The sequence below is a fragment of the Desmodus rotundus genome, chromosome 13 (assembly GCF_022682495.2).
Source record: "Desmodus rotundus isolate HL8 chromosome 13, HLdesRot8A.1, whole genome shotgun sequence".
Classification (NCBI taxonomy): Eukaryota; Metazoa; Chordata; class Mammalia; order Chiroptera; family Phyllostomidae; genus Desmodus; species Desmodus rotundus.
The window spans coordinates 76,950,640-77,022,728 of NC_071399.1; positions in this window are offsets into that span (position 1 = coordinate 76,950,640).

A 72,089-nucleotide genomic window follows, 5' to 3' on the forward strand; every position below is an offset into this window, starting at 1 on the left:
AATCTATTTGACCTCTACGCTCTCTGTCCTTGGTCTTCATCACAGATGATAGTAGCCAGGCCTGTGGACTGACTTTAAGACCACCTGTGGGCTGATGACTTGCCAGATTGGAAGTCTTCCTCTGGTTTTACCTCTGATTACCTATGGTAACATCTCTAATTTAAGGTAATTATTGATTCTTCCTTCCCTCTGTCCCTCCAAAGCTGTGTGTGCCATTTCAGAAAATGGTATCACCATCCCTGTAAATGCTGAAAATAAAATTATTATTATTATTTTTTAAGATTTAATTTATGTTTAGAGAGTGGAGGAAGGAGAAAGAGAGGGAGAGAAACAACAACCTGGGATCAAATCAGTGACCTCTCGGTTCTCAGGCTGAAGCCCAATCCACTGAGCCACACCAGCCAGGGCTCAAAACAAAGTTATTGATACCTGACTTTCCACCATACCCAGTGTGTAAACTTCAAGTAAGCTGTCAAGAAAGCATACCTAGTATCCACTGAATTTACTTTATCTTCACTCTCATTGTCCTCTTTGCAGCCCCTCATCCTCAATTACTCCAATAGCTTCCACAAAAGTTTCTCTGCTCTCCCTACCCTCCAATCCATTTCCACACAGAAAACAGAGTGATCTTCTACAACTGTAAATTAGACCATATCATTCCCCTGCTTAACACATGCCAGGAGTCTCCAATAAATTTGAAAACAAATGTAAACCCTTTCCCATGGCCTACAATATTCTAGAAGATTGGACCTCCCCCTCTGTCCCTAGTGTCGTCTAGTAGCCCCACCCATCAGGCTTTAGGCTCCAGGTCTTGGTTCTGTCCTTCAGATACAGCAGATTCTTTTTCTCCTCAAGGCTTTTGGTGTTAGTATTTACTCTGCCTGGGGTTCTTTTATCTTAGCTTTGTCAAAGGTAGAGGTAGCTCACATTCCTCATGCTAATTCAAATGATTTCTCCTCAGAGAGCCCTATCCTGCCTGTCTTATGTGAAGGTGTCTCCAGTTACCTTCAAACTTATTAACTTATTTATTCACTTATTGCTCTCTGAAATTATCTTGTTTGTTTACTAGTTTTGACCATCCCCCGCACTAGCTCATCAGCTTCTTAAAGCAATGGATCTTATTTTCTTTTCGGTATTCTTACTCCAGCGCTCAAATCAGGACCCTTCGCAGACATCTGTGGAATAAACGAATAAATGAGTGAACGGAAAATGAGCGTTTGTAGGAGCAGGCTGAACTGAATGGGGGAGCAGTGGCAGTGGGAGAAGCGATGGCACATCTTTGGGGGAAAATTGGTGAGAACAAAGGAAACAACACAAGGTGAAAAATAAGAAAATTATGGATGCTGAGTTTGAACGGGTGGGGTCATGCACCCCTTTGTGAATGTTGTGAGATTATCGGTCACATATATATACCTTCCGGGTGTCCCCTGGATACTCTGTCTCTCCTCCAAGTCCTCTCCACAGGTTGCATAGATGCCCAGGTAAGAGACCCTAGAGGTGGGTCAGTGACAACTTTATCATTCCAGGGAACATTTCATTCAGAAGGTCCCCTTCCTTATAACATGGCCGCTTTGTCGACACATCAGCCATTACGTCAAATTCCTGTTTTAGATAAACAGAAGGGAGAATACCTATTTGGTGTTGTGTTAGCCTAACAAAAGTGGAGTTCTGCAAAGCTCTGCAGGACAAAATATGAAACAGAAGAATTGCCCCAAGAATCTCTTTCTTGCAGTAGAATTATTCTAGATGTTGCTGACTCCACTAGGTTTCACTGTAATCATTATTAAAATATCATAAGTAAAGATTCTCAAGATCCACATTGTGCTCATAGCTTCCAAAGAGGAGTAAATTATTATCAGACTTTGCGTGGACACAAGGACTTCAAAACAAATCCATGGGCCAAGTATAATTTTTCCACTGGGTTCGTCTCAAGAATAATATGTGTATACAGGATACGGCAAAAGTAGGTTTACAGTTGTTCATATGGAAAATAATACAATGATAAATAATAATACAAGAATAAACTCTGTGCTTCATGTCCTCACAGCTGTAAATCTACTTTGCCCCACCCTGCATAGAGCGTGTTGAAGCTTCTGGAGACCATCATATCTCCTACCTGCTAGATTATACAGGAATAATGGCATATCTTACTAACACTCCCTAGAAAACATTACTTGACTACGGTGCCTTGCTTTAATGGACGATGTCCAGAACAAGCAGGGAAACATTCTCCCCCTTATTTTATCTGAGTTTGCTCAAGGAACTGAAATCATTGCGTCTTGAGCCACGTGCCATGCGCAAGGCCTCTGGGTAGCACACAGGGAACTCTCAGGAATCATTATTCAGTGACTCTTGCTCTCTGCAAGCCTGTGGCATCCAGGTGCCCTCAGGAAGGAGTGGCGAGGTTCTCCCAGCCGGAGCGTATCAGCCGTCTCACCACAAGAACCTTCTGTTTTGGCTGAAGTCCTTCTATGAGACCCAGGCTGTTCTTTACGGCCAAATGTGGGTTTAACGTGTCTGGTTTCTATTCTCTAAGCGTCTCTCTCATTCCCAGCCTCCTCCTCTTGTATCCAATGGCTGACTGCTTTGTATTTATGTTTGTTTTTTGAGAGGTAGGAGGGTTGGACATGTGAGAACATAAACTCTAGAAGTTTACATTCAGGGAGTACTGAAATTAATAACACAAAGAACCACAGGCACTGAGAGGAGAACAGAAAAAATCAAATAAGTAGGGTGTGAGAGGTGATTAAATAATAATGTGAGTGGGGCGTGGACAGTAACAGCAATAGAAAAATTGGGATGAATTAAGCTTTAATAAGTCTCTTTTTCTCCTATTCGTCTGGTGTGGGTTGCTGGTAAAGGGCCGATGGAGAAGAAAACAGTTATAAAATTTCTCTTAGAACCCAGCTCACTGGGATTATGAAAGCAGCCTCAGTAAGTAAAATAGCCTGGTGTGCCTCCAGCGACAGAGGTGTAAGAAAAAGAAAGACTCTGGTGAGTGGGAACCAGTATTTGCATTGGACAGCATCATTATTTGAATCGTATGGTGGAGGGAAAGGTGCATCCTAACTTTATCGAATACGTTACAGATGTAATTTTAAATTCATCTACTCAGGCCCATTTTGTTTGTGGCTACAGAATGATTGTTAATATTTTACACACTTTAAAGGTTACCTTGAAGCTCCTTAAGTATTCTAAGAATATTCTCAAGCTCCTTAAAAATCCCCAGAATAATTTGTCTGCAAGTCAAAGAGCGACTGACATCTGCTACATTCTGTTGTTGATGGCTCTCTGAAAGCAAGTGGAAACATGCCTCACTACTCTTTTCTTATGTAGATAAAACAATCAGAGAACCACGTTTAATAAAAAAAATAAAATTCCCTCACAGAGAGTAAAACCCCCTGGCTCTGCCCATCCAAAACAGAAAATATTTTGCATTTTTCCTTTTTATTGAATTTATTGGGGTGATACTGGTTAACAAAACTATGCAGGTTTTGGGCACACGGTTCTGCAACACATCACCTGTACACTCTATTTGGTTCACCTCCCCAAGTCAAGTTTCCGTCCATCATCGTTTATCCCCCCACCCCCTACTCCACCTTGAAATTACCACACTGTTGTCTGTGTCCAGTTTTTTCTTTCTCTCTTTTTATTGTTTTGCTCAATTCCTTCCCCTGCCCCACCCCCCACAGCTGTCAGCCTGCTCTCTATGCTAAGTGAGATGAGACAGTCAGAGAAAGACAAGTACAGTATGATTTCACTCATATATGGAATCTAATGAACAAGATGAACAGGAAAAATAGTATGCCTTTTAAGGTTACATTTTCTGGGATGTAAAAATTATTCAGTTTAGGTGACTTGGATGGCGATTTTTGAAAATTAAGTCAGTAAAAGGTAAGTGAATCACCCTCCTCCAAATAAAAGGATCTCAGCGTTGAAGGAGCTGCTTTTCTGAATTCTCCTTGGCTTCCATTTTTACCAGCTGTATTGAGAGTGAGTCGCGCTCACTAATCACCTCCAGGGAGAGCCCACCCTTCCTTCCGCAGCTCATTAACTTGCAGGAAGCACTTCACAGTTCACTCCCAGGCACATCACGCTGAGCTCCGCTGAGGAGGGTGCGCTGGAGGTTTGAGCCTGGGGGTGGGAATGGAGGCGTTTCCGTTCTATTTTGGTTTCTCCTCCTGACTGGCTGCTCAGCTGTTCATGAGTCATCTTAACCTCAAAATCTGTCATTAAAACAGAAATGATGATACCTATTTTCTGTTCCTTATATGAATTGCATGAAGGCGTTATTCATGTTTCTGAAATTCATGTGAGAATTAGTCAAGATTAGATGTAAGGAAAAGTACAATGTTCTTAAGTCGTGATAAATATGCTTTTATCATTTAGATCTTGAGAATTCTGTGTACTGAAAAAGAATTAGAAGAGATCCTAGTAAGGTTTAAATTTGACAAAATATTTATGTGGCAAACTGGATCAAGAATATGCATGGTTTACTTGCCTTGGGGTGGTGAGCACACAATACCATATAGAAATGACATGCAAGTATAGAATTGTACACCTGAAACCTATATAATTTTATTAACCAATGCCACCCTAATAAATTCAATAAAAATATAAATAGTTTAAATAATATATGGCATTAGAATATATTTATTCAGATGTTCATTTAATAAAATTTTGTTGAGCATCCTTGCACTGAATTAGCCATTAGGGATACCATATGACACAGACCCTTAGTGCTATCAGTTTCATATAACAGATGATCTATAATTACAACTTGTATTAGGTGAGCCTATTAACATTTCTAAATGACAATCAGTCTATGCTTTAATTTTTGCTCTCAATTTTCAACTAGCCACATATGCAGATTTGTTTGCATGGCAGTTTCTTTTGCCTTTGTTATAAAGCCCAAGTTCCTCCTATGGATGGTTGTATACTTGACCTCTGAACTAGATGGAGTATTTTACAGATGCTTTGTTTAATTCTTCCTGGTCCATCCACACACAGGATTTTACCATATTAAGCAGTCTTAACAATAAGTCTCCACAAACAGACTTCTGCCAAACTGGACAGTCTTTACAATAGGCCCCTACAAACAATGAAAACAGTTTCTTTATTTGGGTTGGGGAACAAAAAAAGAAATAGAACCAAATACCTACCTTTCATTCTCTTATCCAAACTCCAAGGGAGGTTACCCTCATGAAGTGGTGGTGTTCTCCGTGGGTTGGATGGGAGAATTCCAAATGTGATATTATTGGCCTGTCTTGGACCACAGCTCGGTTATGTGGTCTCCCCTCTTTCCTGTTGGGGGAGAGATGAAAGAGTAGCATTCAGTCTCCACGCAGCAGCATCCAAATGCTGTGGCTGGAATCCCAAAGTCTTAGCCTCAGTCTATGAGCTGGGCTCAGACATTTTATCATGCTGCAGGCCAGACCCATCCCTGGTCCCTCTCTCCTTGCCTTGTCCCATGAGATATGGGGGGCAGGGGGATTGTCCTTTTAAAGCTTTATTTTCTGCAGCAAAGATCTGTTTAGAGAGAAATGGAATTCTGATTATTATTGCCACTACTGTTTTACTTCCTTCAGGAGAAATAAAATTAATCAACTGAATTATTCTTCTAGCTACAACTTGCTAACTAATATATAAAGTTTTGTTGTTGTTGTTGTTGTATTTTATGCCAAAACATACTTGCCATCAGAATTCTAAACATACTCGGTAAGCTGTTTACCTTTGTTTTCCCCAGGGACAAATCTCATAATAATACTATTTTGTGCAAAATCCATATACACAGGTGGTCACTTTTTTCTGTTTCTCATTTCTCAAACTAAGATAAACAATGTAGAAATCCATACAAGAGCATGATTGAAATTAAATTTCTTAAAAATTAGATAATTCTTCATTTCTAATGTCTAAAATTTGGCATATTTCTTCGAGCACTTCACAGCTTCCTTGTTCCCATCATACAAAGTGGTCCTTGCTGGAAATACCAGCATTAGTTCCCTAACGCCCACTCCTCTGCTCTCCAATTAAATCCCACCAGTAGGCTCAGCCAGATTTTAGATGTTGGAAACAATCCTTTTGTTATTGAAGGAGTTGAAGGAGCACTATTTTAATAGTTCAGATTCATCGGCATCAAAACCTTGCTTAATCTTGTTCTGACCTGGCAGCTAGGTTTCTGACCTGTCCCCGTAACAAAACGCCCACCTGTGTCATAAATAGCTGAATATCAACCATACTGACCCACCCCTGAGTATCTTCCTGGAGAGATAATGTATGCATCCTTACTGTTATCTTCATCTTCACTTCTCTTGTCTAGCGTCTTATGTATTGGCATCCCATCTACTACATTAAGAACGTGAAGTAAGAACGTAAATATGCCCAGTATGACTAGTTATATAAATATATAAATATAAATATAAACTCAGGTAAGCACCTGACAAAGAAAGAAGGAGGGAGCTCTTGTTCTTTTGTGTATTAATTCTCTTTCTTGCTTCCACTCCTGGCCCTATCTCATGTAAGTTTCTCCATCCAGCTGAGCAGTGGACCCTTCCTGGAGCTCTGTGGACCCCAATATCTTCCCCTACCACTCCTCTTCCTAGTGGAGAACCCAGTTTCATTTAGACCATCATTTGGCCACAATTCATGAAGCCCAACCATACAGACCTTCCAATAGAAGGGAAACAGCTGATATAGTTCTCTCAAGAGACAGGATTTGAGTTCTGGAGACAACAGTTTGTTCTAGTATACAAGACAGATGGGAAGTACACACTATTAGTGCCTTCCTGAGTCACCAACATTTAGATGCTTCCTGTTAGTAGTTATCACGCTATGGGGAAATGCATCACCACTCAGGAGTGTGTGAAGGATAAGAAGTCACAGATTATTAATCAGACACTCCCAGATCCCAGTCATGGATGAAAACCAAGTCAGAGAGACAATTTTATTACCACAAACATTTACTTAGAAATGATGTCTATTCCTTTATTTTCTTTTCCCCATTGACTTTGTATTAGTCAGCACAGGCTGCCATAACCAAATAGCATAGACCTGGTAGTTTCAACAACAGCAATTTATCTTCTCACAGTTCTGGAGATGGGAAGTTTGAAATCGGACTGCCAGTATAGTTGGTTTCTGTTCAGAGCTTTCTTCCTGGCCACCTTCTCACCGTGTCCTCACGCCGAGAGAGAGAGAGAGAGAGAGAGAGAGAGAGAGAGAGAGAGAGAGAGAGAGAGAGAGGAGATAGGGCAAGCTCTCTGGTGTCTCTTCTCATAAAGGCACTATTTCCATTGTGAAAGCCCTATGGTTTCTAACCCCAGTTACCTCCCAAACACCCCATCTCCAATTATCATTACATTAGGGGTTAGGGCTTTAACGCATGAATTTGGGGAGGGCACACACATTCAGTCCATAGCAGGTTTATTGTCACATATGTTTTTTTTCCCTCATTAAATTTTAACTACATGTTTTCTAGAGAGCGAAATTCAAGCTATTCTTTGTATTTTCTATGTGTCACAGAATTTTGCCATTTAAAGAATGATTTCTGGTCATGGAGATTATATTTAATCTTTCAGCTTACAAGAACTCAAAAGCCAAAAAAATGTAGATTGTATTAGTATTATGCCTTTAAAATAATATATTTAAAAATAACACTTATTTTTAAAAATGCTGCAACACAGGCACGGATTGTGAATTCAAATATGTTTTTTTAAAAAATGTATTTCAAAGTGTGAAGCCACACTCACTCACAAATCCCAGTTACCTTATACACGAAAACTTACGCTGAGTGGCCTGAAATAAGGTCATTATACCCCAACGCTTTCACAACCTTCTCCTTTTCTTTATAACAAGTGCTCACTATTAGGGAAGAATGCCTGCCTTTTCTTTGCAGCTTTGCAGAGCTTTAAGGAAGCAGGGTTTTTAATCACACGCTTTTTTTTTTCTTGCTTGCACTTCTGACTTCTCTACGTTGGCAACAGAATTTTAAGTTCGTCTCTGAGATAGCATCTTTAACCTTGGACAGTTTAAAAGTCTCTCCCAGGGCATCTCTAGGCATTTTATTGCTTCATGCCTTTATTCTTATGTCAAGGATAAGTGGACTTGAGCCAAGGAACAAAATTGGACCAGAGCCCTTACTCTATTTCCAGATCAGCTAAACCAATTAATACAATTTAATTAAAACTTATTTTCTTTCCTTTCTGCAGAAAGGGCTCAGAGTGCAGCTGTTGCAATTGGGTTTTCAGTATGTGGTTCCAGCTCCATTTAACTCTTACAGGGACGTTTTCAGAGTGAGACACTACAGGTATGTGACACTCCTAATTGTCCTGACTTTAAATTTCCCATGTGGTATCATGGCAAATTATCTCTTTAAAGTGTGTGTTTACGTAATCTGAAAAGGAAAAATGTTGATTCCATTCTGACTTTTTTCCCTTGGGAATCAGTGCATCAGTAGTAGCTGCGCCTACAATGAACTGTTCCTATTTGGTAGGTCTCAACATATTCATCTGAATAAATGCAAATCACACCTGCTGCAAGAAGGAACGTTAAGGCACAGGATGTGTGGTTGCCTTGAGTAGGAATAAAAAATTCATAGCAGTAATGAACCCCACTTTTGCCCCTATAATACAATATTTACCTTGAGCTTTCCTGTAAGTCATACCTATGGTATTGGCAAAAACAATCTGACTGATAGGGGTACAAGAAAAGTCCAGCAAGCACTCCCCTCTTTCCCTGGATCCCTGCATTTACCTTGGGTTTCTACAGGCCCTTCCTGGCATTCATCCTGTTGTGGGAACAGAATTTAAGTTCCTTTCTCAAAAGTACACAGTTGTAACTTACTTTATCGCTCTTTTCTTCCTCTTTACCCTCCCCTGGTCTACGACATCTTTATTGAGACTAGGGGACAAAGAGTTGCTCTTATCCAGTCAGAAATGAGTTTGACTACAAGTAATAGAAACTCCAAAAGAGACTGAAATAATTAAGTGGCTTATTTTGCTCATGTAGTAGTCTGGAGAAGAGTGGACTCAGTTGATACAGTAGCCAAGCACACCATCGGGGACCTGGGCTTTCCTTTTTTCCTTTTGGTCCAGCTTAAAGGATGGTCTTCAACCTCGTGGATGCAAGGCAGTTCTAGAAACTCCACACACCCCAGCTATGTTCCAAGAAGGGACAAAAGCCTTACGCCAGCACAGTCTGTCTTACTTTTAAAGTCGGCCCTATGTAGTGATTTCTGCATACCTCTTTTGGGCTGTAGTTAAGTACAGAGGAATCTGGGAAGGTGAGTATTTTATCTTGACACAATGATTTATCCAAATGAAAGTGCGATTCTTATACTACAAAAGAAGATGAAAATATGATGTTTGTTGGGATCTGTAGGCTCTACAGTGTTGGCTACTCAACATCCAGATACACATTTATTCTATTATTCAATATTAGGGAATATTGTAAAATGTGTGAAGAGATTTTTAGCTGTCAAGACAACTGGGAAGCCCCGGCCAGGTAGATCAGTTGGTTAGAGCATCATCCCGATATGCCAAGGTTGTGGGTTCAATCTCCAGTGAGAGCTCAGGCAAGAAGCAACCAATGAATGCATTAATAAGTGGAACAAGAAATCTCTCTCTATCTCTCTAACTCTCTCTCTCTCTTCCCTCCCCTTCTAAAATCAATAAAAAATAAAAGTTAAAAAAGGTGCCCGGGAAGGTGGAGTGCACAGCATTCAGTGTCTAGGAGCTAGTGACACGAATTATCTGATAATATGTGAAATACACCTAAATAACAAAGAATTGTCTCAATTATAATTCCAAAATTAGTTCCCACTCAAACATAGGAATATCACTCTCCTGAGAGGAGAAAAGAATTTCCGGAGCAGTGTAACTTTTACCAGATGCAGTGTCTTCTTATTCAATAATCTCGTTATCCACCTTTAAAACATCCAATTCAACAATGGTGGTATAGGAACAGCATCAGTGGCAAGTAAAATTCACATTTGGAAGAAAGTTAAGTCAGTGGCTCCCGGCATGTATCAGATCCTGCTCTTCATTGACTAAGCTGGTAGCGCCAGCTTGGGTGCCCTGGAAGGTCTCTCTGGTCTGGAATCCTCCACGGCCACACTGAGCAGTGGGGTAGGAGCACACCTATCGGGTTGTGTTTGCTCTTAGTACCATTCAGAGTCCAAGGATTGCTTTGGGGTTGAATAATCACAGGCGGATATTTTCCTATCCTGGATGTTTGTTTGTTTAGAAAATACAAGTCTTTCAAAATTTGGTAGGCTTTCAGGCTATTTGCTTGAGTAAATATAGCCAAGGATCCTGTGCGGACATAGTTTTCTGAATTAAAGTCTATTATCTACTGGCCTCTGTTACCTGATCATTTTCCTGAACTCTTACTGGGCAGTGCCTTGAGGTAATTAGAAACAACCTTGGATAAGGATACGAACATTTAGGGTAACATTTTTTCCCAATGATCACCGGGTGTATTTGCCATAAAACTTTTGTAGAAGGGATGTGGGAATGGCCCAAGGTACCACTCTGAAGCTGCCTCTTCTAAGCTGCCCTTTATTTCAGATGGAGAAAAATTGAACTCATTCAACCCTCCAAGGCTCAAACCCAGAGAATTTCACTCAACTTAGTTTGCAGGTCATTTGCAGGAAGTGAGTGTCTCAGCCAAGTTACTTTGTTGATTCATCTCTGCTTGCAGATGGTCTAATTGCAGTCTGAGCTCATTTATCTCTTGTAGAACTGGCTCCAAGAGGAAAGAAGAAAGAGCAGATCCCACCATTCTGAATGTTCCCACTATTTTTCCTAGTAAATAGCCTTGGTTTGCACATGGTCAATACTCAGTGTGGTGAGAGTTGAACCAAATGTTTGGTTACTGAAAAACAAGGGTCACCAACTGTATTTACTTGAATCCCGCTACAATGGTTTAACCAACTTGGATCTATTTTTCTCATAGAAAGAAGTGGAGGGCCCTGACTAGGGTGGCTCAGTTGGTTGAGCATCATCCTGCAAAGCAAAAGGTTGCCAGTTAGATTTCCAGTTGGGATGCATGTCTGGGTTGCAGGTTTGATCCCTGGTCGGGACAAGTACAAGAGGCAACTGATCGATGTTTCTCTCCCTGTCTTTCTTCCTCCCTTCCCCTCTCTCTAAAAATAAATAAAAATAAAGTCTTTTTTTTTAAAGCAGTATATTTAAAACAATGTGGAGATAAGCAGCCCAATGGCTCAATGAATTAGCAATGACTGGAGTCCCTTTTTCTTTCTGTCCCACCAAAATTAACACGTAGCATTTGTCCTCAGGTTTGTTGCCTTATTGCTTAGAATGAAACAGCTGCCTTACCTCCTTCTTTACTATTTATTGTGTGACCTAGAATATGCCGTTAATCTTACGTTCAACTTCCTAAACTGTAAAACGGAAATAATGATATATAAAGCAAGAGACACCCTACCTCTGGGTGTTCTCGACAACTCCAGCTTGCTGAGGTGCTTGTCCTTTAAGAGTCGGATAAAGCTGGCTCGACTTCCTTCTCATGGATGACAGGAAATCTAGTCAACTTTGCAATGTGTCTAATATACTTATGGATTCTTGGGTGCCTCAGGTTTCTAATGGACACCCTAGGTCTACTTTCATCCCTCCTCTAAATTCTAAATCCCCAATTTTTTTCTGAAGTTTCAAATTCTGCAGTCTTCACACTGTCGATTGAACTGTTTTTAGGAACTTGTACTGGACGGGTAATTATTGTCCAGTGCTGACTCCCATATCACGAATTTTGGTCAATAAAAGTCCTCTTCTAAACATCTCTCGCCAATCTCATGGAAGGACTAGGTTTCATGGGAACTTAAGCTTATGCATTTGGGGGAATCCTTTTAAGGAAATATAATATAAAATTATCAAATCAAAATCAATTATAAAAGTGGATATTTATTTAGAATGAGAAAAAAAATGCAACCACTACAAATTTTTAAAAATTGACAACTTCAATCATCACAACATTCAGAAGAGCAGCATATTTTCTTTAGTAGTTAATTGTGTGAACCTCAACTAATACATTTTTTTGTATACTTTTGGGCTACATGGTCTTTAATTCCCTTTTCACAGGACAATCACTGCAATATTTTCTACAGACACATTAGGGAGATAATTCAGTCAGCCCTTCAGGGTTGGTCAGATTGCTTTTTTTTTATTATTATTTACACTTTAGAAAAGTTAATTTCAGCTATACAATTTGGTGTTGGTAATATGGAAGTGTTTAGCCCCACGCCGATTTTCAAAACTGTCAAATGTCTGTCATATATGAACTGTAGGATCAGAGGGCATTTCGAGGTTTCCTGGGCAGTGGCTCATGTAGTTGGGCCACTGACTGGTAGGCCGTAGATGTTGTCGTGTTCCTCTTTAAGTGAACAGGTACAACGGAGGTGCAGTGTCTCTACACCAGAACAGCTAGCAATGACTTAACTGTCCAAAGAAGGGACTGAAAACCACACATAATGCCCTGTCCCCGATTTGCCCAACTGCAGAAATGCCACTGCCACTTGGGTGGGGAGGGCAGGTGTAGTGAGCTTGACAGGGGATGTTGCAATGAAAAAGGGCTGCCGGCCGGGATTAAAAATACTTCTGCAAGTTTTTAGAAACCTGTGGATGAATACGGTGTTATAGTTCGCGGTCGATTCCATCGACAGCTCTGGTATTGCTGGCTGCCCCGGCATAGAAACACACTCCTCCTGCCTGGTGTGCCAGTTCACCCAGAGCAACACCGTGGCATCTGTGGCGTGTCCCTTAGGTGTCTGCAGTTAAACGAGTCACTACACAAGAAATCTTGAAATGCTCTCGAACGGCTTGCCAAGGCCTCACCAAGCTGGGGAAGCCCTGAACTTAAATTCTGCTAGTGGCAGAGGAGACCCTTCTGAAACTATCAACAGAGTAGAGTCTACAAATCACTAAGCAAGCGCTGAGCAAAACCGATCACAAGGTCATGCTCTGCAATCATTCTGCTCGTGACAGCTTAATAAAGGTCAAATAACTTGCACCTTGATGTCTCTTATAAAATATCTTTCATCTGATCTTAACTAACAGTGGGGACTTTGTTGGTTTTTAGTGTATAAGTTTGCTACTCTAGCTAAAGTAAATGTGTGGTTTTACATTTTTAAATCATGATAACCTTTGTTATAAATAGGGAGAACACACCAGGTAAAAGCTGTGTCAAAGTCATACACGTAAGCAATCAGGAAAACATGAAGCCAAACAAACGAACTGGACCTCAGGACAGAGAAAGCTCTGCTACCCCCAGCAAAGCGAAGCTTTGGGGGAAGTTAATACTTCTTCAACAGTTATACTAAGACCATTAAAAATACTTTTGCCCAGGAAGGGCATCGACGTTTTAACCTACCTGACACTGATAAAAAGGAAAACACACGGCAGGGAGGATGCAGGGGCAGGTTTTCAGGGAGCAACAGACAGGAGAAACAAAATGTCCTTTGTTTGGAGAATATTGCACCTGCATTAAACTTACTGCTGACATCTCTTTGTAGAAATTTGATTTTTCTCTCCCGCCCCCACCGTTGATTGTTTCCAACGCTGAGGAATGTGAGGCATGCCAGTCGTGCTCCTTGTCCTCGCAACATTTCTGTCTTCAGCTGTGAAAGAGAACGGGGCTTCCTCGCCCCCCGGCCATCAGCATGTCATCTCAGCAATGCACCTGCGCCCGTAACACGACCCTCGACCGTGCAGAGCTTCATGCTTCTGTGACAGACGCCAGAGATCAGTTTCCTGCCCATCGGGCCTCAGAGCTGGGCCCTGTGCTGACAAGGAAGGTCTCTTTCAAACAATTCTAACTACTGCGGGCAGCACAAACGTAGACGGAGAACCTGTACGGTCAACACCGTAGAAGAAGGAGCCACGGCCACGGGCACACTGATTGTTGGGACTGGGGGAGGGCGGCATCTATAATTTCTATGTCCGTAGAGTGAATTGACTCTGACATTTTGTATGTTTTGCTGAATATTCCACATAGTTGCCAAAAGAGAGACTGTGAGTGTGATGGATCATCACACATAATATGAAGTTTGTTCAGAAATTATTTTACTTGTGAAGGCATTATACATAATAGATTAGTTTAGCTCTGTTACTAATGTTTAGGTCCTTGTAGCTTTCTCTCAGCCGCTGTCACAGCAGAGTTCCTCTCACCACTGGACTTGTGCTCACCTCTATTGCTCCACCAGTCACCCTGCACAGCAGTTACTCACTCAGCTAGTCTCTTCCCCATCTGCGAGTTTCCCAGGACAGAGCTGGGCTGGCTTCCCTGGCTTCTTCCAGTGCCCAAACCGCCATCTCTATCCTGAAAATTCCTACTAAATGTTCGGGAGTTTCTTTGTTGTTGTTTGTTTGTTTTATTAACAAATTAATGGGTTCTCGATCAGATTAGTCACCTCCTAGGGAATCCTGGAGGTACAATAGTACTTCTGGTTGAAATTATGTCAGTTTGGTCTTAACTTAGAGCTTGCTGTGCTATTATATACTTTCGAATACCTGCAAATAGTTTCCTTTTTAAAAAAAAGATTTTATTAATTTATATTTAGAGAGAGGTGAAGGGAGGGAGAAAGAGATGGAGGGAAACATTGATTGGTGTGCCCCAATTGGGGACTGAACCTGCAACCCAGGCATGGGCCCTGACCAGGAATTGAACCAGTTTGAGTCTGATCACATAGGAGTCTTAGAAGTCCAGTCTTTTACTAGATTGTCTCTTTCCCAATTCCCAAACATTCCTGGCTTGGCAAGGCCTGCATGTGACCGTATCTGCCTTGAGGGCTGACCGCCCCTCCGTCAGCACTGTTCCACTGCAGGCTCAGGACCTGGCTCCTGCCATCTCGCGTCTCCAACCCACCTTCTGCCGCTGCTTCCTGTTACCAGCTCATCTCAGTTTGGTCCACAGACATTCTGCTCAAACCTCCCAAATGATGGCTAAGACCTGACCATCTCTTCTTAAAGTCTTAAGGGTAATGAAAGGGTTTTTAAACTGGTCAACATATATGGCTTTTAAGGAGTCCACAGCTATGTCTGCCTATTAGAGCCCCAGGCTGGACACCTCTGTCTCACGAGGTCCTACCACCTTGTCGTGGGGATGGGTTAATTCCCACCATCCCTGCCAGGGGTAGCGCTCTTACTCCAGTCCACGTCCTCTGCCATGGACCCTCTGTTCCTCCAACCTGGAGGAAGAAAGAAACATTTCTGCCCTTATTCACGTCCAGAGTCTGCCTCTCAAATCCCATTTTCTCTCAGGACAGACACCCTGTGGAAGGTTTTACTGTGAAACTGTCCAGTCCTTTCAAAGGAAAGGCATCCTCAGAGGTATCATCTCACCTTTGACCTGCTTGCAAAACCATTGTCTGTTGTGTGTATGTTTTGAACATACTGTGTGTTACTCCACTTCCACAGTGCGGTTCAGTTCACTTCCGCCCCCAGTCACATCTGGAGAAGATGAGACCTCTGCCCTTCAGCTCTCAGTGATGGAATATCTCCTCTAGGCGAGGACTTGGACAAGAACAAAAGCACAAAACTCTTAATGAGAAATACATTTTTTGAAGTGCATTATAAATCCGAGTCAGAAAGATACATTTTCCTAAAATAAGTGATCTCTTAAGATTCAGCTTGTCCACCTGGAGGACAACTTTTCATAGGAAGCAAAGCTTTGGCTTTTGGAAACACAGTGTCATAAATATATCCGTTCCAGAATAATCTGTGTGCTGCCTTCGCAAACCAAAGGCCACTGCAAGTATTTTTTTTCTAAAATAAAGGAGCAATTTACTCCCAAAAGTTAACATGGACATCCTTCTCTATAGAAACAAAACAAAAAAGAAAAGTTCCCCCTTTAAAATTAGTTTTTCCTGTTTCCAGCTAGATCCTCCAGCCTTTGAGGGGGCCTAGCTCAGCCAAAGTTCTTCCACAACCACATAACAGTATACTGTGTCAAAATCTTTTTTTCGCTATTAATTAGCTTTTTTTCTCCTTATTTGCCAAAGTAGCAAGGACCTTTGCATTCTTTACCTTTGAGAATAGTTGCAGAATGCAAACTAGAAAGCTGGATGAAAATCTAACCTCATTGATTATTTCAGGTGTCTGAGAGTGCGAGAAGAGGGACAGACATATACCTTTGGTGGATAAAAATATTAAAGAGGAGGAAGTTTTTTCTGGCGGTATCAGTGGATCCCCTGAGCAGTGGGAACCCTCATGCCACCGTCCTTGCCAAATGATTACAGTGTATCGACATCATGAACCTCTTGATATGATGCACTGATAAAAATGCAATATTATTTTTTATATTCTTGCCCAAATGCGTAACTTCTGTCCAAACAGGAAAACACGTCAGGCAAATGCAAATTGAGGAACATTCTGTAAAAGAAATAATCACTATTTTCCAATAGTGATTATTATTAGTGATGTTAATATTAACTGATGTTAATACTGTAATCACATAAGATCTCTTCATAAGAGGAAGTAAAGGGAAAAATATAAAGGGACTCTTGTAGTAAGTCTGCAGTTTTTCATTAAGTCTAGTGATTTAGTTTTTTTTTAACTGAGAAGTAATCTGCATCAATTATGGAGGAGGTTTCAGCAGAAGATAATTTGTTGCTCCCCAAATCACTTGCTACAGACATTTAGACACACCTGGGGTGCCTGTAAGAACTCATGGGGATACTATCTTCCATGCACATAAACTTGTAGGGCATTTATGGAGTCCACATGATACATTTTGCCCCTGAAGTAAAGGTGGTGATGATGGAAAAAACCTGGGAGATGAGGCAATGTCAGTGACCGAAATGAAGCCAAACAAACCGCATTCAAACCCTTCTGACCGGAGAAGGGTTTGAACAAACTTTATAAACTGCGGGAGACATTCGTTTGAAGCAGGTATTTCAGGAATTAATGTAGTTAAGGTGTTCACACAAATAGGTCAGGGTAATTTCTTCTTCAACTATTTTATAAATGGAATGCTTTATACTTTATAGATTCCAGAGATGGTGCCAATCACACGAATCATTCTTTGCATTTTTAAACAATGCAAAGAAATGCTTTATATTGCGAAAACATTTGTTCATGAATCAGTTATGGACTGAACAAGCGCTATGTGGGAATCTGGATTATGGTGCTAGAATACAGTGAGATCAGCCCCATACTGTGGAAACACTGCTTTGTGACAGGGTCGGTGTGGGATTAGAATGGAAAGAGATGGGGAACACCAGTTCAAAAGAATTTATGCACCCCTGTGTTCATAGCAGCGCTATTTACAATAGCCAAGTGCTGGGAGCATCCTAAGTGCCCATCAGTAGCTGAGTGGATAAGAAACTGTGGTACATTTACGCAATGGAATACTATGCAGCAGAAAGAAAAAAGGAGCTCCTACCTTTTGCAACAGCATGGGTGGAACGGAAGAGCATTATGCTAAGTGAATTAAGCCAGGTGGTGAAATACATATGATCTCACTTATAAGAGGGATCTAATGAACAAAATGAATGAATGAGCAAATATAGAACCAGAGGCATAGAATCATGAGACAGACTGACAGCAGTAAAGGTGAGGAGAGAGGTGGGGACTGTTTGAAAGAAGGGGAAGGGACTAGTCAAAGAACACATATGAGGGACCCATGGACGTGGACAACAGTGTGGGGATTAACTAGGGAAGGGGGGCAGTCTGGGCAGAGGGGGCAAAGGGGGAAACCTTGGGACAACTGTAACAGCATAAACAATAAAATATTTTTTAAAGTTTTAAGTAATAAAGTAAAAAGTAAAATTAAAATAAAAATTAATTAAAAAAAAGATATTGGAGACAGAAGTATGAGGCTGCTCCTGGGTTTAGGGAAGATACGGTAGGGGTCTCACCTGACACAGTGTTAGGAAGGATAGAGAAGATAGCATAACATTAAAAGATAAGATCACTAGCCAGAGAACAAAGATATATGATCTCAAACACTGTGAGAAATGTTGTAGCAGAGAAAGAGGGAGAGACACAAAGGGGGAGGAGAGAGGAGTGGAGGTGATGAGGATATAGCAAGGAAAAAATGAGGTAAAAAAAAGAGAGGAAGAAAAGAAAGCCAATGGAAGACAAAAAGGGAAAGAAATTTTTTAGGAAAAAAAACTTAACATGAATCCTCAATTTCTTTAAACTTTCCTACAACTTTTATCTTTGTCAACTCTTAAAGATTTCTGTAATACCAGATAATGACCATCGTAATTCTAGATAATATTGGCCTCAAACAATATAATATCGGTTCTAACATGATTTATACCCTACAGACCTGCACCAATTTTTTTCCCAAGGAAGTTATTAGGAAGCAGTAAGTTATCAGGAAATAAGTGCCCTTCATTAGTTACAGGATGTTTCTCGGAACTCAGATATGCTCGGCACCAGTAAATAAACAAGATGGGCCGAGTCTATTGATATGGGTTAAACTCCTGTTACATTGAGTGGTCACGGAGCAAATTCCTGATAATGATCAATCTGGGCGGATTTTACCTGTGGCCCCAGTAAGGATGCGGAAAACAGAAAGTACATTTATTCGTTCCTTCAGGAAATACTTAGTAAGTCCTACTATGTATCAGGCAATACTCCAGATTCTGGGGATATAGTTGGGAATAAGAAGAACAAATATCTCTGCTCAAAAAAATTGTTTTCAGTATAATACATGTTGTATAGAAACTAAAACAGGGTAGATAGAACTTGACCTGCCTGGGGACTTGATTTAGATTTTAAGTTCTCCAAGGAACTATCTTCTGAGTGAAGAGCTGGCAGAGAAGCCGAGGCAGCCATGAGAAGGTCGAGAAGGAATCGGGGAAAGAGCTGCAGACAGGGGCACGTAAGGGTTTCAGGCACAAAATCCAGAGCCACACTCTGAGCTTCATTCATGGCTTTTCCAATTACCAGTTGTCTGATCTTGGTTAAGCTTCTTAACTTTTCTGTACCTCAATTTTCTCATCTGTAAAATGGGGATAATGAGAGAACCACATGTACTGAATACTTGAATAAAGTGCTATTTGTGTTTGTTACACACACACACACACACAAACACATACATCCATAGTCAGCCTGGGGTTGCACTTGGAAGCAGTTAGTTAAAGGATGTTTTCAATGTGTAACATTCATACTGAATCTTGAGGTCTGGAGCAGGATCTCTAAGTAGAGATAAGAGTAGATGAAAAAATATTTAGAAAGAACTCAGACTACTGGTGTAACTTCAAGTGATTTGGATAGATAGGGGTAAGACATGTATCAGACTGTTACCTATTGTGCCAGCTGATGGTCCATGGTTGATTGAGTCAATTCAATACCAACGAGAATTCCCAATTTGGGGTGAGGTGAAAAAGGAAACTTTATTCAGTGCAAAGAGCTCAATTTTGAGTCACAAAGCATGGCTGTGAGAGCAGCATGGCGGTGAGGAGGCCCTGGGATGAGGCAGCCCTGGGTCAGGCCCCTCTCTGGCTACACAACTCTGCTCACCTTCTGCACTGGTTTGCTCCACAGACATCTTCAGTGTTTCAGCTCTCGCAAGGAAACACAGTCTGCCATCGGGTGGGAAGGGAAACCGAGCTCCCTGAGGCAGAGGGGAACTGGCTTTTATAGACTGAAGTCCCTGCCCTGGTTCTTAATTGGTCCATCTTCATGCAAATGAGAACTACAAATCCTCAAAGTTTGACTGGTCCAAAAGACACTGTCTTGATTGGTCAGAATGGAGACACTTTGATTGGTCAGTGAAGATGTTGGTGGGGACATAACTGCACAGCTCCAACTGGATGAGGGAAAGCCTCAGTCCTCGTGATGGAAATACAGTTCCAGGAACTCCTTTATAAGGGCTGGCTCAGATGGCAGGAACCCAGCGTAGGCAGGCAGTTCAGCACACAGGCAGGTAGCTTAGTGCAGGTTTCTCCTTAAAATGTGGTTTGTGTGAGAGGTCCCTGTGTAGAAATGGTAGCTAAGCCCTGCTTTTTGTCTGTTTGTTTATTTATTTGCTTTAATTTGACCCAGTTAGCTACCAGGAGCCCTTGTTAGTAGGAATCTTCTTTCTTAGAGTCCATAATCACTTTGTGACAAACTACCCCAAGACTCAGTGCTCAAAATGACAACATTATTATTATCTCTCACAATTATGGAGAATGACAGGCTCACCTGGGAACACTCATGCAATTGCAGTGAGATGGTAGCGGGGCTAGATTTATCCTAAATAAATATATCTTAAACTTCTTACCCTGCCGTCTGGCACCGAGGCTGGAATGGCTGTAACAGCTAGAGGCTACTTACGCCTCTCCCTCTCCACATGGCCTCTCCAAGTGACTAGCTTGGGCTGCCAGAGAATGGTGGTGTCAGGGCAGTTACTGCTTTTACATGGCAGTTTCTCCTGCAGTAAGAGCAAAAGCTGCTAGCTTCACAAGGTCTGTGCATGAGAACTGACACAATGAAATTTCCACAACACTCTGTTGGTTGAAGGAGCTAGTCCAGACTCCAGAGAGGGGACATGGACTCCAGCTTTGATTGAAGGGTCAAAGAATGTGTGGTCATTTTTAATCTGCTTCCCCATGTGGATAAACATGATTTCTTTCTTCTCCATGAGGAATGAGCCACATCCCTCAAAATAGTTTCTTCTTCTCTAATCATCTTCCTAAGCCACAGGACTTTGTCATTTAATGAATACTTGCACCCTGCTCATTATGCGTCAGCTATGATTTGAAGTATGTTATGAATAATAACTCACTTTCTCATCATTTCCACCCTAGGGTGAATGCTATTAGCCTCATCCCTTCTTGTGTAGATGAGGCATAGAGCATTTGGGACCATGGGTAATAAATGACAGAACAGGAATGTGAACCCATGCAGCTGGGTTCCAAGATTCACCTTCTCAAACTCGGTGCTTGGGTGCCTGTATTTTCCCCTTTGCACCACTGGTTCAGCCTCCGCACACCTCTGTTTTAGCCTTGACCTTCACTAGTATGATTGCTAAGCTCCCTGTGAGCAGAAGTCCTGACTTATTCTTCTGCTGTGTATCCTCAGTATCTGGCATTGTACTTAGCAACTAGAAGATGTTAAGTGAATGGGGTTGCCTAAATGAATAAAACTAATAACAGAAGGCATAAATGATTCCTCGACCTGCGGATCTGTCATTTACCAGGACTGTGTAATCCACCAATTATGATGTAGACACATGCTCTTCATTTTCAATCTCATTGGGATGAATTCATAGATTTATCCCATTTCTACTTTCTCCTGTATGTCTTAGCACTCACAATTTATTGCCCTTTGGAAATATTCATAGTAAGTCATATAACTCAAATCTGATTCCAAGACAAAGGTTAATTGGAAAGATTGCAAAGGTATTAAATATTGTATATGAATCAGAAGGTCAACTGGCATTTGTGAAACAGACAGCTCTTATCACAACGACATTTTAAAAGAAATGACATCTTGCACGCTAACTAATGGTTTTTTGCCCTATTGAGACATCATCTCTTTAAACAAATAGGAAAATCAATTTGATTTTCTTGAATTATAAATACCTAAGTATACAATTTAATTGAGGACATTGTTGACAAAATGCCTTTGTTATAGGTAGGGTCACTGAACGTATATTACTTGCTGATGTATCATAGACATTTGAAAATATGTAGGGCTCAGCAAATATTATTCATTTCATTCATTTATTTTTTGCTGGCTTCTTATAGTGATGTCAAATTCTAAGATAGAGAAAGCCATACTTTAATCATTGAACTACGTGATTCAATTTTAAAAGAAGCCTCTTGACAAATAGAAAAGGTTTTTAAAGATTATTTTTCCCTAGATAAAGGGGAAAGTTTGTGAGAAAGTCATAATAATTACTCTGACTTTTCATTTATTGATTTAAGTTCTTGATTAGAAGAATCCAGCAATCTTTTTTTCTGAAAACAAGACACACAAGCATACGTAACTGTATGTTCATCTATATAATATATAGAGGGTCTGGCACAAGTAACACCCCTTTTTCCTTACAAAATCATAAGCATGTAATCTGTAACATCACAGTATCGCACTCAAGCACACCATATGACATTTTAGGTGAAATGTTCAAATTAAAAGTATAAATGATCACACCCATATTATTACCCTACCAACCACATTCAAGCAGGCGTTTCTTCTGCTGGATCCTGTATATTTGAAATATTCCCAATATTTTAAAAATACCTCCTCGGAAAATTCTTAGTTATAAATGCTCTGTTTTAAATCTTTCCTTAAAATGAACTTATTTAATATGTGAATTATACTGCAGGATTTGTACATAACATGTTTCTTGTAAAATATAAAACAAAATCTTTTTTTTACAAAAACCCAACTCAGAGATCTGAAAAAAAAAACATTGAAAAGATAGAAAGACAATTTCAATCTTGTTTTAATATAAGCATGCTTTTCCTATTAAAGTTTTAGGATGGATTTAAGATGCATATAACAGAAACCAGGGATATGGTAACCAGCGCAGCACACAGTTAGGGAATCTAATAAAACTGCAGACCCCGAGCCTCCGTCTCCTGTTACCGTGATGTTATCTGAACTGCTAAGTGTAGTTATTAGTCTGGCTTGTCAGCCATCTGCATTGGACCGAGGAAAGATCATCCTTTACCTCACTGCTCATTTTTAAATAGATATAGGGGGAACGGAGGGGCAGCACAGACTATGTCAGATGAAATGGTATATAGTGGCAAAATAGTTTTGTTATTTTATCTTTTCCTTCGACTAAGGAGCAAGTCTACCATGACGGAGGTTCTGACAGCAACCAAGGAGATCAGATAGTGCTGAGTGAAGTTGATAGACACTAAAAGCAGCAGCGAAACTTCCTTAACAGGCCAGATCCTTGAGGAGAGACTGAGAAGTTAGCAGCCGTATATTTGACGGCTAAAGTCCTCTAATATAGAGATGACCTCTTAAATGGCAATTAATAACTGAAAATGCACACCTTAAGGAAAAATTAGATATACATTAACTTGTTTTCCTGCTGGCGAACCCTGAGATTTCCTGCTTCCAGGTTTGAGGCAATCCTGTGCCACACCAAGAGAATGCTTAGCTCCTAATCATCTTATGGTTGCTTTCATTTACTTTCCCAAAGACACCAAGCTGGGGATAGGACTTATTTATAGAATAATGGATTAGAAGGCATCTTAGAGGTTATGAAATCAACCTCCCCTTCTTGTTTTGCAGGTAGAGAAAAAAATGAGTCCCAGAGTGGTCAAGCATTCAAGGGCACACAAGTCTTTAAGGTCTAGTTCATACCAAAAGCAGAGGTAAATTCCCCAACTCCCAGTGGCACATTCTGATTAACTTGAGCACAATAAAGTGACTGATACACAATGTTCACAAAAGCAAGGAGAATGCTATTCATATAGAAGGGAATGAGTAAGCAACTTGAATTGAACCCCTGTCTCCATTTTAACAATACTTATGCCATATATATATATATTTTTTGGCAAAAGAATTCAGCCACTGTTCCTGTAATTAAATCAGGGACTGTAACCTTCTACTTGAATAAATTGAAACCTCGAGAGGTTGGATGACTTGCTCAAGGGCATGCATTTAATTGCCAAGCAGACACCAGGGAACTGAGTCGTATTCTGTGACTTTCTCCCAAACAGTACCTTTGGTTCAGAGACTTCTTCTTAGACCCAACAAGTGCTGCAGTCCGGAGTCATGCCAGAGGGGATGATTGGATGCTGATGCTGCAAGACACAGGGTCTGTTTCTCTGCTCTTGCAGCCACCAGGGCTTCCGAAGTTTGGGACAGGACAAACATATGGGGGCCCTTCCGGAGCTGAGGGGTTTAGCACCGTTGACAATGCATTATTTAGTACACTTCCTGGTGCCAGGATGCTTTGCCAAAAGGCCATGAGTCACATGGCACGAGGCTCAAAGGTTGATTTTAGAAGTCCCTATTCTCACAGAATTTCGGGATAGGAGACAGTCTGTGTTTAAACAGAATAAAATGGGATGAGTCTTTGATAAACACATAAGGGCCTATTTATTCAAATATCCTGAGCAAGAATCCATAAGCTCATTTCTCTGGTTTTAGAGCAAAAAGTACAATGGGACATCTTTCAACCCAGTGCCAAAACTTGACATGATGCCGAAGAGTGAAGCCACAAGTCCAGTGGAAAGTGGAGAGGCCACACGAGCATGCCACAACCACTCCACGCTCATGCTGCTTTTGCAGAGGACCGAGGGGAAAGGACTTGGTAGTTACACACTTAGGGAAACACAGATGAAGGGGCCCACAAGAAGTCCATGTTGCTGGATCTGAAGATGTTGGCTCTCTAATCATACAGGATGGGCCACACTCACCCATTATGGTTTTAGAGCCTGGATGCTCTGGGGACAGGGAGCACACTGTTGTGAACCCTGGAAGTCTGCAGGACTCTGCCTCCAGCTAGGGCTGTGGTCCATCTTGCCACCATTGACATTGGCAGGCACTGTTCCGCCGGAGGCATTAGATGTCTAATGTGATCAAATTCAGACCTTATAATTTGAATTCAAGCCAAGCCACAATCAAATCATAAAATTTCCAAAGCTGCTACCATCTTGGAAATGTCAAATGCTGGGTGGGGGAGCACAAAATGACTATACAGGGAATAAATAGAGCCATTTTTAATGCATTTTGCATCTGGTTCCTATGTGAGACCATCAGTCCATTAGATATAATTTAAACATCCTGATTAACATGTCATTACCTTACATGACTACTGGGGGAAAAAGCTGTGTCTCCATGCACAGAGCCTACCAAAATAACCTAAACTCCTTTGAGTTTTAAGGTGCTAAATATAGTGCTCTCAGGCCACTTAGACTGTGTCTGAGGTCTGCTTGATATTAGGCACAAAAAATAAACCTGAGAAAAAAGGATGTTTTTATTATGCTCAGATATTAGGACCCGCTGGAAGCAGGGACTGCTTTGGCAGTCACTGTCGGACCTCCCTGGTGTCTAAGGAATTGTATGCTCCTTTCTAAATCCTTTCGGAAATTGCCAGTTTGATAGAATAACATTGCAGGAAACCACTCAAATTGGACATATTTGTTGTTTTATGTTCTGCCAGGCAAATGTCAGAATAATGCCAGGAGACCAGAGTGGTCAGAATTGGAGGGAACAGGAGGGGTGGTGGAGGGAGTGAGCAAGGAGCAAAAAGAGACAATGAGAATAGACAAAGAGAATAGGAGTATTGTAAATGCATGAAATAAACTCTTGCTTTTGAGAATTAAAAGCAAAAGAGATTGTGTCTTCTCAATCGTCTTGTGGTTAACAGCGTGACGTCCAATCTGAGAATTTTTGTTGTAGAATTTAATTATTGTGGTCAACAGTTTCCCGGTAAGTCTCTAACCACTAGTCAATATGTTGCCAACAAGAAGACTAAATTCAAGGCTTCCTGGGAGAAGTCACTCGTGGAGACTTATTCTTCCACTTTTATTCCATTTATCTTGAATATGAATCTACTTTACTACTGGTATTTTTTTTTTTTGCTTTGAATTTTTTAGTTACACTGCATGTCATATAAATCACTTTAATTAATTAGGAACAACAATTTGCCATAATCATTTCTTCCATCTCATGTTTGAAGTCCCATGAAACATTTTTTTTCCCTCTAAGTCTGACAGCATAATAGAACTTACTGGTAGTGGTTCTGAGGAGCCCTGCAGGAATTTATTTTTCCAGAAAGATCGGCGTGGGTAAAGGCTGCATGGCGGCCGTGTTAGCTTTGCCCTTTTAAAATTTTTTTTTTAAATGAGGCTGACTCATAAATTATAAACTTGATTCTCTCTCCTGGGCTTGGGATGGTTTCTTAATGAGTAGATGGGCTGTTTTATTTATTTATTTACTAACCAATGCGGATTCAGACCCCTGACAGCTCTTTAACACCTTAGTGACTGTGGTTATATTAGTAGTGCAGGTACACAGCGTTCGGTTACCAGAGAAAAACCTTTTTGCTTCAACTCCACTCAAGTATTGGACCCAGGGCCAAAACACGTGCTGTCTGTTTTTGCCAGATTATCATTACATGTTAGCACACTGAACAAATTTGATACTGACTGAAATGGAATGTTACTTGAAAGTCAATAAATCTACTTTATTTTCCACATCAGTTAAAAAAAAAAAACAACCTGGAGCTTCCTTTCTAAAATATATGCATACATTGGTTTTGGCAGCAGCCAAATATAAAAGCTATATCTCATTTTCAAAAATGTAACAATACACCCAATAACATTTTTATAAATCAGAATTTGGATTAGTTAGTATTTGGAACATATTAATGTTTAACCTGAGATACATGTTATCCAATTCCTCTAAAAGTGGGGATTTTCTTGTGATGAGCATGTGAAAATATTTTGTGTGCTCCGAGAATTACTCCTGTAGGTTTGGTGGTGACTATTTTTACCTAGCAGGTACGATCGGTGTATGAAGGAGATGGAGTGAGTTGCCCAACGTCACAAAGAGTTATAGCAATGGACTTAAACATCACCTAGAACTGATTGTCAAAGCCTTGCTAAATCACACTCACCTGTGATCTATTTTCTGCACCGATACAATTGCTTTGCCAAAGCAGCAAGAGAATAAGGGAACCATTTGCTGATCACGCAGGCGTTCAGGCAATGGAGTCAATGCTAGTTACACACAGCTTACACACACAGTGGGCCCAGTCTCCGTGGTAGGCGGAGTAGGTGCTCGCGTGTGTGGGGTGATTTGAGAGCTGCAAAAACCTCCTTGTTATGTGTCCCCTGCGCTGCTTTTATTAAGGTCAGACAGCTTCAACAGAGGGTGAACTATCTTCATACATCTTTTCTCTGATTCCTCAGTGCCCATAAATGAGTGAGTACTCCAGTCCCCCAGCCCACCCCACCCCGCTTGACTTGTCTTCTTCTGATTTTATTTGTCCCCAGCTCTCGGTTTAGATGCTCCTTCACCACACCTTCTCCGAGGCCCTTGCTGTGACCGTCAGCAACGAAGGAGTTTGACATTTTTAAATAGTTGAAAAAAAGATCAGAAGATACATATTTTAAGACATATCAACAGCACAAGTCATTTGAAACTCAGTGTCCCTACGAAAGTCCTTACTGCAACCTGCATTTGTTTATGCATTGTCTGTGGCCACTTTTACTACGTAACGGCAGAGGTGAGCAGTTGTACTCTTCTACGTGGCCACAGCCTAAAACAGTGGCCACTGTCCCTTTACAAAGAAAAAAAAGTTGGCTGAGCCCTGTCCTGGACTCCTTAACCAGTAAACGCATGGCCTTGAGTGCCCACAGCTCTGTGGGGGCTAAATGTGCGTCTTCACTACTGGGGTTTCAGCTTCACGGACAAGCTTACTTCTCAGTGTAGCATCTCCAGCACCTACCAGAGGACACAGGAGTGCACCATACGGGCTCATCAGCGAGATGGCGAAATTATTAGCCCTTCCTGGGAATGTTTCCTTTTATGAATGACTTTGTAAATAATATGATTCATACTGAGTTATTCCTTTATCTGTTAAAAATTGTTTTGCAAGTAACTCTGCTCCTGGTGAAAACAAACAAACAACAAAAACCAAATAAACAAACCACAGATAAGAAGACAGGCAGTGACTAAGCAAGAGGTTTACCTAAAGTTGTATATATTTTATTTTCTTATCAGTGATCAGGTAAAACAGGATATAGAATTTTTTTTTATTCCCATCACCCTTATTTGAGGGTTGAAAGAAGAACTGGAATTTAGTGTTAAATTTTATTCCTGGCTATCTGGGGAAGCTTTCTAGTAAAACTATTGTTTAGTACTTAAATTACCCTGGAGACTGCAACTGTTCTAGATTCGTGACATTGTTATTTTGACACCCATGAAAGAAGATGCATGTGGTCTGTAACTAACTTGCAGAAGCTAAGTGGCCACCACCTATGAACCCTAAAGGTGACAGATGCTAACTGTTAGTTCGCCACTGCTGACATAACAAAGTAACACAGAGCAGGTGACTTCAATAACAGCAATGTATTTGCTCACAGCTCTGGAGGCTCCAAGTCTAAGGTGAAGGTGTTGGCAGGGCTGATTTCTTTTGAGGCCTCGCTCCTTGCCTTGTAGAGGCCCATCTCCCTGTGCATGTCTGTGTCCTATTCTCCTCTTCTTATAAGGATGCTGGTCATATTGCTTTAGGGTTCACCCCAACGACGTTTACTCTTAGTTATCTCTTTAACAACCCTCTCTTCAAATACAGTTACCTTCTGACCTACTGGGGGTCATGACTTCAACACATGAATTGGAAGGGACATGACTCAGCTCATAACAACAACCATAATAATCTTCAAGAAAATCTCCATTCACAGATTTTTATGACTCCCAAAGGGATGCACAATAAACCATGCCCAGATTGCACCATGGGACAGCAGCCTCTCCAGTGAAGAAAAAATATATAACTAAGCCCCTGATATGAAGAAATACAAATCTCTCTTCATTTATTCAGGTTTCTAGGTTTGCCCATATTTGTCCTCCTTGCTCAAGTAATTGATTCTCTGGAAGTGGCATCCTAGTAAATTTAATGGTATCCTAGCAACATGAACCATATTGTATCATTTCCAAGCATCAAAGCAACTTTATTGACAAAGTGAAATATTTTGCTTTCATTTGTCCTGTCATTTATTCATCAAAACATATTTAAATGAGATGGTCATGTGAGGTCTCTCTGAGGTGGTGATAGAGAGGGATTTACTGAGTATCTGTCTACACTGGGACAATATTTCTATTGGCATTAGCCCTTTGCCATGCAGACATTTTTCCCTACAGGGTGACTTCTCTCCCTTCTCTCTGCTCTTCAGTCTCTGGGACTTTGGTCTCAACTGCACTGCATATTGTAGTATAAACTCAAAACTTTCTGAACAACTTTGGACTTTCTAGAATTGCTGCTTTAGCATTGATAGTATCTAGAAGCTAACCTTCCTTTTCCCATAGTTAAATTATCTAAAAGAATGACAATTTACACATATATATTTTTCTCCTACTAAAACCTTGACATTTTAGAGGTTTTTTCCTACGTACCTCTTCCTCAAAAAAACAAAACAAAACTATTTTCTTCTCTCTCTTTCAATCTCCCCTCTAAGTTTGAAGCCCCTAGAATAGTTTATAGAGAGAGAAATTCTGAAGTGCTGATGTCTCCACAGCACTCTGTGCTGGACGCGTTTCCGGAGACCCTCAGAACCGCCCTACAACGTGTCCATGTGTTTTTTCTTCCCTCGTTCTGTCCTCTTACTCCTCATTCTTCTTTGAAGCCCTTTTAACAAATCACCTGTTTTGGATTTTAGTCCATTATTTTATTTATTGGTTCTAAAATGTAATTAAAATATATACAAAAATTAAAATTCTCACGTGCATGGGTATGATCAAGACCAGTAGTAGGACACTGGAAATTAATGGGAGTGAAGGGTATGGGGTAGGGCTTGAACTCTGTAATATGCACATATTTTAATGAGAGATATCTGACTCAAACATAGCAAAATATGGTTACCAGTGAAGTCTATGAGCCTGTTATATTCTGCATTTTCCCTGCGACTGAGTTCTTTAGAGGGCAGGACTTGAGTGGTCTTCCGCATTCCCCCGTCTCCTTGACTGTGGGCCATCTCTGAAGCCTCCCCAGCTGTGCCGCTGCCAGGCGCTGCATTCGGGAGCTGCATTCAGGGTTGCTGCTGGACTAATTGTTGAGTGGTCCGTCTATTTGGGCTTTCCTGTGAGTTGTACCTTTTTCTCTTTCGGTCATCAATGATTTCTGCCAATGATAACATTTTCTCTTTTAAACAGAGAGTGATGAGTTTACTGGGAGGGCCCTGGTGGAGCTGGTGAGGGCGGATGAGATGATTGTGTCTCATACCGTGAGGACTGGCCACTCATAGTTATCTTCAGTTCTTAGGGTGAATCACGAAGGTTTTCTAATACTGACTCAAGAAGAATCCTGCTTTGTGACCCAGCATTTGAGGTGGAAAGTGCTAGCATGAATTTCATTCCACAACAAACAGTTTTCCCTCCAGTACCTACAAAAGCCCTTGGTCTGTGGCCTTAAGTGGGCCCTTCGTGGCAGCCTTGGTCTTTGACATGTCACTCCCATCTTCTCCCCAACCGCTCTGACTGTTCCTGCTGCAGTATATGGCTGCAACATGGCACTAGCTTATGCCCAGTAGAACTGAAAGTCTGTGAGCGAAGTCCCAATAATTAGCCAAGGAGAGGTGTTCACTTTAAATAAAAAGTAATTAAATAAGGCATTTTGTTACTGGCAGTTGAGAAAGGCTCCAGGCTTTACAACTTGGGCTTAACACACTGAACTCTAACTGGCTGATGTTCTTAGGGTTTTATTATAAACTTTTTATTATTGTTTTTAATCTTGTAAATATTCGTTAATTCAATTTCATAAATATATGTGTTCCTTCTTAAACAATTGCCAATATTTGTTCACTTTGTTCACTTTTTATCGAGCATACATGTTAACTTAATATATTAGTAAGCTTTGATTCAAAATTCAAATAAAAATTTCTCTGATATTCAAAGTTTCTACCTAACATTAAAAGAGAGTTAGTGTTAGCTGACATATTCTAAAAATAGAACTTAAAATTTTGTTTGTGAAAAATTTTAAGTTGTATTAATGTCATGTTTAGTGTTAAAAATCAAGAAGTGATTAAGTAGTATAAATTATTTATCTGGAAAAGTTTTCAATTATTATTCAAATGGTAATTCTAGAAGGAATTTTTCTTTTTATTGGGAAATCAGAAGATAATGTATGAAGAAAATGAGCACTTTTAAACAGTTCTTTTTAAAAAGCAGAAAAGAAAAACTCCTCATATAGATTTCAGTATTGCATTTTAATATGTAGACTTCTCTGTGTTAACCCTTATTTCCTCTGAATCAGTCCCCTTGATAATCTGGCATTAGAAATTGTAACAAAGCCTTTAAATTGTTTTGCTATTAATGAGTAGGAACATGCAAACTGAAATAAAAGCTTTTTCTTCAAAGCCCTTGAAGCATGAAGCTATAATGGAATCCAATCTTACTTACTGAACGCTCTCTCAGTGCTGATTTATGGGAGGTTACATTCATTCAGTTTATAAATTTATGATTTCAGTGAGCTTGAAGTTTTCCAAAGACTTTTCAAAATCCACATCCTTTTGAATGGGAAACTTATCACATGAGTGCTATTTCACTTCTGAGGCTTCTTCATGTTCTTCATAGCATGAATAATTGACACGATGCTCCCCTAGTTATGCAGCATTCTTATCTCATGTGTGTGAAATAATCGCTCTCATCACATCGCAATGATCTAAAATACAGAACTCAATGAACCAAACTCAAGTCATCTTCATTTTTCTTCTTCTATTAAATTGTAAAACTATGAAGTACGAGAAAAATAGTAACGATGGGAATAAATATAACAAATACTTGTAAAATCATCACTTAGATGTAACAAATGTTAACATTTAAAAAGATTTGGTTCAGACCATGTGTCTGAGTTCCTCATGTATGTTTTTATGTTTTCCTATGGAGATATGATACTAAAAGCACTATATACTATACTTTTGCAAGTTTTATAACTTTATATAAATAGATTCATTTTATATGTACACGTATTATATATATCTTACTGTAACCAGGTTTTTAAAATGTCCATTTTATTTTGGAGCTCAGTGAAATTTACTTAATTTTTTTTCATCATGCTTCTGTTTGTTACCATGAGTCAGAGATCTTGTACTTACTGCTAGCATCCAAATTCCAGTCCCTCAGCCTGACCCCAGAGGAGTACCGTCACCCATCCACCCCAGCTTCTCCTGCAAGAACATCTAAAATTGCTTCCACACGTCCCTCTCGTGACATGAATGCTTTGCCAGAAGTGCTGTTCTCTACCCGTGACTGCGAGGTCCTCACCACCTGCTTCTGGGAAAAAGGAAAAAACGCACTGCGCTCTGTACCGAGCATGTTCCATTTCTCAGGTCACAGCCAAGCCTAATCAGTCGTGGTTAACGACACTCTACTTGACATTTCCAAGAGAAGGAAACGTCTGTGACCATGACTTGGGGTCTCTTTCCTGGCCACTTCCCTGACTCAATCTTAGTCTGATGCTATGAGGCAAAAGCAGCTTTACTCTCATCACAGATGTTTCTGCTTTCTCCATGTCATGGAGTCCATGGTAGGAGGTCTGACCCCTAGGAAGAGGAGAAATTTGCTGCCTCAGGCTTGTCCCTTAGTCCTGTCTGCCTGCTCCTTAACTGACTCTTCTCTGGGATGCTTGGTCTTCAGTAATCCACTGCCTTTGAAATTGTATTAGTTTCCTAGTGCTATTGTAACGAACTGCCACAGATTAGTGACTTAAAATAACACAAAAGTCACCTTGCGGTTCTGGGAGTTAGGAGTCCACAGTGGGTCTCCGTCAAGGTGTCGGTAGGGCTGGAGGCTCTAGCAGAGAATTTGTTTCCTGGCCTTTTTAAGCTTCCTAGGCTGCTTGCATTCCCTGGCTTGTAGTCACCCTCCTTCATCTCTCAAGCCAGCAATGGTTCGAGGAGTCTTCCTCGCATCTCTCTGATACTGCTTCCTCTGCCACATCTTCTCTGGTTCTCCTGCCTCCCTTGTGATCTCAGTAGGTCCACCCCGGCAATCCAGGGTGATTCCCTTATTTTAAGGTCTGCTGATTAGCAACCTTACTCCCCCCTTGCCATCTAACACAACATGGAGGTTCAGACAGTAACATCTTAGGGAGTCATTGCTCTGCCTACTATGGAGACAAACCCTGCTTTACACCCAGGGTTATAATGGCATTAAAAAGGAATAAAAAATAATAGTGTAATATCAGTACACTCACCAAATTCTATGTTATTTGTCCTAAATACCTTTATACATACGACACCCCTAGGTCTGTCCAGGGTGGGCTGCATAAAGTCAGTCTAGCTCTACAGCATGTGGGAATGAGACGAAGGGAACATCAGGTCTTTATGTCTCTCAGATTCAGCGTCTTCTCACCTGACACCCATAGGCAGCTGGTTAGACAAGGGAACATACATGCCTCCTAAAATCAAAAGGCAGTGTACCTGTGAAAACTGTCTAGACCTACTTGTGAGAAAGGAAATGTGTCCCAGTCAGAAGTAAGATTTGCAGAACACTCCCTAACAAGACACCCAATGCAAAAATCTAAACTGAGCAACCAGTCATCGTGGTTACAGTATTTGTGTTTGACTTAATTCCTTGCATCCAGCACTTGCTTAAGCACAGGAACGGTTCCTTCCTTTCTCTCTCTCTCCCCTCCTCCCCTCATATATATGTATTTTAAAGTGTCCACTTCCAATGTTATAATTTTTACAAAACAATGGGAATTTTTTTCAAAGTTAAATTTAGTCTCCATTTTAGAAAACAGAAAGCAACTTGCAGCATTTACATAAAAGTGTGCTTTTGTCATTGTTTAGAAATTTACAGTGTGCAATATAATCGTCTCACTACCTATATCTTTGATGGCCATATGTGATGGACATCACATATATTTCCCAAGCCTACTTAAATTCTAAAATATTTGCTTTTGTTTATGTATGCTCAGATTTTAGTCAAAAATTGTCATCTCTTTGTATCCTACCTTACATTTCTTTACCTTAAATATCACCGAAAGAACTTCCCAATGAGTTAAGACTATTTCCGTCCTGTGTCTCCTCTAAACCCCTATCTAATCTCTTCTGGAGCCTATGTAAGTTTACCCACATTTCTACAATGGCTCTTTCCCATTTCAGCTTTTACTCCAGCAAATCCATTTTGTTCACTTAAAGCCAAGCTCAAACCATCAACTTTTGTTATTTTAAAACCAACACTGAGACCTCTTCTTGATGAGACCAAGAATACATTTGCTCCATCTTTCTCTTTTCTCTCTCACATGTTATAAATCATAAAGAACACTTTATCTTAATTGTCTAAAAATATAAATCCCATAGGGGCAAGGACTGCGTCTTTTTTACATTTTATAACCTTCAAACAATCATGTGTAGAAGATGTTGAAATGTTCAATTAACAAATGATTCAAGGCACTACCATTTCTTTCTTAAATGTCATATATTTTTACCCAGCTAAAAATATTTTCCTGTGGTCTTGGCATTTTGCATGTGACATGGCATCTGCTCTGAAAGTAACAATAGAATTATAACAGACCTCGCCACTGCTATTTTCAGTAAACTATTTTGTCATTGTAAAATCTTTTGTTAAAATGCAGGGAAAGATAATTGTTCTTTTTTTCCTTAACACCACTGAATAGAAATGCAGTGTGCTTACAATAGAAAAATTACCATTGAAACATTTAATGGGGTTGATATGGAGGCGTTTTGGTAATGTGCTAATCCTCTTGGGACCACTTGATATTTTTTTCACGCAAGTTATTTCTGCCTCGATAACTTAAACCTTGCTGCTCTGACCATAATCTGTCCCTCGGGCTTTTGTTTTTTTTAAGGGAAACAAATATATAATCACTTCCTTCCCTCTTTCACTAGAACTTGGCACTGCAGATGTATCTGAATGACAGATTACCTAGCCTGGCTCCATGAAATCAGACCTAGGAAGAGGCAGCGACATTCCGCCGGAGAATTTACTAGCTTGAAACCCAGGCCCCCCCCCAAGTATTTTTGAATTTCAGGTGCAGATCATCAAATTAAATACGAATTAAACAATTAAGAGCGATCAACTGCATTTGTATATGATGCCAAATAAATGCCTGGATTACTTTTCCTCCCATAAAATTAATGGGTCGGTTAATTAATTAGTAAATTGTTTGCCGAACACTAGGAACAGATTATGATCGATCTCAGAATTATGATTATAGAGATAAGACAAGTAAAGAGAACACCAAGGGACGTAATTAAACAAGTAATTATGCCTGTGAAGGCTGTGAGGGGGAGGCCATCCATTTCCTTCCTGAATCCTGAGGGTGTCAATATAGTTGGCATACAAGTTCTCAGTTTACAAAATTTCTCATACTGCCTCTAGTTTTTCTCTTTTTAAGCAGTAAAACTAAAAGAGAGGATCAATAACTCTTGTTTTTTAAATTTCAAAATTATGAAAATGCCTTGATTTATGAATAAGTTGTCTCCTAAAGTGTTATACACACAAGCCTGCATATTTGTATTGTAATATTGTCTGGGTTTATTTCATCTTTAAAATCCATGAGAATATTCCACGCAACTCCATACTTTATCTGTAGTTGAGTTTCTATAGAAATACCGTTTCTTCTCAGTATTTAGAGTAAAATTGATTCTCAAGGGGGTTGGCTCCAGGTGTATGCTGTGGTCTTGCCGTCCACCCCAACACCACCGGGGGCAGCTGTCTCCTGGCTGGGCCCTTTCTGGGCAGAGTCCTCCACCAAGGCGCCTGCTTTCTCCCTACTTTCATTTTCATAGATCAAGTCCTAACCCAATTACTTAAAATTTAGTTTTGCTTCAGTATTTAATTTTTCAGTTTTTGGCTTTCCCAAGGGAAGATAAATCTTGCCTGTCTCATCCAACACTGCAAGTTTGATGCCTCGTGTAGTGTCTGTCCTATAATAGGTGTTTGATAAATACTGTTGAGTGAGTGAATAAATGATTTGACCAAGATTCAGTACAGCAGGTAGGGTGTGGCCTTTTGAAGTGGTTCAGGGACACTGCAAGCTCAACCACAAGAACAGAAAACAAAGCAGAGAAATGGCACATTACTTGGTTTTTCTTTCCTTTTTCACATGGAAAACATGGGAGTGGACTGAAAGACCACTAAACCCCTTCTGTCAGAGATCTGTGTTCTAGTTCACTGACATTACAGAATATGCGCAGTGCCTGCATTCACAGATAACAGTGTATTTTCATTTAAGTGTCAGCAATGAGCCTGGGGTGAGACTAATAATCCCATTTTACAGATGAGAAAACTAAGGCGTAGAGAAGATTTTCCAGGGACACAAAACCATGTGCAGAGCTGAGAATGGAATCAAATTTTTAAAAAACTATATTCTTTTCCTTACATCAGCCAGATTTTGATTTCTGTAGCGATGAGAGAGTCGGGCTTGCTTTGGGCTAAAACTTGTTCAACAACAGAGAGTGAAAACGACCCTTGTTAGTGTTACAAATTTAATCAAGATGTGCCTGCAGCGTCCATAGCAACACATGGTTACAAAATTCCTCTGAAATCCATAAGACACCAGAGAGAAAATGATGATTACTTTCAGAATGATCAGAATAATTTAAGACTAAAAGTTCTATATTAGCATCTAATTTAAAGCTGTAGGTGAATTTATTGTAAAGTCTAGAGTAAATGCAGATGCAACCAAACATTTTGAAAACGGGAAAGTTAGTGGCTTTTTTGTTTTGTTGTGTTGTTTGCGTGGATCAGCCCGCGCATGTGCACACGGAGGCACTGTGGTCCTCCAGACACCGCGGCGTCTTCTAACAGCCAAACAGGCCCAGCATCTTGGGGTTGACTGGGAAGCGCTAAACCTGTAGAATCCTTGTGGATAACTTTGAAAGATTCCTTGCTGAGATATGTTTAAAATCCTTTGGGAGAATTCTTAGTAAGTTTGGTGGGTATCGGGACACTCCATTAAAGATGCTCAACTCCGCTGATAGAGTAGGTAGGGTATGCACCCTAGAATTTTGCTTCATTTCTTGTAAAGAGGCACACGAAGTATACTCGGTCAGCACCAAGAAAACTGGTGTCCATTAATAATTTTAACATAAAGCCTGGCTGGTGTGGCTCAGTGGATTAAGCACCCGCCTGCAAACCAAAGGGTTGCTGGTTGGATTCCCGGTCAGGGCACAGGCCTGGGTTGTGGGCCAGGTCCCCAGTGGGAGGTGCGGGGTGGGGGGGCAATCACACATTGATGTTTCTCTCCCTCTCTTTCTCCTCCCCTTCTCTTCTGTCTAAAAATAAATAAATAAAATCTTTAAAAAATAATAATTTTAACATAAAGCCTTCTTTAATGATCAAAGCAAATGATATACTTATAGCCACCATTTCTTGATCACTTGGTATGTGCCAGATATTTTAAGTACATTATTGCCAACACCTCACCAGCCATGCAGGAGGAATATTATTAGACATTAAATGATCTGCTTGAGGCCAAACGGCTGGCAAAATTGAAGAGCTGTGATTTCAACCATGTCTTCCCTGATTTCAAAGTCCTACTTTTTCTCCCATTCTATACTCTTTCATTCATTATTTCATTCATTGAACAAGAATTAATTTAACGCCTATAAAGTAGCAGGCACTGTTTGAACTGTTGAATAAAGCGAAGTTACTTTTCTGATGGGACTTGTAGTTTACATGGACAGAAAGGAAATACAAGTAAACCACTATATAACACGACATAGAATAATCTCAGGTATGTAGTTATACCAACTGTGAAGTGAAAACAAAGCAGGAGTGCAAGCCAGGAAAGAGTGTTTGGTAATCAGATCGGAGAACTGTCCTGAGGAGGCACCCTTCCACTCAGGGGTGAAATATTACACAGACTAACGACACACCTTTCAGTTGGCCCTGTCAGCAATAAGCTGATATTCCTACGCCCTGTCGTCTGACTTCCATATTTTCTCTCTCAATTAGTTTCTGATTTGGAAGAAGAGCTGATCTACCAACTGGCTTTCCGAAAACTCCAACACACCTGTGGAAGGCAGGATCTTGGCCCCCAAAGAGGCCTCCTTCCTAATCCCCTGAACCTGTGAACACGTTGCCTTGCAAGGCAAATGGAATTTTGAAGATGTGATTACCGTTAAGGACCTTGAGATGGGAGATTATCCTAGATTACTCCAATCTAATCACGTGAGTCCTTAAAAGCTAGAATTCTTTCCAGCTGGGTCACAGAGAGATGCGAGGATGGAAGCACGGTCTGAGATGCAACATGAAAAAGATTTGACCCTCTGTTGCTGGCTTTGAAGATGGAGGAAGGCAGCTGCAAACTAACAAACTTCAGTTGATAGCCAGCAAGGAAATGAGGACCTTGGTCCTATAACCACAGGAAGCTGAATTCTGCCAACAACCCCAATTAGCAAGAAAGCAATTCTCCCCTAGAGTCTGCAGAAGGAATGTAGCCTGGCTAACACCTGGATTCCAGCCCCGTGAGACCTGTTTTGGACTTTGGACCTACAGAACTGTAAGTTAATTATTACATATAATACATAACACATTGATTACATCACATGGTTATCATTTCTTTTTTGGTGTTGAGAACACTTAAAATCTAGTCTTTTAAGGAGCCAAAGGAGGTTTTAACGCAAGAGTGTTAACTTGCTCGGGTGGAAATGAAAATTCCAATGGCCAGTAGAGTCTGAGTTTGAAAATGGTTGTATCTCTCAGCAGCCTTTGACAATGGAGTTAAATGCTGGGGGAAAGAGAGGATATTCCTGCGCAGGAACGGGGTGGAGGGCCACATCAGTAACCAAGTCTGTGACTCCAGAAAGAAACAGTTTACAATAGCAGATGATGAACTCAGTATTGGTATGTTGAGAGGTATGGAAAGTCTGTAGCACATTCAGGACAACAAATTTATGAGTTGTTGGAAACAAGTGCCTATAAAAAAGCAGAGACAGTGGACAGCTTTGGAGAGGATTGGACAATGCAAAGTGAGAAACACTTAAAGCTGTAGATCTAGACGTGCTTTGAATCATCAAAATTTATTTGACACTACTTATTTATTTAGTAAAACTGTACCAATCATCTATAACTCTACATAAAGAAAATAGGGCCAAAGTCAAATCTGGAAACAAGTGATTTTCTAGAGGTCCCCCAGGGGCCTGTTTAGTTTCATGCCATGGCCTCAATAATGTCTTATATGTTTATTTTTTTTTTGATCAACATTGAATTTTTAGACCTTCAAATCATCTGTAAAGTTTTAAACTTTTCACCAAATCCACTGATGATCCCTCCATGCAGAAACAGTGTTTGTGAATCACATAAGCATTTGATCACGTCATCATCTACGTTACATGAACACCCTATTCTGTTTTTTCCCTTACGCATCATACCATGGAAAATGTTAGTAAGTAAACTCCCTGGTAACTGAAAGGATGTTGTCCACAAAACTGCAGTTAATATCTTCCAGGTTAAATTCTATTGTTCTTAGAAAGTGAGGTTAGATAACATTTTTATTTTAAACAAAGTTGAAAATTATCTTCATGAGCTCCCCTGTGAGGCCTGATTTATCTGCATGCACCCAAAAACATCCACATAAGCCGTACCTCTGAGTTCCGCTGAGGGGAATTTTACTGAGGACAAAGTGATCGGGAGTTCTTAGCAGAGACAGCCCTGCACAGTGGCCAGATCATGTCTCTTACATAGTTGCATTTACAGAAAAGGCCTGAGACACATGCCTTCTGAAAAACAGATAAAATTTTAAAAAGGTTTTAAAAACGTTTTATCCTGAAATAATTATAAACCCCAAGAAATTGCAAGCATAGTGTACAGTGGTGCCCATACCCATCCATCACTTAGCTTCTCCTAATGGCAACATTCTATATAACTATAAGGCATTTTTTTTAATCGGGAAATTGACAAGGACATAATACATTAACGACACTACAGACTTACTCAGATTTAAAAAGTTTCTGTATATAAGATCTCTTTTTGGTATATGTGTAAACATGGATTCACATGAGCTCCACCACAATCGAGATAGAGAACTCACCACAGAAATCTCCCTTGCGGTAGGTATCCTGTGGAGTTCTGCTTCCTCTTTCCCCAGTACCTGGCAACTGCTCATCTGTCCTCCATTCCTAACTATGGTTTCGTCATTTAGAGGACGTCATGCAGAGACACAGAGAACATATGGTGCTTGTTATCAGAGGGGAACAGGGAAGGCAGACAGGATGAAGAGGACGAAGGGGGTCGAATATAGGGTGATGCGTGAAGACTAGACTGTGAGTGGTGAGCCCGCAATGCAATGCAGGGGATGGATTATAGAATGGTACACTGAAACATCATGTTCCTAATCGACGTTACCCCAATAAATCCGATTTAAAAATAATGTTATATAAACGGAGTCATACAGTATGTAATATCTTGATGTTGACTTTTCTTTAAATTCAACATAATCACCTTGAGATTATGTTGCAGCATATAATTATAGTTTGTTTTTTTATTGCTGAATAGTATGCCATGGTATGGATTACCACACTGTATTCATCTGTCACCCAATGAAGAAATTTGGGTTGGTACCAGTTTGGGACTATGACGAAACTGCTGTAAGCTTTATCCATAGGTTTTTGCCTAAACATAAATTTTTATTTCTCTAGAATAAAAGCACAAGAGTGTGACTATTGGGTTGTATGGGAAAAGTATGTTTAATTTTATAAGAAACTGCCAAACTTCTGGAGAGCCTATAGTATTTTACATTCCGGGGAGCAATTTAAGAGAGATCCAGTTTTTCTGTGTCCTCCCTGGCATTTGATGTTATCAGTGGGGGGTTTTTTCATGCTTGTTTTTTAGCTATTTTAACAGGTATGTTGTAAAAAAAAAAGGATGGATTGTTAATGGTAATTTTGGAACTCTGCATAAACACTTGAATGAGCTTTCCCAAGTGAACACAATATCCTATCCTCACTTACGAACACAATGAAAGACTAGAGGCTGGATCTTAGCCCTCCATATTTGCATCTGAAAATGAACACAAAAGTATGGAAATGTAAGACCATCAACAATCACGAAAGACCTGTTGATTTGTAACAGATTCCCCTTGGGAATCCTTGTGGTCAGTTTCAGGGAAGTGCAGGGTAGATATCAAGGTTGGCTATCTAGCTTGATGATTTGACTCTCAAAGTTCAGATGATAAGGATCCCTTGGAAGCTTTTCGGAAGAATTCAGTCCAGCGTGCTTGCTGTAAAGAAAGGCTTTACTCACGGAGTTGCATTCAAAAACTTAAACATGATAGCGATTTAAGAATAATATTAGAGATTTAAAATTATTACCAACACACATATAAAAATACCAACACACTGCAAAATAGAAGCTTCATTTTATGTAAGGAATGTTGTGGGGGGTGGGGATGGAAGACAGAAAATCTGTGCTATTTCTTCCTCTGCTCCTGAGTGGAAATTCAGAATTTGCAAGTACTAACCCTGGGGAATCCTAACTCTCTAACAAACCACTTGGACCGGAACAGGACTGTCTATGTCCTTAGAGCAGTGGGGACCTTTGTAAGTCAAGGTAAAAAATACTTGTCCATAGAGGTCTAAAATTGTGAAATGAGTGTATAAATATAGGTTTATATTTCTCGTGACAGACGATATAACACCGTGGAAAGAGTATGAGCTTTAGGTCTATAAAGACCAGAGTCGGGGTAATTTAAACTTGCTGTGCTTTACGCGTCTGTAAAATAGGTATAATGGTATCTACCCAAGAGGAAGTTTGAAAGATTGAGATAATAAAACAAAAGCTATTAACCTGGTGCCTAGAAAATAGAAAGTATCCAAAAAAGTTGGCGTCCTTTCTCTGTCTTCGTGGTGTGCTGAGAATTCCCTACCAGCAGTTCTTGGAATAAGCGTGAAGGTGACCACCAGTGAGCGGTCATACGTTTGGTTACATATCCTAAAATGTTATTACTTAAATTAAATTGTATATAGTGGAGCTGAAATAAGACTTGAGCTTGGACAGTAATCTAGAGGATTCTTGTTTAAACAACTATGTTTCACATATTTTTTTCTCATCCATTACCTATTTGAAGACCCCTTTAACCACTGAGAGTTACAAGGTTAGTGTAGTGCAACTATGCAGCACATAAAACTTGAAGCTGCCAATTAGAGTTTGGTTATGTGGCAAATTGCATCCATTTTTGGTTACGATTCTTGCTGCGCAGTGAGGAAGGGAAATAGAATGTGTGATCTGCATGTAGAGAGAAGTGATGCTCAGGGAAATGATAACAGCATCTCTATAAAAAACATTTTTAACATGAAGCATAGATACAGCAACAATGATACTTTTATGCTAGATTTGGGGAGAGACTATAAGTGATTTGAAAGTGTTTATATGAGTTTATAGGCTGCATGTTCCATCATGGGCCATCAATATATAAAGGTAAATACACTGTTCTTAAGTGAGCGTCACTACTTAACCGACTTTTGGTCATGAACTTTGACTTGCTTCTAGTTACAATGATAGGTTAGAAATGATTCTTAACCCACATGGAGCCCAAATACCATGCTGCGTCTCAGGATTAGTTTAGGGAAAGGAAGGAGGAAACATTCAGTACTAGTTACTAAGGAACTTATATTTAGGTTTTAGATGAGAAAGGGTACTGTATGAAGGTACTCTAGAGATAATGATGTAAAAGCCAACACCCAGAAGCCTACAACAATAGCTTGTGCTACCCAAAGCCTTGGGAACTTGCCAAATATGATGTGCCAGGAGCTAATCCGCTGATCCTACACATTCCAGACATTTTCCTTTCCACACTGCCTACTCCCCTGAAAGGATACCTGGAACTCTATGAGAAACATTCAAACCCCGGAGTCAGAACAAATCTTTGGGAGGTCTGTGTATAGAGAAAGGCATAGCTGTGCAAAGAATTCTTTCAAAATTGGCATGTGAGCTCCTTTTCTTCCAAATAATACTAAATCACAAATTCAATATTATATGGGAATTTTAATTCTTTACATCAATGGTTTATGTTTTTTTACATTTTTAACACTGCTCTTAATATTTTTACTCTTAAGAGAAAAGAATCATTCAAGTGTAGTTTGAATATATGTGGGGGGAACCCAAAAAATCAGAATTATCTTCTGGAGAGCAGGCCCCTTATAGTACAGGCTTCTCCCATTAAGTGAGTGTTGTAGGAACCCATCTGTGTCATTGTACCAGCTGGTGTTGTTGTGAGAAGCTGCATTTGGCTTCAGTGAATTTTTTGAAGACTCCTTGAGCGTTTGCCCATTTTATGATGAGTAAATTTACGAGCACACCTGCCCACACTGCAGTGAGTGTTCAGCAATTTTCGACCCAAAACGGCATTACCCCTGTGCCCCAATTTCCCTGTTCACCTGATCTCACACTGAGAGACTATATTTTGTTTCCCCAATAAAAAAAGTCCTCAAAGGGAACCATTTTACCCATATGGAAGAGGTGAAACAAAAAATGGCAGAAACACTTTTAAAAAGCATCAAAATTGATGAGTTCAAAAACTGTTTTGAGCAGTGAAAAAAAGTCTCAATAGGTGTATTGCATCAAATGGAAAGTACTTTGAAGATGAGTGAAGTTTAAACACATAAGAATGAATACACAATTTTTATAAATAAATTCCAGAAGTTTTAGGGAATCGCCCCTCATATGTATGTACAAATATATGGATATATATGGTGAATAATACACAAGTATAATTGAGAGTTAAATATATAGTTTTGGAATATAATTTTTATAAACATAACTGAGTCGGTATTACCAACATAGAGTAATGGAGGGACCTCTAGGTTGGTTTGGAAGTGTCCGAGGCTGAATTAGCTCACACTAAGTGTGTTTATGCAAATATTCCCAAGGACACATTTGCCGCCTTGAACAAGGTTGTTAAACTGGAGGGATTGTCTTTCTCTGGAGATTTATTCTCAGGAACATTAAAAACCCTAATGGTAGTCAATGCCTTTATCTTTTCTCAATAGGATATTAGAGTGAAAGGAATGAAATTCTCCTCTCTTAAAATAGGCCTTTCGGCTTGCCCTGCCTCTTAGCATTCGGCCATGCGTTATCTGTATTTCTCAGTAATGATCATATGACCCAAATTCCATTTAAAAAGTGATTCTTTGAAGACAAAATACGTCCATGGTTTTCTTTTGCTCTGTAAACAGGCCTTTGAGAATTAATCAGAGAAACGTTGCGCTGGGTCACTGAGGCACCACTTGTCTGGACCACAGCGGCACGCCCCTTGGAGGCGGTCCCAGACCCAGAGTCTAATCTGGGTTTCGATACTGCAGCATCTGGAAGCCTACAATGTGAATTTCTCAAGTTTCATACTCAGCCTCAGCTGTGAACTATGTCTTTAAAAGAGTAAGCTAATTTCTCCAGTTTAGCACAACCTGTCAGGAAACAAGGAGGTAGAGATACTTTCTATTATGCTCTACTTTATTCATCAAAATATCTTTAGTTTAGCTGCAATGGGACATTTATTTCGCCATAAGATGTAAATATTTGCATATGAATACTTTTGAACTTAATATACTTTTATATACAATAAGATTTAAATCATCTGAAGTTAGCAAATGGCAACAGTGTGCCTTTCCTCCAAGCAATATATATGCATACACATATGTCAGCAATATATATATTTAGAGAGAGAAAGTACATGAGAAAACATAGTTATTTTAGAAATGTTGGAAAAAATTTTAATTTGTCAACCAGTGTTAAATTTCATCAAAGCTATAATCAGATGGGTCCCCTAAATTTTCTCAAATGTTTTCTGTTAATATTTAACCTTCCAGATATCAAATAGATAACCTAGAAGTACTGCAAAGTAATCATATTTGTTTTCTGAGACATACAGGTAAATGAACACACAATTCTGAGCCAGCGAAGAGCCATTTACTTTACCTAATATCATTTAATCGTGACCACCTCTTTGCCCCCAAACCATCTCACAGGCCTTATTTTTTAAGTACTACATTTTTTTTTTTTTTTTTACAGAGGAAAAGGTTTGATCCAGTTTATAGCTCTTTTCCTTTTAATTCTTAGTCTTTTTCCACATTTGGTCCTTTTAATGCTTTTGACACGTTTTTCTTCTTTTTCATTCTGGGAAAATTTAGCTTTGGTGCCCCATCTGCTTCCTAGTGAAGTGCTTGTATGCAGCGTCCCAGATGGGTTGGATAAGAGAAAAAGGTTAAATGATTTAACTCGAATTCACACGGTGAGTCATCTGCCCTAAGCCCAGCCAGGACAAAGTGAGAGAATTTCAAGGTTTTCTCCTCGTTCTTCATTACACTAACTTGAAGATCCTACAACTTTCAGCAGAGGTTTTTCGAAACGGAACAGCGTCGCAATATTCTCCACACTGTTGGACAGTAATTTGTACTTCAATTTTATTTCTAACATACAACTTTTAAAAACCTGAAAAAGTAAACAATTCCTTCTACAAGAAATCAAAACGTAACTTTTCATTATCACTGCCTCCTTGCTGGTATTCTCATCTCTTTTTTCTCTCCCGTCCAGCACATTTTTTAAGCTTCTCCCATAGTAATCTTGTAACAACACCGCCTTTTTCCCCATCTCTGCCGGTGAGCGGGCAGAATCTTCCTGCCAACAGCACGCAGACCACTAGCTGTCCAAAAAAGGCCTGAAATCCATATTCGTATGCCCTATTCTAGTCCGAAGCGTTAGTACTTCAATACAGTTCCAGAGCGTGGATAGCAAAAAAGCTCCCATTATGAGGAAGAGCCCAGATAGCAAAGGGTGCCTGTGTAGATAAAGGAATGTGCATTAATTAAATTAATGTGTTTTTACAGCATCAAAAGAGACACAAGCTGTCTTACTGAAATCTGACTGTTTCACTTGGTGCAGAGTTCCAGGCCAGAGACTCTCAAGAAGTTCAACAAGAGTAGAAATGGTGGTTTCCTTGAGGAATTTGTAAGGAGTTATAATCAAGATGTCCCCATTTGGGGCCAAAACAGATTATTTTGTTAATGAACTAACTTCTGTGCCAATCAGTTTAACCAAAATCTGACAGAATAATTTTTTTTTTTTACTGAATTGGTCTTTTTAAAAATTGATCCAGTTATGCATTTCAGTGTGGTCAACATACAAGAGGTCGCCCTGCCCTTAAGGTTTTGTGGTTCTTAGTGTATCACAAAATTCTTAGTCCTATTTGATTAATATGCGGCCATATTTTAATATCATATATTTGAAACTCTAATGATTCAATATAATTTATCTACTTTTTAAGGAATCTGAAAAACCTCTTATTTTTAAGATTAATTTAAGTTTAGAAAAAATAACTTTGGCATGGAAGGCTTATACATGCATCATAAAATAATGTATGTGTAACACCTAGCACTATGCTTTGCCTATAATTCAGTGACTGTTTACTATCTTCACAAGAATGTGATCCCTCTAATGATTCCATCACTCTAGAACATTGTTCTGGATATTTGCAATAAAAGACAAACTTTATTAATTATTGGCATGATATTAAAGAGACTTTGAACTTCCAAATTTATCTTTATCTACGTGAGGTTCAGATGTACTTATCTCCCCATTGCGCATCATCTTTAAGTGTACTTGGTTGCTCAATTTTTTTCTTTCCAGTTAGATGGTTATCCCTTTAGGGTAAAATTTTCTCTGCTTATTCAACACTATCTCTGCAGCCCCTAGACTAGCTTCTGGAATAGCGTAATAATATTTTGTTGAATTAAATTGCATTGAAGACCATCTGCCTGCTATTTTAGGAGCTTGCAGATTATAGGAGAGGCAATATTTGAAGAAATAATTCTAATCAAAGTAAATGAGCATTTTTATGCCAGTGTGAATAGGGTTGTGCAAACACTACAGAGCCAGGGTTACAGAGAGTTCACTAAGGAAGAGGCATGTGGCCTGGGTCTTGAGGGAGGGGCCCTGCAGGTGGAAGTGTGGGCAAGGTGTTTATTCCAGGCTGAAGGACAGATTTGATTTTCAATAAATAGAAATGAAAAAAAAAATCTTCTTTACCTTATTATCTTTGTCATCTAGTCAAGAGTTGCAAAACGTTGAATACATTTTTTTCAATTACATACAATTCAGAAAGATGCCAGCATGGCCAGATGGGCGGTTTTCAGATTCACACTTTAGAAACACATGGTCCTTCTCTGAGGCAATTCTGTTCTGTTGCTTTTAAAATAGCAGAAAGCATATGGGAACAGGATTGGATCTGTCAGCTACTATCAAAAGAATAATAAAGCTTCTAAAATAAATTAAATCAAACCTACAAAGTGACAAAAATTTTTCATTGTATTTCAAAATTCTAAAGTTTTGCATTTGTAGAAACATGGACATTTAAAAAGAAAAAAACAATCTATTTTTTTTTTAATGAAAACCAAAGCCTCTGCTACAGCTGCCAAATCTGAGGAAGGGAGAGAGAGAGACCAGTGTAATGAGAGGGCTGGAAGAATGTCACTGATCAATCGTTACGTATTTCTACTCTTCACCAGTATTGAAAACTTGTTTTCCTAAGAAAACAATGTGTAGAATAGTTGATCTACTTTCCACCAATGTCTCATTCTTTTATTAACTCAAATATACAAACAAAAATAATCACGACATCAGACTTATATGTGTGAAAACACCTGTTTTAATTTAAGTAACTTGGACATTGCGGTTGCCCATTGCTTTGTGTGAAGGCATCTCTTCATATGTTCTGTTGCAGCCTTTGATCAAGAGTGGCTTCTCTCCAGCTCTAACCACAGTGCTTCCCGAAGTGAGCTTTACAACCAGACAAAACCTTCCTAATGCTAGACTTACAACGCTACCAAATTCTATGTTTCCTATGGCAATTTATCTGTTCCCAAATTATTATTTTGGAATTTGGATGATTAAACTTCAAGGAGAGTGATTTCATGGGGCTAGCTCAAGGAATTAAAGGACCTTTAGATAGCAAACCTCTATTTTAAGAAAAAAATTTTTTTTTCCAAGGAGGATAATTTCCTTTGCCTTTTATCCAAGCAGAGTCCTTGACCCTAAATAAAGGAAATGGCCTGCTGGTGGCTTTGAAGTCATCGGCTAACCTTCACTCATTTTGGAGTGTGCATTACTCTTCCTGACCCCCGCATGCATAGAACTTTGCTCCCAAAATCCATTATATGCCAACATGAATTTCTCAGCATCAGTTCTGGAATGGTGATATGAAAGTAATATCATGTGTTATTTTCACTCATTCATTCATTCTGTGAATTTTTATTGACTTCTGGGACAGGTGTTAGGGGCACTCAGAGATGAATGGGATCTATGCTATGACTTCAGAGCGTTCATAGGCTGTCAGTGGACTCAGTGACACAAGGAATAAAATGACACATTTTAGCATAAAGGAACAAATAAAGCATCGGGGAGTTCAGAAGAGCAATAGGTCGTAAATTTTTAATGTTCATGGACACTTTGGTGACTTTTCAGGGCATTAAACATTTTTTGGACATAGTTAAAATGTTTTAGTCAAAGTCAATGTATCACATGTGCACAACTAGTGTGAAATTTTAGATTTCTACATGACACTAAGTCAGCATCATTATCATCATCCCTGTCCCAGCCTGGTGGCCACTCCTTCCCGCACTTTATCGTAACTACAGGCAAAACTAGCCTGGAACTAAAAGATGGAATGTACTTTATTTTTACAAGTGGGATTGCCTGCATTTCAAATCCTGTTTTTATATATCTGACATTCCAATAAAAGCTGCTTTTAAGTTGATATTTGATATTAGTCTCAACTTTAGAGGTACAGTATACTCAGCATATTTGGTTATTAAATATATTAGGTTATTATTGCATACATTTTATTTATAATGCCAAGTAAATATTGAAATGGAAGAATAAAGCCTCAAGATCCATACTCAAGATAATGGCAGGAGCAAAATCTCATTTGGTGAACAAGTTGAGAAGACAGTTCAGAAAAGGAGATCTTAGAGTTTCTTCTGCTTTAAGTTAGTGTTTTTTTTTTATTGTTGTTCAGTTACAGTTATCCCCATTTTCCCCCATTACTCTCCCCTGCCCCGCTCACCCCCACTTCCCACATCTTAGAGTTTCTGTACTTGCTGCGCGGTCCATATTGAATGGGCAGGCATAGTGACTTGAAGGAGCTGAAACTTTGAATCTCTCTTCATTGAATTTCTGAATCCGTATCTTCTACATGGTCCAGATTCCAATTGCTATATTGATGTAATAAATATTTGTCATCACCCACATCATTTCAATTTCAAACTCTTCAGCATATTTCAAGGAATAATGAAGGATCCCCACAAATGCTAGAGCCAGGCTTAGCCAGCTGTTACTCTATTACTGTGACTTTGTAAAGATACCACCTCTATTTCTCAGGTTCCCAAGTCAAATTATAGTAACTAGTGAATCTGCTAAATCAGAGGCATTGGCCCCCTCAGAAATTAGTATTAGATCAATGAAGACTTTATATTTGAATTTCAACATGAAGTAAGACACGTTCCACAGCAAACAATAACTTCAAACATATGCTTTGTTTGTAGAAAAAGGAGCATTTAAACTTCAAATTTCTAGTGGCTGTGCCGGAAAACAGTTCAGCCATGCATATTCAATTATAATACATGTAAAACACAATATCATAAAGTAAACACATGCTAATAAATAAGCTTGTTCACCATAAATAACACTTTAATTATCTGAGAAATAGAGAAACTCACATTCAATAAATTTACTTGAATGTCAAAAACTTCTTGGTTAACCACTCTGTGGCCGATCAGACTGGTGTCAAATCCCATAGGTTTAAGCTCCCATCCTAAAACACAACTGGGAAGTTGTCTGTTTCCAAGAATACTGGCATCTAAAATAAAATAATAAACTACAGTTTTAATGGCAAAGTTAATACTGACTTCCAGGAAGAGAGGTGGATGTCTCTCTCCCCTCCCCCTACTTGAGCATCCCAAAGTCACTCATGGGTTTCGATGGAAAGTCACCTGCCTGCTCCCTGCTGGGGTGGTCCCTGTACTGGGATAGAGCCGTGGGCACCCAGCAGTGGGTTGGTTGGGCCTACATGTCTCTCGTGTACAAGTTTGTCTCCTTCTGCACTTCCAGGTGGTTGCTGTATCTCCAATGTAATATAGGAGATTGCATTGAGTACGAAGGCAATTTGGATTTCCCTTACTGAATTGTGACTTCCTTGCAGGCCAACTCTATTCACTTTCTCATCTCCATGGTCCCTAGGACAGTGCCTTACATACTATAATTAAAGCGGAGGTTGGAGGGTGGGGGACTTGTTAAATTCAAGCACATTGCTGATAACTGTTTTCAACAGTAGCCAACTGTAGTGTTGAGATGTCACGTTGGAGGAAAACTGCCTCCCCACCCCCACCAAGCCTCCTGAGTTTCCCACCCACCCTAATAGGCTCAGGAAGCTGACTTTGTCTTGTGGGCGCAGAGCTATGTTAACCTAGCCAAGAAACCGAGGAGTAAAATCAAAATGTCAATGTATTACTTTACACTGAGAATTGTGCACACACCCTTCTCAGCTCACATTTCTGTCTTGGAGCATCTTTCCATCAGATTTAGCCTATAACGTGATAGAAAGGTACTCAAATCGACTTTACTAGCAAGGCTGACATTTACAGGAAGAGGCAACACATTACTATAATTTAAGTTTAAACTACATGGTTTCCAGTAATGCAACTAGTCTCTTAGGATTGTTTCCAAGGAGATGGTATCAATTAGGGTGTGAAGAAAAAAAATATTTCCAAAGAAAAAAGAACTTTTATAGGAATTTAGAATTTACTCATTTGGTTTCTCTTTTGCATAAATTTTTACTATTATTAATGATATTTGTCCTTTCTTATTGGTTGCTTAACTAAGGTTTCATTCATTCTATTTGAAGAACAGCCTGCTAATTTTAGCATAATGATCTGGAGGGTAGACATCTTTCCAACAAAATAATTACATTTTATTGTCAGACAAATTGAAAATTATAAGCAGAGTTTTAATCAGCAAGATAGTAAAAGCCTGGGAAAATGGGGTACTTTTATGGAATACATTTCTGTTACTAAGTTTACTCTGCAGCTTGAATTTAAGTATTTATGATATTAAGAACTAAAGCACATAAACATGTTTAAATCTGTACAAATTAATTACATTAATATATATAAAATATACAGACAATTTAAATCACCAATTTAATCAAATACACATTTAAGCAATATCCAATCAATGCCCTACAAGGAACAACTATGGCTTCCGCGACAACGTGGTGATAGAGTTATTAGAAGTCCTCCATTCTCTAAAGACACTAAGTCACTCCCCACCACCTCCTAGTATTATAATCATCAAAGGATATTAGGTTAGAGCTTAACTAGTGGTCAGACAAACCCGTTCTTCACCAGTTTCCAGGACAGGAGCTTCACAAAAGTTATCAAAGATAAACGTTGTGGACTGAATTGTGTCCCTCCAAAATTCATAGACTGAAACCCTAATTTCCAATGCACCTGTGTTTGGAGAGAGGGCCTTTAGGAAATAGTTAAGGTGAAAAGAAGTCATAAGGGTGCAGCTCTAACCCAACAGGACTGGTGTCCTTAGGAGAAGAGGTGGAGTCACCAGGAAAACTCATGCGCAGAGAAAAAGGCAAAGTGAGGACACAGCAAGGAGGCGGCCACCTGCGAGCCAGAGAGAAAAATCAGGATAATCCAACCCTGCCAGCACCTTAGTCTTAGACTTCCAGCCTCCAGAGCCGTGAGAAAACAAGTTTCTGTTGTTCCAGCCACCCAGTCTGTTGTACTTTTTATGGCAGGCCTAGCACACCGATACAATAATCTAGCAGGCACTTTTTGAGGGGTCTGTTCACATCATGCCTCCTTTCTGCTAAGAACTATTCCCAAACAGAGCAGATCCCTAAAACTCCAGATGGACTGAAGGATCATGGCCTCCAGGTTACAGAGATCAGATTTGTGGGGGATCCTCAGCGTATTTGGGACCAATTGCATTTTCTCTCTTGGGAATTTGAGACTGGGAATCAGGAGTTCTTGTCAATTCTAGTAGGGCTTGAACTTGGGTGATATAAAGGAAGGAAGTGGGATTGTGTTGGCCACAGACACAGAATATACCAGAATATTCTCTGACATGTGGACATGTCAGAGATCTACCTCATATGCAATAGAAGCCCCCTCTTTTCCCCGGTGAGTACTTAGTAGGTGCTAAATCCTGCTTATAAGAGTTATATACATTGATATATACACCACACATATATATACACACACACATATGTTTGTGTGTATAATATAAATTCATTTAATCCTTACAACAACCTTCGGAGAGAGAAGTTTTGCAGATGAAAAAACTCAGTCACAGAGAGGTTAAATAGAGTGCCTAAGATGAAACAGCTGGTAAGTGGTGGAGTGAGTTTTAAGTTAGGCCGCTTGGCTCCAAAGTCCAAGTTCTTACCTACCATCTATACTGCCTCACTCTTTTAGAAGGGAGGGGAAGGAAAAAGGGAGGAAGTTGAGGAGGGAGAGGAGAAATGGCCTTTTTTTTTTTTCAGAAGTCTCTTGGCACTCACAGATTTAACAATAACAAATCCCACTATTTGCAAACAGCACTGAGAGCCATCATCATCTGCAGTGACAGACCGTGCCAGGGCCCAGCTGAATCGGCCTGTGGCAGGGCCAGCGTGAAGTAGCGAATGAGTGACATGGCCACCTCTCTGCATTTCTGCCTCCAAGCAGCTCTTTGCTTCTGCAGAACTCATTGCTGTGAAACCCTCTTCCATCATGCCATAACCATCAACCCAGAGACACGGCTGGGGGAAGGCTAGAAAGGAGGCTGCATTTGCAGTGTGAGGGTAGACACAAGAAACATGTTTCTGTGAATGGAAATGTGAGTCAGCAGAAATCCAGGAAGGAGCAGCCCAAACAGTTCAGTATTTGGGAGTTGGGTAATTGAGATAGTTTCCAGACATATTCCTGGAATGTCCAGAGTCTTACTCAGTGTTATCTGATTAGCCAATTAGCTCTGAATACTCAGTATTTGGAGTTCCTTCCTCCCATATGAGATCCATTGCTTTTAACTGAGAGTTTGGCAAACTTTGTATGTGGAAAACTCAAAGAGCTTCAAGATGTACTCATTTTATAACTGATTTTATATTTGAATTTTTACTTAAAAAGAGAAAAGTAAATGATATAAGATGAATCAGATCCAAGTATTTGTCTAAGATTAAAATGTAGAATTTAATTTTAGAGAGATAATAAAACCACATTAGGATGGATTTCTTTGGCCAGTTATTGTTTTATCTTACTCAGTAATTTTATGGCTGCATGGTGAAGCTCTAGATGAATGTTACAATGGACACTTACACAATGCTTTTGAGTAGCAATAAGAGACAAATCTATAAACTAAGAAATGTCTAATCATAAACAATACTAACTTTCAAACATGGACAAATGTCAACACATTAAATTTAGAAATTAAAGAATAATTACATTTGCAGGATGCACTTGCCTAAACTAAGGGTCCCTGTGGGTCAGGACAAAAAAGAGGGTCTCTCACTGTCTTCCCTAAAAAAAGTTAAAAAAAAGTCTTAGGCCATGGAAGTGTCCTGATATGGTTTAAACTTTAAAGAAAGAAGAGGAAGAAGAAAGGTAGGCTCAGGACCCAGGAAATAAATACATATTCTGTGTCAAGGGAGGGCAATTCTCTGCTGACTTTCCTGTTGGAAATACTACAAGAATCCTAGAGATTTCTTCAGGCTATTGGAAAAGGGTAGTTCTTTTATCTATCCCTATAGCGTTGGGACATGCGAAACCAAATTATACACTAATGGCTTATTTTCACGTAGCTACAAAGCTTACCTGAGTTTTCTTCAGCCAGAGTAGGGGGGGGGGGTCGGGGGGGACATCTCATACATCCCCAGAACAGAGAGCAATTTTGAAATCAATGATGAGAATACAAATGTATTGGAGCATACAAATGTGGATGCATTTAGAACTCGCTTGAGCTGAATTTGTGCCAGTGACCTCTTAAAGTCTCCTCTAACCCATCTTTGTTTTTGTGTGGTATTCCATTGCGGTCACTCCACAGTATAGATTTTAAAAGACTGCCTCACTGTATTGTCAGTGTGGAATTTTAATATCCCAAGGTCGAAGTCACCTGTACTGAAAAAGGATTGTTTGTCTTTGCACACAACGTATTCGTACACATTTTTATCACAAGACTCCTATCATCTTTTGGAGGCATTTCATTGAGCTTAACCAGCTTAATTTCCTGAATGGAATAAATCACTGATGGTGAAATACGGTTTTTGTAGTGTCACGGAATCGACCTAAACCCCGGTTGGTTTTAATCATGCACATGCTTGTCATCTAAAGAGAGAGTGAGTTGAAGGAAGAGAGGAAGGAAGCATGTGACATTATGAAAACCCGAAGCTGTTGTTAATTCCACCACATCTTAAAGTCTTCCTTCCAGACCACAGACTAAGCCTGGAGTTCTAAACAGCCCCCAGTGTGACACTTCAGGTTCTTGAGTTACAGATGCATTCCTTAAAACCAGTGACTGTCACAGTGAAAGAGAAAAGGTTCGCAGGAGGAAGTAGCTGTCAGGGATGGCGAGACAGAGAGTTTTACTTATCTCGACAGCGGTTTTGACTGCAATGGATTAACCACCAGGATTCGTGTTTGCCTACTTTCGCCTTTTCCTACCTCTGTTAAAGCAAATGTCTGGATCCTCCTGATGTTTTCTATTGTCTGGAGACATTTGATTGTCATTACTCAGCGCAGGGTTGGGGGGAGTGTTATTGTAGTGGGTGGAAGTCAGAAATCATACTAAACATCTTACAATGTACAGGATGGTATCCCCCTTCCAAATAAGAATCATCTGGCCCAACGTGTCCATAGCCAAGGTATTAGTCCACCTTCCACGTACCAGAGCGTGCAGGTCGACAAAAGCAGCACAAATTTTGCGTTGATGTGTGCTCTTGTCCTAGTTTAACTCCTTCGACATTAAATGGACAATACATCTTTCTGTAAAAAAAATATTATTCTGTGATTAAAATATTGTTATCTTCCTAAATTAAATCAAAGAAAATGAAGTGTGGCTGACTCAGGTATGAGGCCAGTGAGTAAAAATTGCTCCCTGCTGTTTGATAATAGTAATTTACAGCCAACTAAGCCATTCTTGGCCCTGGCTGCACATAATAGTTACCTAGGAGATTTTTTAGTGCCCACGTCTCACCCCCTGGAGATGCTGGTTTAGTTGGTCTCAGTTTGGGCCTGGGCTCAGGCAGCTTTCAAAGCTCACCAGTGGTTGTCATGTACAACCAGGGAGAGAACCACTCATTCTAGCCCGTGGGTACCACTGCTCTGCCAACAGTTTCAGGATTCACTGGAGGGTCCAGGTGAGGTTCTCATTTTGACAATGAGCTGCCTAAATAAAACAGTTTCAGGAATTCACTTGGTGTTCTAATTTTATCAGGTTTCTCTGGACAGGGTTAAAGAGTGAACCCCACAATTTCCCTGAAGTCCGTCAGTACTAGCTAATACCAATCTGAAGAGCTCTCACAGAGAATCTAAGCTCTCCAAATTTAAAATAATGCCCTCTATGGATGCTAGGCGAGCAGACTGTGCTAACTTTCCACGTGTGTGTTTTTTCTTTGCATTGTTCTTTTTATACCACACAAAGAGGGGGTGGGGCCAGCACCGCGCTTGCTTATTAATGGCTCTCTCCAATCCTGCATTTTCAGTAGTGAGGTGGAGATGCTATTTAAAACCAAAATATTGGGGAATATACTTTTAAAGCCTAGTGTTTCTTCTTATTTTCCAGTAATCCCCTGGAATGAAAAGGATGGCTTTTTGCTTTGCATTATTTCCCTTCTTCCAAAGGCCAGCCTCTAGGGTAAGCCTTAACAGTGAACATGGATATTTTCTCTACAAATTTGGAGGACTTTGGGAAGAAGTCTTCCTGGCAGGTTGTTAACATGTTAAGACTGGTGTGCTTGCAAGCTGCAGGGTGTGGCTCTGTAGAAGGAATGAGGCGAAGTAGGCTATCCTCAAGGAATTTGGCAATTCCCAGCCTCGCTTTCTACAGAGCCTGCTTCCTTCCAAGCACTGCTTCATTGCAGGTCAGGTCCCTGTCCCTTCTATCTGAAGTCATAGGCTGTGACTGAGTCTTGAAACTAGGCCAAGTAAGTTTTGCTTAAGGAAAACAATTTAAATGAATTGGTTTAATGTTTGTAATAATAATATTATTCCTGTAATAAAAATGTGTATATATACTAAAGTACGATCAGACAAATTCAGGAGCTGTAGGCAAGCATAATTGTTTAATATTAATTGTGAAAAGCAGCAGAGTACTCAATAATTATAGCTGTTTTATTTGAAGGATGATTTATATCAAGTGCAAAGTATAACATATGGAAATCTGATATGAAACAATATGGAAATATTACTGACTCTGGACAACCCTAGAGAGTGTGGCCAGTCATTTAGGGCACCATGTCTGTTCTATCAGGTCATCTCAGGACGTGCTGAGGGTTGAGGAAGGCAAGAGAATCAAGCCAATGAGACCGTGCAATTCTCTAATGGCCAGCTGACTCTCTTCTCACTATATCCTCTGCGAATTTTAAGGCAACTCTCAGGAACCTTAGAAGAAATGAGATTGCATGAAGAATTGTACATTAGTGGTCATCAGGCACTATTTTTCTTTCAAGTAACTGTGTTAGTTATGCTTCATGAAAGATCAGCTAGAAGAGGTAGTCAATACAGCGCAGAGTCAGAGAGATCAAAAGGACCCGAGAAGGCGCCGGCCAATGCCTCTGACTTAGCTCTCCTAAACCCCAAAGAGAAAAATGATTATCTCAGCTCATTATCAAGACCTAGAGAATAACATCCTCCTCTGGGTTAACTTTTAGACATGATGCATTTGGGTACTTTTAATTTTTTACATGCTAATATCTGTCTCTGAACTATGATAAATGAGAGCACTAGAAAATCACTGTAAGGGTGAGCAAACACTATGCTCAACTACAAAAAGCAAAAGTTTGGGAGTCAGAGAGATGAGTTTAAATAATGATTCAAGCACTTCCTAGCTATTATCTTTGGCAAATTTTTAAACTTCTCTGAACCTCATGTTCCTCTATTGGAAATGAGAATAACTGGACATCTCCACCCCCCACTCAGCCTTCTGTGAGGAGCACAGGCAAGGCACGTGGCCCAAACGTGGCCACAGAGAAAGCCTTCAGTAAATAGTGCCTGCTGATGTGATTCTCATTGCCTTCTTCTCTTGTCCTCAACTATTATTCATTTTTACTTCACTTCCAAGGCCCTTCAACCCTCTGCTCCAAAAATGGAAGTGGGGTTTAAATGACCTAGAAAAGGTAAGAACAGTAACTGGGGAAACCGGAAAGTGAGTGTCCCTTCCTCAGAAGAAGGAAAACAAGAGGGTCAGTGGGAAGCTCAGATTATGGAACTAAAATTATATCCTCACGTATTCCTTGACTTTCTTTCCTCACTCTACCATAGAATATTTTCATAGTTCTTGGAAACTATGAACATTTCTGATTTTGCATTTTCCAAAGAAAACAATATTGCATCTTTAGATAAGTTTACCTTTATAATTTCTTTTAGAATTTTCGCTTTGATTGGATTTCATTTTCTTTTTTATTTTTAAAGATTTTATTTATTTATTTTGTAGAGAGAGGGGAAAGGGAGGAGAAAGAGAGGGAGAGAAACATCAGTGTGTGGTTGCCCCTCACGAGCCCCCCACCAGGGGACGTGGCCTGCAACCCAGGCATGTGCCCTGACTGGGAATCGAACCTGTAACCTATTGGTTTACAGGCTTATGCTCAGTCCACTGAGCTACCCCAGCCAGGGTGGATTTCATTTTCTATTCAGTTTCAATATTGTGTGATATGCTACAAGAAGCACCTTTGTCTGTTAAAAAGTTAATAATTCTCCAGTGTGACTGATAAAATTTGAGGTACCCAATTTTCCAGGTTTTACTAAGTATACATAAGTCTAAGTTTACTGAGCATAAGTTTGGTTTGTTAATCGATAAAATTAGGATAACACCTATGCCAAAGAATTGTTGTAAGATTCAAATTTAAGTATTTCAGTGCATATAAATCTTAGCATTTAGTATGTGGTCAGTGAATGTTCATTTACTTCCATCTTCATAGAGAGGTTACTCAACATTTTTTTTACTACAAATGATTTAAAGAAAAACAGGTAGAGAAGTATTAATATTTCTTCAACTCCATAGTCCAAATTGTGGGTTTCTTTATCTTGTAGACTTCCCTGTGACTTTGAGCTGTCATTAGTCTACCAGGAGTCTCTTGGAGAGTGACAAGGCTAAAATTTAGTACTTTGCAAGTGCAATATGCCTCAGTATTTGGGATTTGCTTTCTCTGTAAGTTCTGACTAAGCAAGTAAATATATGGGAGCCTATTGAGGTTCCGTTTGAATTCTGCAAAGAGAGCAAGCTCTCAAAACTACAAAAATCTTCTAAATTATATCTCTTATGGGGCAAGAAAAAAGTCTGGGTAGGCAGGCTTTTATTCTATAAGGAAACCATTTTCTGTCCTTTAACATAATCCCACAGAGATCAATCTTAAAGACAATGTAGAGGAACTCTGTTTGGAAACAAGCTGAATCTCCTGCTTTGGGATCCCATCCCCATGAACTGGGCTACCATAGCGTTTTTACCCTGTAGTAGGCATCGTACTGGGAACAGGGAAAGACTCGACCTTATATGAAAGGCAAATGTAATATTTTAAGTGAAGTCAGTGCCATATTTCTGTGCAAACACTCACTGCGTAACTTTTCTTCTGGGGCAGTGAGAGGAAAAGTCAGAGGCATTGTTGGTGAGTCACAGTGGGGTTACGGTTCAGAATGTATAACGGCTCTGGGGCTGATTGGGAGAAACTGTGTCTAGTTCCTGGACTCAGAAAAGGTAATGGTCATCAAAAGTAGTTCCAGATGTGCCACATAAACAGAATGCATCTTCATGCAGGTGCTGTAGGGGGTCGGGGGAAGTGGGCAAATGGAAATGGCATGCCTTCGCTTTCTACTTCATCTTGACATGCAAAGGTGGTTGAGTCAACACGGGCCCATGCACTCAGAAGGGGCATCAGTAGGGTTAAGTACATTCTAAGGCTAGGGGATCTGGACTGATTCTCTTCTAGGTCTATGGAAAATTCATTTGCCAGAATATGTATTTTAAATATAAAAGTTAATGAGTTAACCATGAGAATAGTAGCATAGAATAATATGTCTCAAAAATAGAGCAGTTAAATATTGCTTTTAGCACGTACATACACCTATTCCAAAACTGCCCTGTGTTGATTAAAATTGCAAAATAAGTATTTTGCAGCTTTAAAATTATGTATAAAGAAATATTGAAGTATATGAGGGAGCCATAACTATACTAACACGTTGGCTGAAAATAGTAAGAAACAAAATTCTACATATGCTGAAGGTCTCAACAATCTACTTTTAAAGATATTGGAAGAAGACTGGAAGAAAATATGCTAAAGTGTTCATAATGGTTGCCTTTGAATAGGGTAGGTATCACGGTTGAACTTTTTCAGCTTTATATTTCTATTTCCGTATTTCATATAATTTGCATGTTTATTTTATAGTCCCTTGGGGGGACGTAACACAAACGTTCTCTGACATCATGATATAGAACTATCATATGCGTATTTCTATTTCATTAGGGGTGACATTCACAGAGCTGGGATCTGGCAGCAGTCTACCTTTTCCTTTTTACTTGCTAAATGCATCAAATCACGCCAGGATATTTATTTCTTCTTAACCTCAATGAGAATTTCACTTTGAAACAAGGAGCTCTGATTTTTTTTTTTCCTACCCTAACCCAGTGTGTGTGCTTTTTTCTGGAATCCAAATTAGATGTCTTCAACAAAGTAATTTCAAAGGCTGTAGAAAATCAGCCTCCACAGAGCCCCTAGCCAGCACAGTCACTGTTACTTTAAGAGTAGCATTCCACCTCCCCCTCACACCCACATACTTGTCCTCTCTTTGCACAGCAAGTGCCAAGCAGTGACATCTACTATAGTTTCTAGGACACGATGGTCTCTGCTATACAGGGGAAAAAAAGGGGAGAGCTAGGGAGAGAAAGAAGGCGGGTGGTGAGGGAGAGCGAGCACAAATCCAGCTATGTTCCCAGAGGATGAGTCACTTCCTCGCAATAATCCTGAGATGCTGTTTATGGCTGCGCCGCTGATACGCAGCCCAGCTCCATTTCTCCGCAGAGCTGCAGGACGCAGCCTCCCCCCAGCTGCCCATTAATCATGAGAGCCTGTTCGCAGTGTACACAGAGTGGGAGTTCTGCCTACAAGTGGCCTCTAGCTGTCTCCAGCTCAATGAAGTGACCCTGTGTGAAAACTTGTTTTATGAGAGATTGGTTTATTTGTAACTAAACTACTTCCTCCGTTATTTGATAAGCTCAAATATTTGCTACTGATAGTCTGAGAGTGTCACATTTATTATCCTATTTCAGTGGTTGCCTAACTCCTTTGGAACCGGCTCCATTAACCCTTTGAGGGCCAGCAGTAGCTTTGAATGGGCAAGCTTCTATTTTCCTTGGCAAACACAATGCCATCGTTCAGACAATCAGCATTATTTCAGATCAGCTGTGACATATGTATCCGAGAGAGGCCTTTCTGTTCCAAAACAGAACACACACCAGTAGAGAAAAGGGGGCCCTGCTGAGCTCCCAGGAGCTTCTGAAGCCCCCACAAAAAGGAAGGAAAGGTAGTCTGGCTTTCTGACAGAAGTCTGTACATATTAGTATTTCTGAAATTGCACATTTTAAATATGTCACGATGGTTTTCTGTAGTTTCTCACACCCCCAAATATCATCTGTGGAGGGCATGCCGCCCGAAACCCTGCAGCACTCTGCGCTTTGAGACTTCGCCTTGTGGAGTCTGAGCTCATTTGCATTTGGCAGAACTTGATTTCCTGCTCCTGCAGGAGGGGGCAGTGGGGAAAGCCTTCAGAGTCCTCCCTCAAAAGGCTCAAAGGGCTTTCTGAACATATTACACTGTGTTTCCAAGAGTTCAATGAACCAGAACGAGGCAGATTTCATTTGAAATAAAAAAGAAATACAGGCTTTGTTACATGCACTACATTTGAAAAACCTACATTGAAATATCTCCCCTGACAAAGCCGGGCTGGGTCTGCTTTTCAGTTGCCTCACTCTGCGATGGGCTACACAGAGCTCTCAGTGAGCGTGGAAGAGGCTAAGGAAATAACCACTTACGTGTGGCGCAACGTTCCAGCCGTGCAGAGACTTTCCCAAAATCATTAGACCCACCAAAACGCTCTTCATTGGCCAAGTCCACACCTTCTTCATCAGATTTTCCACACTTCTCCAGACTCCAAGTACTGTCCCTCTGGATTTCCTAAGAGAGCCAGTCATTTGTAGCTGAAAATGTAGCCGAGTTTACTCTTTTAAGCCAGAGACATCCTTGACTGTCAACAAAAAAAGAAAAAGAGTTTGCCTCCTTAACTCATTTCAAGACAGTCAAGAATGCAAACATCTATATATACTCACCTCTCAAAAAAAGAGGTGAATTTTAGGGTCACCACTCTTGCGGCATATAGAGAGGAACAAGCAGAGACCCAGCCAAATCTTCTCCCGGTGATGGTCAGCGGAAGGAGGTTAAGGGTTAATTGCATGTATCCCACCTCTGGTCACTTTTAGGCCCAGTTCTCAGCAGGTGGCCTCCCTGTGTCACTGCCCCAACTGCCTATCATGGGAACAAAGACCAGCCCTGAATGGTCATCAGCAGTGAAGTTTGATTCAGAAGCAGTCAACTGACATATTGAATAGATTTTATATTTGAGTGCTCCCATCCCTTTCTTCATCTTGTTTTGTTTTTTTTTAAATTTTTTACAATCATGGTAAAAAACACGTGACATGAGATCGACCCTCTTCACAAACGTTTAAGTGAACAGTACTGTTAACTCGAAGCACTGTGTGGTAGAGCAGGCCCCTAGAACTGTCTTATCTTGCATGACTGAAACTTCATACCCACGGAGCAGCCACACCGCACTGCCCCTCCCCCCAGCCCCCGGCAACCACCACTCCCACCATTCCGCTTTCTGGGGCAACGAGTCTGACGACCTCGGACACCTCATCGGAGAGAGTCACGCAGTGTTTGTTCGGCCACTGGCTTGTTTCACTCTGCACAATGTCCGCTCGGCTCCTCCGTGTTGCAGCACAGGACTGGATTCTCTTCCCTCTTCATGACTAAATAATATTCCAGTCTGTGTTTAACATTTTCTTCATCCACTCATCTATGGATGGATATTTAGGTTGTTTCCCCCTCTTGGCTATTGTGAATGATGTTGTGATGAACATGGAGATACAAATATATATCTGATAGGGGGTAATATCCAAAATAGTCAAGGAATTCCTACAACTCAACAGCAAAAAAGCCCATATAACCTGATTAAAAAATGAGCAAAAGACTTGAGTAGACATTCCTTCCAAGAAGACATACAAATGGCCAACAGGTTTACAGGAAGATATTCAACATCGCTAATCATCAGAGAAATGCAAATCAAAACCACAGTGAGATATCGCCTCATACTTATTGGGATGGTCACTGCCCTAACAAATGGATGGTAACGGGTGTTGATGAGGAAGTGGTGAAACTGGAACACCTGTGCACTGCTGGTAGGAACGTAAAACTGGAGCGGGCACGGTAGACAACCATTTAAAAATTGAAATAGAACTCCCATGTCATCCAACAATCCCACTGCTGGGTGTTTATCCTAATGAATTGAAATCAGGGTTGCAAAGAAATAGCTGTACTCCCAGTTCACTGTAGCAACTGGGGGTTTTACTTGTTTGTTTATTTAGAAATTCTATCCATGCAGACCTCACATTGCATCCAATAAAGTGAAGTGATGGTGAGGTGAAAAAGGAATGAAATCCAGTTTAGACACTTAGGCTTTATTGGCAATATGGCCTCCGGTGCGCCACTTCAGTTCCACAGGTCCTAATTTCCCTTTCTCTACAGTGAATACGATTCCATCTACCTTGAGGGCTGTTCTGAGAAATACATGGCATTACTTGGGTAGAGTTTTGTAAACTGTAGAGCAAACACTATGCAAGTGTTTGTTATTATAGCACAAATGAACAAAATAAAATTCTGCCTATGCCTTTCCTTTTCACAAAATAGGAAAAAAAAATCCACACTGTAGCACTTGAGTTTGCTAGTCTTCATCAGTTCTGGATTATTAACTGTCCAATAACTAACTTTTAATGTCTCTTTTTGCCTTGTCAATGCACAGAGTATTTTATCCTTTAAATAAAAACAGTGGACAATCAAGTATTTGTGTATACGTGCACAATATATTATCTTGGATGAAACTTTTGCACACTGTGCACCATCTTTATGTAGTAAGTTTATTTTCAAGATAATTGCTACAATAATTTTCTGTGTTAAAAGCGTATCTGATTATTGCTGTTACCATCCCTCAGCCAGTGAGCCATGGGTTTCAGGATGAAAGACTAACCAAAGTCTAGGCAGCTATGAAATGGAATAAACAGGGTTCCTAGTTGGCTTCTCCGGGCAATGACTTGCCATCGCTAGCACCTGTGCTGCAGCGCGGAGGGAGAAGGCGATTTGGTCGCCGAAAGGGGGCCCTTTTGCTCCCACAGTCTGCTTTCTGCAGTTCTCTGGTATTCCTCACGCCACCACATTGTTTTATGTAGCTCAGCGTACCAAGTCAGCTCAGTGGCACGACAGTGTTTACTGGAACGTCAAGCCCCCTGGAAGTGTAAACATATACAGCAGAAGTTAATTTCCTGCACAAGGTCATATTACTCGGTTAGCTTGGTAGTGCCTTCCGAGTGTTTCCAGTCTTCCTTTTACGGTTGACCCTCGAATAACACAGGTTGAACTGCGTGGGTCCACGGATATGCAGGTTTCTTTCAGCGAGTACCGTTGGCCCTCCCTCTCTGAGAGTTTCCCGGTAAAGACAGTGTTTTCAATCCACGGTTGGGCATCAGTGGATGCGGAGAGCCAACTGCATGCGTTGTTCTGTGCAGTTTTGTACAAGAAAGCAGGGTATCTGTGGGTTTGGTTATCCGAGGTGGGAGGGGGGCCTGGAGACCATCAGCCTTGGATTCCAAGGAACAGCTATGCCTGTTTTAGTTCAAAGCGCCTGATGCATATTCAATATTCATATTGTGGAGAGGTTATTTTTGTTGTTTCAGTTATTCCTATACTTAACCCTATAATCCATGTCCTTTAGATGAATCTGATACATGTGTTATCATGCCTTGATTCTGTTGCCCTTCCTCCCCTTCCTGGTCCATAATATTATAGAGACTCAGGACAATAGTTAAGATTTGGCAATAAACTGTTTTGGTTTTAAATACTGGTTTTTTAATCTCTAACTTTGTGACCTTGACTAAATAAAATACTTAATCTTTACACTGAGCTTGTTTCTCTGACTATAAAATGAGTTCCCCAAGGGAGAAAATAGTGTCTTCTTTATTTTTACATTTATTTCTAAAAATTAGCCCAGTAGCTGGCATATAGTAGGAGGTCACAAAATGTGATTACCCCCAAATCATAAAAATATTTTTGATCAAGTTTAATTACATATTTGCAAAGGTGATTTTCTAAAATGATGCTTTTTAATTGTATAAAATATGTAAACTAAAATATAGAATATAAAAATACAGAACCTTTTTCTGTAGAGAACATAGTAGTCAAGAAGCCAAAGAACTTACATGCACGACCCATGGACATGAACTAAGGGGGGGATTGCTGGAGGGAATGGGGATACCAGATGGAGGGGCAAAGAAGGAAAAACTGGGACAACTATAATAGCATAATCAATGAAATGTTTTTTTATTTTAAACAAAGAACACAGTAGTACATTTTTCAACTGTGTAGGCTATGCAGTCTGTTGCAGTTAGCCGATGGAGTGGGAAAGCAGCCACAGGCACACCAAGTGAATAGGTGTAGCTACATTCCCCTAGAACTTTATTCACAAAAACAGGCTACAGACTGGATTAGGCCCGAGTACCATCATGTGCCAACTCTATTCTAAAACAAACCAAAAGGCATGCAAGTTAAACTTGCATTTCCTAGAGTGACCACCCGTTCAGGTTGCCAGGGACTGAGAGGTTTCTCAGGACGAGGGACATGCAGTTTATAAAGCAGGACAATTGCAGGTGAACTCCAAAGAGCTGGTCACCCTACTCTACCTAGACCCTAACATCACTCATTCATTCGATAACTCATATTGACCAACTACTAACATTAGCTCAACAATCACAGTTTCAAATGAAAATGAGCACTTATACAATGGTCTGAATTATATGATAATCATATAAAGTAATTTTGAAGCTTACTATAAAGATATAACTTTTTATTTTTTTCAATTTGGACAACTGAAATAAGCATACTGCAGTTAAAGAACAACAGAAAATAAGAAAATAGAGAATTACTCAAAGAAAAAACAGTGTAACAATATAAACTTTTTTAAGTTACATCATAAGAAAGTCTTTGCTTAATCTGTTTCACTAGCACATATTTTATTCGGGCAATAAATGATGTCTTCCTGTAATAAAAATCCCAAATTAGACTTCTTTATAGGCAAGAAATTTGAAGAGGTTGCCAAACATGCTTAGGAAAATCCCAGGGACTTCATGATTCATCATTTGTATTGAAAATTAGAAGGTGAGAAAATTGAAAGAAAAAAAATCTCACCAATAAGGATTAAAAACAAATGATTCATTTTTCAAACTTTTTTCAGAGAAGCAAATTGTAGCCAAATTATAGGCTTGACAAACCATAATTAAGGCATAAGAAGAGTTATGGGGGATTGAGAGGTGAAGAAGGCCATGTTTCAACTTAAATATCAATTTCATTTAGTATCGTTAAAATTAGCTCTTTCCTGCTACAAATTCTTCAGGTTTCTGAAGTCACTGTTTAATGAAAGGGAAATGGAATATTAGAGCCTACATATATAAATCAAATGAGATTAAACATGGGAAGGAATTTATATGTTTTAAATAATGTTCATACACAAATATGGATAACATTTTTACCTGGAAATTAGAAGGGAGGCTGCAAGTCCGAGAGTTAGGAGAACAATAAGTGCACACATTTCCCTTTTCCCGTCTTTGCAATTGTAGTGTTTTAAGAGAGTTTCTGAAACTATCGTTGCCTTGAACAGTGTTTCTCTTTGGATAATTTTAAAATTTGGAGTAGAAAATTACACTTATTTTCAATCCAAGCACTAATTTAGTAAAAATATAATTAAAAAGCTCAACTTACTAGAATATCTTGAGAGTGAAATGAATGACTTTAAAATAAATGTTTGTTTAGCTGATTATTAATTGGGAGCATATTTTGTTTTACTACTTTCCATTTTGTTGCATATTTTATTAAAAAGACATGGGAGAACCATACTTTTCCTTCAATAATTCAGTAATAACCACAAAAGAGCCTTTAAACTAAACAGCATTTTTATTTTATATCACTGCGTAGGTTGGATGGATCCTGCGCATGACTAGACGCTTTAGGTGTGCACTGAATCAGGGCAAGAGGGTTTAGTTTTGGGGGGGGGTTTTTTGCTTTAGAATTTTAATTGCATTCATTTGTAATCCGGTAGAGGAAGTAAACAGCATACTAGTAACATTCATCATTGAGAAGAGGGTAAAAAGTGATTTCAATAGAGTCTGGCTGCGTGAGCTTAATCAAATGAGGCCAGCGGCGTTAATACTCTCTCCCATTCTCTCAGCAATAACAGTTCATTCATAAAAAAAAAAAAACCCTTTATAATCATTTTATTAGCCATCATTGTCAGAGGTCTAGTAACTTTAATTTAAGGGTCTTTGACTGTGGAAGAAATGGAAGTATAAAAATGTAAAGGGGGCACTTGTGGTCTGAATGTGGTCCATGCAGTTAGCATATCCCCCTTTTCAGGCTGGAGAACATCCAAAAGCAACAAGGAGAATGGGAAACAAAAATGCAAACTCCATTTTCAGCAAAAGTAGGAGACAGCTCAAATCTCCAGAGCCCAAAATAGGTGTGAGGGCTGCCAAAAGCAGACTGAGCAGGGCAGAGCTGGGCCCGTGGGAGGAAGCTGAGAGAAAATGCCACGGAGCGAATTCCCTTGCAGCAGGCACTGGGCCTGCTCCCGCAGATATCAGAGAGAGAGCAAAATGACAACTCTCACACACGAGGGGTGCAGTCTGGTTGTTCAATATGTATGCTTGTTTGCAGCATGGGATTGGGGTACACTGGCTGGCAGCAGAAGCAATCCTGGACCCGAGTTGATTTTGAGACACAGAAGAGGGAGATCTAAATAAAGAATCATTCATAAAACAGCCATAGGTACAGAGAAGCAGTTTGTCTTGCTACTACAGAGTTCAAGACAGTCTTTGCACTGTCTTGCACCTGCCTATATCCATTGGCTGGGTAGAAGCAGTAGCTACATGAACCAAAGTACAAAAATGCCACAGCCTGGACATAACTCCGGCTCCTCCTCCATATCGGAAACTCACGCAATAGTTGGTCCGGAAAAATGCACCATTTTCACCAATGAGTTCAAATAAAAAACAAGAATGAGACCTATAGAGAGATACTACAAGAAAAAAAGAAAGCAATGAACAATAAAAAAGAAATACATACCTAGGAGGCTACATAGCATAGTCATTAATACGGTATGGTCTGGAAGCAGACTGCAAGTTACACATTTCTGGAGCAGGTTAATTAGCAGAGTACATCTCAGGGACTCAATTTCCTCAGTTTGTAAAACAGAGTTCAAGTTAATACTTACTGCATGGGTTGTTATAATGATTAAATGATCTAATATTTGTGAACATTTAGAATAGTGCCTAGTACAGAGTGTATTGTATATAAATGTTAAATTTCTTTAGAAATGATACTATGAAACACATGTATATTTACCTTAATTTAAAAAATAATTTAATGGGTAATCACCACTAAGAAGTAAGACCACAAAGCAGAAATACAAGAATGAAGGGAAGTAGGCATGTGATACCAGGAGGAAATTAAAAAATGAGCTAGTATTGCTCCGGAAAATGATTAGAAAAAATATATCCCAAGGAAAGGCAACATCGGACAGATTGCAAGGGAGAATAGACACAGTCAAAAATAGCACATATACCAAGTGTAGAAATTATTAAAGTGATAAAACTAAAATTAAAAAATGTTTAAAAGAATTGGAAATAAAATGATAAAGATGGGCAGAAAAATACAACATGAACATTGGAATTCTTTAAACAAAGCATAGAACTAAAACAAGTAACAGAATAAGCATTTCAAAACATAGTTGAAGAAAAATTTCTGAAATATAATGTAATTTAAATTTACTATTAAAAACATGTGCTATGTGCTAAGGAAATTTTACTCAATGTTGTTAACAGTGAGACATATACTCATATATTAATAAATTTTGAAGATAAAGTCTTCTTGGATAGAAGGTGAAAGGATCAGGTTACTTATGACGGGGAAAAAATAATACACTGAATATAGACATCTCTACAATACCACTCAGTATCAGTGAGTAACCCCAACAAAACCTTTGAGGAAATGATGTAACAAGGATTTTATCCTTAGCTAACTTGCTATTCCAGTATAAGGTAGCAGAGTGTATTTCTCATACAATAACTCAGGCAACGTTGCAGATCTGGTAGAATTTACCAGGGACTAAAGGGAACTATGGTACAGGACTGGTGGTGGAAGTAAGAACCGACTATACTGTACAACTAAGACTAAAGCAACTGTAGACATTAGGGTGATGGAAGATGGGTAAGGAGCGTGTCTCTGCACTCATGTTCTCGTGCAGTTATCCCTCACAAGAGAGTAGGCACAGAGATCTGGTAGAGTACAAAGGTAGATATGGAGATGACATCTTAGCATCCAAGGAACTGAGACTCCAGTCCTTACTAAAAACTAATTAGGTGATTAGATCATTAATGTCCCATGTACAACATTATTCAAATCTTGATACACCGGACTGAAAATCATGTGCTCAGATTATTTAAAAGGTACATATTATGAGTCAAAGTTAAGAGTCAAAACTCTGAGGTCAATGTAGTTCCATATTTAGGAGATTGGACTATTAGAATTGATGAAGTAGATATTCTTGCTGCAGCCCAAACAGGCATCAACCTTTTTGGGGGGTCAGAGAAAACAGAGAAGTATATTAATAACATTTCCAGGTAACTGTGGGTATTATTCCTTGATATTACTACACCAAAATTTGACAAGTGTTGAGTTCTTATAGGTTTGTTGCAATGTGGAATCTGCAGCCTTATCAGTGAATATTTCTTATCATTACATTAAAGTTTGCCAGTCTCTTGTGTGCATTGAATGGATCTTTTACCCATGCATGACATCGTAACGTCATTCTTTGGTCATTTAGGAAATACTGAATCACCGAATAATACAAATATTCCTGGCATTGACACATTTCATTATACATTATCAGAAAAACTGCATTTGCAAACATCACCACTGATCTCATAGAAGAGTCTTTTTTTAAAAAAACCCTTTATTGTTGACACTATTACAGATGTCCCCATTTTCTTCGACTTTGCCCACCTCCACCTAGTCCTGCCCCCTTCCCCCTGGCCATCCCCACACTGTTGTCTGTGTCTTTATATCGGTACATCCGTAATAGTGTCAACAATAAAAACAAAGAAAAAAAGAGTTTCTATTTTATTCACATTTCTAATTTTATTTTTACTCATGTATACTATTATCAACTCTAGATTGACAGATTTTTGCTTTTGTTAGGAGGAAGAATTGATTGAATTGATGGCAAATCAGTGGTAATTTATTGTATGGGGTAGAGAGGAAGGCAGGTAGAAGGGGAAGAATGTTTCAGGTAGGACTTTAGTGCTCGCAGTTGGAGGTGGGACGAGGCCCTGAGGCCAGAGTACGGTTGCACAAGGACCAGGATCAGAGCTCGGGCACCGTGTGCGGGTAGGAAAAGGCAGTGATAAGGGGTCCTCTCTTCTGCCTTGCAATCTGCTACCACCGAGAAAGGTATGCCTGATGTTAAATACTCATTTGAATCTAATTCAATCACCACTGAAGATTTTTACCAGAAGATAAAAGTTTACAGGACATTTAAGAGATCAGTAATATGATTTCTCATAAAAAAAAACCCATGAAAAATAGTTTTTAAAAACCGAATGTGCAGAATAATTCTAGGAATTGTGAAAGTTAAGTGAAAGATACCAAAATCTGAAATATGTCATTTATCAGACTGCAGTCTTTGGTCTTCAAACCCCAAATTCTATATTTACTGAGATATTCCAGGAATATTTTAACCACAAATTCAAAATGTTTTGTCAATGTTCTTTCACGGTATTTCATAAAAGCCCCTTCCAGGAAGAAGCAAGATTTGTAGTCACACCCACTTTACAGTGTGGAAATACCAAGGGAAAGTCACACAGAGTGGCCGGGGTCTTCCAACCTGGGGGGACGTTGTTTACTTAATCGTAGGGGACTACTCCGAGAAGCTTCTGTCAAACAGATGGGCACTTCCTTTCCAGGCAGCCTGCTGGCTTTTGTCAGCATTGGGGTGAGGTCTGAGGAAGACACAGCATCTCAGATGGGCTGTGAACTTGTCATTAGAAAACTTCTCTGAACTTTCGGTTGCCTGTGACATAAAAGAAAGATGATGAGAATAGAAACCTATACACATAAAAAAATTCTAACTATCCTTGAAAGCCAGCCCAAACAAATCCTCCACGGAGCCTGGCTACATTTCCTTAATCATTTATGGTCTTTCTTCCTTTTACTCTCCATAACATTTAGTTTTAATGGGCTTATGGTGACTTTAGCATTTCCATTTTTTATGTTATACTGAGTGTTGCTCTATTAAACCCCATCACATGGAGTGAATGCTTGCTGATGTGTTTACTTATCTCTCTGCCCCATATGGTGTTTAGTAGAATTTTTTTTAATATAGGAACAACAAATATATTTTAATTGTGTCATAGCATTAAAGGATTTGATTGATCAATCAAAAAACAGTTCCAAATTATGTTCATTCATAATAACTATTTCCTTTCAAAGAGTTAAATAATTAAAATACTTATAACTAACTGTATGAACTTATGTATTCATTCAACAGAATTTATCAGCAGTAGAGATACAGCAGAGAACAAGAAGTAAAAATTCCACATAGTTCACAGAGAAGGGGGAGTAAAGAGGTAAAAAAATAAGATAAATTAATATTGTGAAAAATGTTGTGAAGATAATAATTTAACAAGATAATATCACTGAAGGTGATTAGGCAAGTGGCTACTTTGGATAAAATTATTAACAAAGGTCTCCATAAAAAGGTGACATGAGAGCTGAGATCTGAAAGAAACCCTTACAGACGTCGGTGAGAGGTGTGCTACATGCATAGGGATGACCAAGTGCAAAGGTGTCAAGGTGTCAAGGTGGAAAATAGCTTGTCTTTAAGGTAGGAAAAGAAGGTCAATGAAGTTTGAGGTTATTGTGCTCAAGGAACTGTAACATAAAATGATGTTGGAGACAGAAGGAGAACTGAAATCATGTAAAGCTTTGTAGGCCGCGATTAGGTCAGGATCTAGTTGTAACCTAGACCGTACGCTTATCCACAGAAAGTCTGAGGGCCACATTCAATAGCGCCTGAGTGGGCCCCTGCGAACAGTTCTCACCTGTGGAATGTGAACAGACACGCTCTGTGTCACTCCCAGGCCAAGGTGGTAAAAACAGAAAAGTGTGCCTTCTCCACCTTCTCTTCCCTCTCTTGCTGGAATAGTAGACTCTGATTTGCTAAGCATGTCAGAGCTACAAAATGAAGTTAACCTGGAGAAAAGCTTCTCATCAACTAGGAGCACAGGCGCTGGCAGCTATGTGAGCAAGAAATAAGATTCTGTTGTCTTAAACCATTGAAATTATGCGTTTTGTCACAAGAGACTGCATAACGTCACTACTACAGATGAGATGGGACTTCCATTTACAAAGGATGGCTCTGGGGCTGTGGGTATAACAGAGCATAGGGCTGGAGACCAGAAGCTGAGAGGCAGCGAGGAGGTTGTGCAGGGGCCTTGGTGAGCAACCATGCTCACTTGGTTTAGGGAGTAGACGCGAAGGTGGAAAGAAGTGGACCAGTTCAGGATATAGTTTGAAATTCATTCCATCAGAGGTTACTCATGGGAGAGAAAGGGAAAGTAATGACTGTTCTGTCAGCAGCATAACGTTTTGCTTTATTTCTCAGAAGACGATTTACACCTGAATAATTTACATTTTCAGCTTTTCACTGATATGACAGAGGACAGTTTTGCCCTGAAAAGTTCTTATTGAACACTTTAATCTTTGTTTTACTCATATTTAATAACCCTGAAATATTTATTGAATAAAGAAACTAAAATTAACTAGAAAACTATTAACATAACCTTACCTTTTTAATAAGGGCTGTGCCTTGA